This window comes from Lepisosteus platostomus, chromosome 2 (genome assembly GCF_059453375.1).
Source record: "Lepisosteus platostomus isolate fLepPlt1 chromosome 2, fLepPlt1.hap1, whole genome shotgun sequence".
Lineage (NCBI taxonomy): Eukaryota > Metazoa > Chordata > Actinopteri > Semionotiformes > Lepisosteidae > Lepisosteus > Lepisosteus platostomus.
The window spans coordinates 54,406,237-54,467,184 of NC_142612.1; the positions used below are offsets into that span (position 1 = coordinate 54,406,237).

The window sequence follows — 60,948 nt, forward strand, 5'->3', positions numbered from 1 at the left end:
TTTCTATAATCTCTGTCATCATCATCTGTACCTTTTATGTCATGTAAGTTCATTAGCATGTTCATGTTCTTTGACCCAGGTACAGATGTCAACACAATTATCTCCCTGACTTCCTCTTTTTCCCTTTGTCCAAGTTTTTCCCACTGACTGTAGACTCTTGAGTCGGTGGTACTGTAGGTCTCTGCTGGAGTTCTCCAGAAAGTTTGGTCATGCTTTTAAACTGTAACCAGTAGGTTTCGAAAAGAGGCATCAGATTTGGTCAGCAATGCTGCTTTCAGGTCAAGGTAATTACGTAATGCTCTTCATTAGTGGAACTATAGACTTGTAATGCCAACAATGAAATCAGACAGCACGCCTTTTCCGCCTTTGGCCACATCCCTGTGTGAATTAACGTAAGTAGTTCTCCAATGTGAAATGGTGTCACCTTTGGCTCTTTTTGCTAGGCTGGTAGTGTTGATGGAGACCCGGGTAGGGCTGAAGGTCCTGATCTAGTGTGGGTTGGAGCTGGTATACCAAGGGGTAGTTGAAGACTTCCATCAGCAGCACTGCTTGGTGTTGCTTCCAGATTTCCCAGAGGCAAAGTGCCTTCCATGACAGTGGTCTTTAAGTCTCAATCTGAGCCAAAGTGTTTATGTTAGTGTGGTTCTCTTCCAAAAATCATGTGCAAATATATATACATAGTGAAGCAGATGGTTAAAAAATAATCATAAAAAGGTTTTCTTTGTTATTTTGGTTAACAATACTATAAAAAAGGTGCACCTTCTGTCGTATATCTTTCCAACTGATTTTTAACACAGCCTTCTTATGTTTCTATCCAACTCCTCTCTTTCGTCTACTCCACACACCTGTAGCTCCTCCCAAAGAAACAAATCATTCAGGTAGGTGCCACTTTCTCACAAGTGGCATAATGTTTATAAAAAGGCCATATCGTAAAAATGCATTGCAATATATTGAAATCCATAAAACATGTTTAACATTTATACAATCCAAATTAATAACAGGGGAAACTTTGCCTTCAGACACAATAGAAGTTGTTGTTGAGTTGGTCTGGTGTTAAAGATAGTTTAATGATGAATTTCATTAAACTAAATGAATTTGTGAAAAAGAATTTCAGATAGATGGTATTGTCTATGATCAATGAAATATTAAAGGTAGTCATGTACCACAGTGGGACTACAGATGGCCCTGTGGATATGCTGCAGCAATATATACATGACATGTGTCACATGTAGCTACAGTGTCCTCTGGTTTGTGTTGAAAATGTGTCCTGTTAAATCTTAATTTTCAGAATTCTAATTGTTTGTTTAGTTGGGCCAATTTAATTTTCAGGGCTGAAAAAAGACAGACCTTTTAAATTGTTTATAACAATTATTATATTAACACTTCCAGTACAGATTTCTTCAAAGCAAACCAACAAGACCGTCAGAACCAAAGTAGTTCAGCACTGTTCTGGAATTCAAAATCAAAGAAAACAGTAGAATCCAGCAGAGGTATAAAACATAAAATCATTTTGCTATATTGTTTTAAAGATGATTGTTTTTCACCACCAGGTGGCTCTATTTTACTGTATAATATGTATTCTATAGATTTCATATGCTACTTGGGAAACCTTTTGCCCAAACATAATTGTTTTGTGTGTTGATGGATGGAGAATGCTCATTTTACACCAATTTTAAGAGAAATTAATTTATACACATGGTATACACATTAACATGATTGATGTCACATCTAGATTTTCTATGTTCCTCAAGAATAATTAACAACTAGATAATAGGAATTAACAAATAATTCTCAAAGGTGGAATTAAATCACCTTACTGAGGACTTCCAACTTAAAAAAACACAGATAAAAAGGTGTAGTATGCTAAACAACTTGGCTGTTTTCCTCATGAATTGAGACATACTTTGATTATAGCAGCAACAAACTTTTAAAAAATCAAACGTATTGCACTGTGTTGGAAGTATGAATTTTGGACAGCAGTGGTGCAGAGGTTAGTATTCCTGCTATGCAGCTCTGGGGAACTGGGTTCAATTTCTGGAGTGCTATCTGTGTGGAGTTTGCATATTCTCTCTCGCTTCATGAGGGTTTCTTTCCGGTGCTCTGGATTCGTCTCACAGTCCACAGGTAAAGGTTTATATGATATGAAGATGAACCATAGTATATCCAAGGACATACTGGTAGATTAATTGGCTTAATTGGCTCCTTATTGACACTGGAATGTTAAAAAGTATCTTATTACTCCCCAGCACTTTCTGTGTTTCATTTTTTCATTCCTCCTAGTGTTAGTCTTGAGAGTAGCTCAAGTGAAGGCTAATTTGGAAATGTTTCACTTAATACTTACAAAAAATAATATTGTTAGCCATTTGGTGCACACTCAAATTCTAAACAATCACAGTAGTATATAAATTATCATATTGAGCAGGATATTGTATCAAGGCACTGTGAATGAGACATAAATAAAGAAATTAATGTTTCTCATAGCCTTAGTAAATTACTCAGTATACTGTTCTTATGACATAGTTGGGGAGCACAGATTCAATAAGTGACTATTAATAGTTGTCTGTGAGTCCTACTGTAACTGATAGCAGTGACATGTTAAGCTAATCAGACATCAGACCTCAGTAGGTGAAATTGCCTGGTAACAGTGTCATGTTATTGTTATATTGAACAGGAAACAGGAAGCTAAGCAGGAAATTGAACTGTGGTTTTGAAAATTATTTGGGTATGTTCTAACAGATTTCAGTCTATAGTATAAATCTTTAAGTAAAAAGGAAATTGTCTGAAGGTTTACATGATGGAGTCTTTGCTCAACACAAACTTAATCTTTTTTAGGGTTGCACAATATTGATGAGCATGTCCAAAGTCTCAAATTTAAAAAAAAATATTTTCTAACCATCTCCCAACTTGTGGAGGTCAATGACCTCTTGCCTGCAGTCTCTGACTCTCTGACATGATGCTGCCACTTTTGAATATCTTCCATGTATGTCGTCCTTGTATACAGTACCTCAGAGAAACAGAAAACATTTGGAGACCTCTATTGTCTAGGGTATTCCATTGCACATCCAAAGAGATGAATTGTATTGCAGATGTGTTGTTGATGAATTTTATTTAAAGATAAACTTAAGGATAGGCTTTTGTTCCCCATGACCATGAATTGAAAGAAGTAGATGGAAAATGCATGGAAATACTTAGGGGGTATATTTGACACTCTTTCTGGAATTTCAAATGATTATATATGACAAATATGACTTTGTTCTGTGTAGTGCTATTATCACTACATAATTTCACTACAATATTTTTAAAATGAGACATATTACCCAGTTTTTATTTCGTGTGTCATTGGGGCTATGAATAAATATGTAGCCTACTTTTCAGTCGAGCTACAGTATACTGCTATTCATCCACTCATTTCATCATATTGTGACAAGATGTGGGGCAAGGTCATAAAGGGAATGTACAGAGCAGTCCGCAAGTATGTTGACAGTGACACAATTTTTGTTGTTTTGGCTCTGTTCACCACCACATTGGATTTGAAATGAAACAATGACTATGAAGTTAAAGTGCAGAATGTCAGCTTTAATTTGAGGGTATTTACGTCTATATTGGGTGAACCATATAGGTATCAAAGCCCTTTTATACATAGTCCTCCCATTTTCTTATCTGCTTTGGCTCAGTTGTGTCTTGGCCAGCTGTGTGTCGTTGCATCGTTGGTTCATGCACAAGAGAGCTAACAAAAGGTCTAGAGTTGATTCTAGATGTGGCTTTTGCATCTGGAGTCTGTTGATGTTATCTCTCAACATGAGGGCCAAAGAAGTGTTAATGCCTGTAAAGTGGGCAATCATGAGACTGAAAAATCAGAATAAATCAATCAGAGATATAGCCAAAGCATTAGCTGTGTCAGAATAATAATAATAATTGCTTAGACTTATACAGCACTTCTCTGGACACTCCACTTAAAGCACTTTACAGGTAATGGGGACTCTCCTCCACCACTAATGTGCAGCATCCACCTGGATGATGCGACAGCAGCCATAGTGCACCAGAACACTAAGGTTGCTGCTGGAAGAGGTGTTAGTGGGGCCAGCAGGGGGCGCTCACCCTGTGGTCCATGTGGGTCCTAATGCCCCAGTATAGTGATGGGGACACTATACTGTAAACAGGCGCCGTCCTTCGGATGAGACGTAAAACCGAGGTCCTGACTCTCTGTGGTCATTAAAAATCCCAGGGCGCTTCTCGAAAAGAGTAGGGGTGTAACCCCGGTGTCCTGGCCAAATTTCCAATTGGCCCTTACCAATCATGGCCTCCTAATACTCCCCCTCTATGAATTGGCTACATTACTCTGCTCTCCTCCCCACTGATAGCTGATGTGTGGTGAGCGTTCTGGCGCACTATGGCTGCCGTCGCATCATCCAGGTGGATGCTACACATTGGTGGTGGTGGAGGGGAGTCCCCATTACCTGTAAAGCGCTTTGAGTGGAGTGTCCAGAAAAGCGCTATATAGGTGTAAGCAATTATTATTATTATTATTATTATTATTATTAACACTCACCACACACCAGCTATTAGTGGGGAGGAGAGCAGAGTCACCCATGGAGATGGAGGTCTCCCATCCAAGTACTGACCAGGCTCACACCTGCTTAGCTTCAGTGGGATGCCAGTTGTGAGTTGCAGAGTGATATGACTGCTGGCCGTATCAACTGCCCAAAATCAACTGTGTGGTACGTTGTTAAGAAGAACTGTTTTTCAACTGTTGAACAGATCAGGAACACTCTCCAGGATTTTGGGATAGATGTGTCAAAACTAACATAAAGAGAAGAATACATCAGCATAACCTCAGAGGGTTCACCATAAGATACAACCACTGGCAAGCCTCAAGAACATACAAAAACAGGTTACAGTTTCCTAAAAAGGTACATAAAAAGCCTGTAGAGTTCTGGGACAAAGTCTTATAGACAGATGAGAAGACGATTATCCTGTACCAGAGTGATGGAAAGTGGAAAGTGTGGAGACAAAAAGGAGCTGCTCATTATCCAAAGCATACCACTGTAACGGGAGCCAGTCCAGGCTCCGGTGAAGCGTAGTACAGGACCCTATGCAGGCAGTATAATCCAAAAGTAAGTGGAGAAGGACATCAGGGAAAAGACGTAGAGGATCAGGACGGGATGACAGACAGGGGGGTATGACGGCAGTGATCTGGTGCTCGGGGGTGTGGTGCAGGCAAACAAATCCAAACAGTCCAAAGGGGAAATCCAGGGGATCCATCCGAGACAAACAAGGTTAAAAACCGAAAAGAAATCCGTAACAGGGACAGGGAATAAAAACCAGGGTAACGAGGCCAGGTGCTCCGACGCCGTGATGAAGCCTATGCCGTCGGGTCTCTCCTGGACCCGCTGGCAGGCAGGCTTCCGGTTGTCCATCTCCCAATGTTGAGCCAGGAATAGCGGGAGCGCCCGGCTTAAATAATAACAGGCAAAACAGGGGGCAGGTGGCAACTAAAATACGAAAGGGTTGGAGTGCCCTTAAGAGGAGGGATGACAATCATGACAACCACCTCATCATGGTGAAGGTAGTGTCATGGCTTGGGCATGTATGGCTGCCAACGGAACTGGCTCACTTGTCTTTATTGATGATGTGACTGCAGACAGCAGCAGCAGGATGGATTCTGTACAGAAGCATCTTATCTGCTCACATCCAACCAAATGCCTCAAAACGCATTGGACGGTGCTTCACCTTGCAGCAGGACAATGACCCCAAACATACTGCTGAAGCACCAATAGAGTTTTTCAGGTCCAGAAAGTGGAATGTTCTTGACTGGCCAAGTCAATCACCCGACCTGAATGCCAATGAGCATGCATTTCACTTACTGAAGACAAGACTGAAGGTAAAAAGACCCCAAAATAAGTTAGCGTCTGCTGATGTCTATGGGTGGCAGACTTCAGGCAGTCATGGATTACAAAGGATTTGCAACCAAGTATTAAACATGACAATTTTATTTAAGATTACGTAATGTGTCCAATTGAGTTTGATCCCCTGAAATTGGGGGAGTATGTATAAAATGGGCTGTGATTCCTATACTGTATGGTTCACCCAATATAGAAATCAATATTATTAAAGATGACATTCTGCATTTGAACCTCATAGTCATTGTTTCATTTCAAATCCAATGTGCTGGAGTACAGAGCCAAAACAACAGAAATTGTGTCACTGTCCAAATACTTACAGACTGCACTGTACTTTGGGCCTAGTGTTTTGAGAAGCCTTTACTCTCTTTCACCCTGTCTCTTTAAACATTTGTAATTTCCTCTGTGAAGGGGACATGGAAATCACACGTCCCAAGATGCCATGGGGAAATGGCCTGCTCATTTCTTGTCTAAACAGCGTCCTGCTTGATGGCTTTATAAGGGTGTGGCAAAGACAATTTGGGATTTTTATTTGAGAAGGATGGAAACGTAGGCTGTGTTTTGGTAGACTTACAGTATTTTGGATGTAAAAAAATAACAAAGAGTAATAATTGGAGTTTTTGGTGTTTATGTTAGGGACCCTGTTTGTTTCTATTATTCTTCCTGAATTTGGGAAATTGAGTGTGTTTGTTTGGACACTGTTTTGTAAAGAGCTGGAGACCAAAATGCTTTACTGGCTTTCTCTGGAAGTACCAAGCTGAGGTCCCAGTCAGTTGTGACCTAGCAACTCCTGAAAATGTTACAATTTTAAATAGAAAATTTGTTATTGTTAAGCTGGCTTGTCTCAAAAAACCAGGCACAAACTGTATAATTCCTGCTGCAAAACCTTTTTGGGCTGTCCAGTACAGCTGTTGATGTATCCATCACACTTACGTGAAGCTGTTGCACTCTGGCAGAACACCTCTCCTTCAAATCTTAGTTTTTGAGTTGAGGAGAAAAGCACTCCCCAGTGCACTTACTGAAACTAGGTAAACAGACTTCGTATTACAAAAGACATTGGAGCTGAAGACCTAATGTAGACATTTGTTAATTACATATTTCTTTATTCCTATCTGGTTGTTTACTTTTATCTGAATTGAACTGAATCTAAAGTGTTCTTAATCCACATTTTAAAGAAGAAATCTCAGATTAGACTCAAATCAGGGCCTTTCTAAAGGATTTAGTGAAATCACTACATTCCGTTTTTCATATTTTGATGTGAGGGGCACATGAGGTTTTTTTAACATTATATTTAAGAGTTTTTTTTTCTTCGCTTTTCTTCTGCAGTTGTATGGCACCACTTATTTCCTTCCAAATGAATGTTGCTTGTTTTTCTCTGTGTGCATCCGGTTCCGTTTCCCTACATCAAATAGGCTTATTCGGAAGAATCTCTCTCTCAAGGAGTGATCTTGCAACAATTGTGGTTGTTGGTGCTGTTTGATATCAGGTCAACACATTTGCTGATCTGCTTTATCAGTGCAATCTTTGCCGAAGCTTACAGCTACCATGTCAAAGGTGTGAATTCCTTCTTTGTTGCAAAGACTTCTTTTTTTTTCCATTTCATGTTGTACCTACAGGAAATGCGTGAATCTTATCATTTGTAAGAAAGGATTCGATAAAAGGATGACAACATTAAGGCTATTAGCAGTGCTAGATGGATTTCAAAACTAGATGTTTTTGTGTTTTCTGATCTTTTGACATTTGTAAAAATATCTGTATGCTCTGATTAATTAAAATTATAAAACGGGGAGGTGGCAGTTTTAAGTTATCTTATTTCTGGATTAAAAGGCGGCACGGTGGTTTAGCATAGCTCCCCTGCAGTGCTGGAGCCCTGGGTTTGGCTCTGGACCTGGGGGGGGGGGACCTGACCTCCTCCCTAGCAGCTTATCCTCTCCCACTGCACCCCATAAAAAGGGGAGCCCCTAGATTTCTTCCTCTTAGCAGCTGCGCTCCCTCTTCCTCTTAGGGCAGGGAAAATCGTGGCTGACCCCTCACAACCCCGGCCACTCTCTCTTCCAGCGAATTTCCCTCTCAGCGGAGACCAAGAGTGAGAGCTCTACAAACCGGGACTAACCGACACCTGCACAGCTTCTTCCCCCAGGCCATAGTTCTTATAAACAAGGACACTTCTCTCATCCCTCCTCTGTGATCAGTTGTACATTTTCATTTAACGGCACATGCTACCGATATTTTCTGTAAATATACACAGTATTCACTGTACATTTTATTACTCAACTGTATATACGTTTAAACTGTACGTATCACTGAGATTTGTTTTTATCTGTAGATTTATTTTTTGTTGCCTTTATCTTATTGGAATTTATAAGTTGACACCTGCACCAAGAGAAATTCCTTGTATATCTTGTACTTGGTGAATACAAGTTTCGGATTTCTGATCTCCAGTCTCTCTCTCTCTGTATCTCTCAACTTTTGAATAGCACAATTTTATAAACTAAAGGGCAATAAAGCCTCTGCCTTGTGAAGCTGCATACCTGCTTCCTGCCTTCTTTGTGTCGCCATCCTTATTCAAACTGGGTTTGAGGCCGACCTGCCACAGTGTGGATTTCTGCAGGTCCTCCATTTTCCTCCGACAGTCCAAAGATGTACTGGTACTGTAGGTTAAAGGGGAACTGCAGTTCCAATTACTCAGACCGGTTATTAAATCTTTGTAACAAAATAAATTAATTGATTGAACGAAACGCAAAATTGTGAACTTTGTGAAAGTACTGTAAGTCGCAATTGTTGTCACGAACTGCTGGTCTTGCTATGGGAATTGCTCGAATTGCGACATGATGCAGCCCTTCCTGCTCACTAGTCACCATGATGACTAATGTAATGCAACGTAGGAATGAATAAGTACAGGTTGTGCAGCAGTCATTTCGTTGCAGAAATGTTCCAACGTGATCGGCATGTAGAGTTTAACAAGTAGTATTTGTCAGCAAAACTGTCTCAAAGCTGAGAGCAATGTTTCCATTGGATTAAAGGAGATGTATTCACAAGCCTGCCTGTGTACAATGTCATAGGGCTGCTTCGCATCACCTGATGTTTTGTTGCGTCCTTCTGAATGTGCATTTACCTGTAAATTTAATCTATTTTCAGATGTAAATTTGAGGTTTGGCAAGTTATATTGTACATTTAACTTTTATTGTGGTTTGAATTCCACTCATCAATGTTGGGTCTGTCTAACCCCAGAATATAAAAGTTGCATTGCATTTCTCCTTTGACATCAGGGAAAACTGAGCCTGGTGTGAGTGTGTTTGTGTGTGCTCTGTGATGGTCTAGACTCCCATCCCATCCAGGGTTAGCCTGCTTTGCACCCATTTCCTGCTGGGATAGCTCCAGCTTCCCTGTGACTCCGTTTTGAAATAAGTGGTTAGGAAGTGGATGGAAGGACGTTCTCAATTTGACCTGTCTCTTGTTTTTAGAGCTGTGCAACGTTTCTGAATTTGCTCTTTTGAACAAATTTTTCTTTTCTCAAACTCCATAAAATGGATTGAGGCACAGGTGTTTAAATGAGAAGAATTTGCTTACAGTATGTATGTCTAAAGACTAAGAGACAGAAGCTACTGCATTAGCATGTCACAGGTGTGTGAATGAAATCCCAGAAACACAGACAACACTGAACAACAGTGAAGAACGTAGCTTAGCCCTGTTCTGACTTCCGAAAGCACTTAACTAGTTATTGGAAGCAAACAAGCCTTCATGTATTCACCTGAGATTCATGAGCTGGATAGATGATATACATGGGTACTTTGTTATCAATACCACTGAATACTACAGTGCCGATCATCTGATTGCATATTTAAAGTACATAACCATAATCAGCTCCAAACCTGGATATCCACCTGTAAGGCCACTATGTATTTTTTGTTTAAGCACCTGAAAGACATTAATCAGTGACAGAAGATCCTTGACTTAGATTGTTAAACATTGTTTTTGTCCAAAGGTGGCAGCTCATTATCCATCCAACATCCAGGTGGGGCTGCGCACTGGTGGTGGTGGAGGGGAGTCCCCCATTACCTGTAAAGCGTCCAGAAAAGAGCTACAGTACTGTATAGTGTAAGGAATTATTATTATTTTGTGCTCAGCTTCAAACCCCATTCAATACGTTTGTTTTATTTAATTAGTCACATTTACATTTAAGCAGTAGTATAGCTTATCAACTCTCTATTACAGAAATTGTGGACATTCAATTCAAATTCATCATTTCATAATTGTCCTTTTTTTGCAATTTCTTAATTCTGTTCTGTAATAGGGTGTTTTGGCACAAAGAAACTTAAAATCATTACAAATTCTATGTATTGGTACAAACTAAACAATACACAACATCTACACAAAAAGGTGGTCTCCTTTTAACATAAAAAACCCACAAATCTCATTTGGTAGTTGGCAGTCAGCTGATCTAAGGATATTAACCACCTGTTTCTTGAAAGAAGCCAAAGTATGAGCACCAACCACATGGCTAGTTCATACTCTCACTGCCCTTTGATAAAGAGGTGTTTCATATTCTTAGTTTTTAATGTGCTTCCAAATAGTTTCCGCATGTATCCTCTGGTATGTTTTGCACCGGTCTTTCTGAAGAAATGTGCTGTGATGACATTTGTTGGTCATGAACACTTGTATTTATGTGGAGGTGTGTCCTTATGTGACCCAGAATGGACAGACGGACTCTGGGATCCTGTGAAAATATTGTAGAAGAGAAGTCATTGAAACGCTCAGCACTAATCAAAGTTAAAACAAACATACTAAAGAATTTTCTCAATGAAAATGAGCAGCAGAATAAGATCTATCAAATTTTGTAACAACATTTAATATGTTTCTATTTTCAAAGTATAATCTTATTGTAAAAAAGTGTCAGAATCCCCCTGTAGGTAAGTGGAAATGGCTTGTAAGTAAGGCAGAAATAGCTGTACAGTAGTTCTTTGGAGATAAAGAACTCGAGGGGAGACCCAAAGACTGATTGTGTTTTCAAGAAAGACTTGAGATCTGTGAAGAAAGATGATAAAATAACATGCTAGAATAACAACAAATTCCATATACAATGACATTTTCAAATATTGTTTGAAAAATCAAAGCTCTGAACAATCTTCAAGAATATCTTCTTGTAAAATGAAAATCCACCAATGTTATAGAAATGCTTCATACTAGTTTTACTTTATATGGCTCAATTAAATACATCCTGTTGACAAACGCATTATAATGGAACCTATAATGTATTAAACATTGATAAAAAGGGATTTTTTAAACAGTATACAGTAGGTAATAATACAAAACTACAAACATAAAGGCTACTTAGTGGATATTCATTTTTATGTTCAACGCATTATTAGAGAAAATTAAGATCCCATTACAGTATAAGAATAGGATTTTGTGTTGCCCTAGTTCTGTAATGAGCAAACATTACTTAACATCAATAACAATAACATTTTTAAAGCTTACTACTGTGGAGTGTGTTCCTCCTTCATTGTTTTATTTATGTCCAAACAAAACCAAAAGAAGCAGGAGAATCCAACAGGATGAACAAATTCTAGAGCCCGAGCTTGCCACTGCTAGAAGGAATAAAGACAGAATTAAAACAAAACCTACAAACATCATTGCAAAGGCTTTCTACGGGATCATTTTTACTGTGCAAGCAGAGCCTTGCAAAAAAATATTCACCCATTAGATTTCCACATTTTGCAGTCAGATAGGATGTTTAAAGAAAAATGATTTAAACATGATTTTCAATTGCATAAATCCTCAAGCTCTTTGGTACTGCAACACTAGGTTGGTTCAAGTGCAAAAGACTGATTTAAATTCACCAGGACAGCACCCCAGGGGCTGCTGCAGAGGTGGAGGCAGAATAGAGGAGGGGTACAGGTGTCATAGTGTATAAGATAAGATCACTTTATTAGTCATATACAGTTTCTTGCATTAGGAATTTGTCTTTTTGCATATCCCAGCTTGCTCTCCATGAGACACAGGCAGGGAGAGAGAAGCTTGGGGTCAGAGTGCAGGGTCAGCCATTTATTAAGCACCCCTGGAGCAGTCGGGGTTAAGGGCCTTGCTCCGGGTCCCAACAGAGTAGAATTCCTCTGCCAGCCATGGGATTTAAACCAGCAACCTTCCAGCCACAGGCGCAGAGCCTGAGCCACGGTGCCACTGCCCCACCCCATGTGAAGGAGAGAAGGGGATTATGAATATTATTTATATTTTTAATGTGAAATGACATCAGGAGTGATTATGAAATACTGACAGTTGACGTTGACTGAACTTGGCTGTTGCCATTTCTCCTGAACTTTTGTTCAATTAAAAAGTCACCTAAAAAGCTGTGTGATTTAAGTGGCTTAACTGGTTTCAGAGCACATGCATGAGTCTCTGTAGGAGCCTGAGTTTACCTACTCTGGTAACCTACTCTGAAGGTATTGAATTTCAAGCTACAGGTCACATAGTGACACAAGAAATTAGCATTAATATGACATCTTATTTATTTTATCAAGAATAAAGTGGAATAGCAGCACAGATTAGGAGCACTTTTGATACAGGAAGTTAAATGATCATCATACTGTCCAAACACTACCGAAATCGGGAGCAACAGACAGGACCCTGGTTAGGCCAATGTGAGGCCAAGGGTGACTTAAAAGTACAGTATCTGCAAAGTTCTTTGTCTGAGATGGCTGTCCGTGTTCATATATTGAAAATATCCTGGTTCCTACCCAAACTGGACGAGTATGGTTGAATGGAAATACTACAAACATGTGTCAGAAAGTTTAATGATCAGACAAGAGAAAAACCTTTTGGTCTCAATACAAAGTGTTACTGTATGTGTGGCACAAACCCCACACAGCACATCACCCAGTCAGCACTATCTTTGCTGTCTAGCATGGGGGTGGAGGCATCATGTATGAGGAATCTCCTCATCAACAGGGATGGAGATGTTTTGTCAGGATTCTATAGGAAAACCAGCTTGAATAAGACAAGATATGCCCAAACAATGGGCTGAAAAATTACACATTAGCTGGAGAATGACCTATAGCAGAAGGCCAAAGCCACACTGAAGTGGTCCGAGAATTTGTGCCCTTGAGAGGCCCAGTCTTGACAAGTCTTGACTTGAATCCAATAAAACGTTAATGGTGAGGCTCGACAACTACAGTCCATCAAACTGTAGTCAGAACTGGAGAAAGTTTGTCAGCAGGAATAGATATAATTACATCATCCCACCGTGCAACACAGATAGATACACATCCCAAACACAAACAGCAGCAACTGCTGACAAAGGTTTTCTGCCAAGTGCACTTTTAAATAACCGAATACTTATGCAATCAGAAACTGTTATTTGAGTAGCTTGTTTGGCTGACATTTTAACTCTTTCAGTGATCAAAACCATAACAGTCTTGAGTTCTGATCATTACCGTTTAGAAACAAAAACTTTATGAAAAAAAACATTTAATGGGTCTTTCACTGATTAGATCAGGCTATAATACTGATTAGAGCATTCATTGTAATTAACAGAGCCTCCACTGTCTTAACTGATGTGATTGCACAAAGGTGTTCCATGGAAGATATTATATATTCATATACAGTTTACATACTGTATGTTGTGAAAAGGTTTTACATTACTATTAATTTTCTGATAAATTATGAATCAACAAAAGCTTGTAACCCCCCAAAAAAATACTACCTTATAGGACTTCAAAATATTTGAAGTGCTTGTTAGCTGTTTTTATTTTTTGCATCATATCCATATTTTACGGATATTAAAATTTAACAGGGGTATTTTTTTAAAACACACACTTTTATTTGCTTCGGAGAAGAGTATGCACACACACATTTCATATATTAGCATCCAAAGGTCTACATGTTTCAACACTGTACACATAAATCAGCAGTTACAGCAAATTCCAAAGCCATTCCTAGTCTTTTTTAGATTTCCAGAAAGGTGAAGAAATAAAATTTAAGAATCAAGATTCTTTCATGGAAAATGTGCTCCATTTTATCGAACTCTGTAAAAGACCATTCTGGTCAAACGATGTTTAGAAGGTGAAAATACAATACTTTAAAGTCTTTACAAAGACTTTTGGACATTTTGCTGTATAACTCAATGTTTTAAAAATGTTTATGTGCAAGGTGTTAAAGTCACCTTCTAACCTTCCTCATTTGTACATCCTGTCTCACATGGTGCAGATGTGGTGTTGTGGTTTCACTCTTCTGTTTTTTAAAGCAGAGCAAGTCAAGCAAATAAAGTGAGAAGACGGAGTTCAGGGTTACAAGAAACAGTATTATTACCCACGCTTGCTTTCATGGAATTAATTTTGTCCCCATTTACTGTTTAGCAAAAGTTTTTAAGGTGCTATGTCTGCAAATCTGTAAATACAAACATGAAATTAACAAACAGATGAAAATGTAAAACAGTATGAGAGGTTTCTAGTGGTATCACATTTAAAGTCTTATGTCATTATTGCCCAAGCATACTGTAAGCGCTTTTGAATAATTCTGGGTTTGTATGTCTCTCTCCAAGTATTCTATATTTATCTTTAGAAATGCTCCATATCAATGTCATAGCACTAAATATTACATAATACCATTTATCATCTTGAAAATACACACAAAACCCTGACCAGATTTTAATGAGAAGTTTTTTCCTGGATAAATCATATAAAAGCTCTACTGTAGCACCTTGTACTTTTGGGAGATCATTTGTTTCGTGCAAATTACTTACTTAAGAGTGTTTTCCCAGCTGTAAAGTGGAGCTCCCACTGTCTAGAGCTTGGCTTCTGTTTTCTCTGAGCACAGTAATATGCTCCAGTGTGATCTTCTGTGACCTTAGTGATGTTTAGGTGAATAGTGTCATCTTGTCTGAAGATCTGAAAAGCACTGTCAGGCTTTGTGTAATAGACTGGATCAGGCAGAGCAGTTACATAGAAAAACATAATCATCACAACTGGAGGATCAGCTGTGCGCTGGTTATACAAGTAAACATCATTTCCATCCATTTTGCAATTCAGGTGAAAGCTGCCTCCAAGGGGAACACTCACTGAAGGGTGTCTTTTGTCTTCTAGCTGTGGGCTGCAAACTCCACCTGGAATATTGAAGCTGGTTTTAACTGTCAGTGAAATCAAGTGTGTGAAATTAAAGACAGAACCTTGAACAGAGTACTGACAGTTTACATTTTTCCATATGGCACAGGCCAAAGAATAGGTAATGACTTCACTTAGGATTGAAGAAATGACACAAGCTGTCTCATATACAATGTATACTGTATCAATGGGAGTATGTTAGGTGTAACTTTAGTTTTTGCTATTGTTACAGCTTTTAGGTGACTGAGAAGTGTCACTTAGATTTTAGATAAAGTTTGTGATGCTTGGAAGAGTAAACAGTTCAAACTTCAAAGCAGAGAGGATGTTTGCTGAGGTCAGGGGGGTCCCTTGAGCAGAAACAATTGTAAACCTTACCTTAGTGTACCTAGGTATGTTGTGGGTTAATGATTGTCAATGAGCAGTACAGAAATACACAATATAAGATTACATTAAGAGCACAGAGAAAAAAAGGGAAGAAACAAGAAGCATGGAACAAGGAAGGAGAGAAGAGTCCGGAGCAGTTGGGACTTGAAGTTTGCACCAGGCGAGAGCCTCTGCTTCATGATCATCCAAACCAAATCTGACTGGAGCCCAGTATTTGACCCTTGCTAGAGAGAGCATGCTGTTCTGTGTTTTTAGGGAACTTGTATTTCCTGGCTAAATTATCTTAGTTAGAAACGTCTTTCCTGCTTAGGGTGCATTTTTATGGATAGGGATATAGGCTCCCATTTATTTTGTGGCATCCGAGGTGCAGAGAGGGAGATTTAACTGCAGTTGCATTGTATTTAGTTAGAAGGCAGCTCATCTCTTGTGTGGCCTCTGTAGGCATTATGAGTTTAATACTTAATAGCAGTCTGGGGTTTTCTAGGTGACCAGAATGTTAGGCCTCTGAAACGCCTTGTTTGTAAATACTGTACATCAATGGTTCTCAAACTGTGGTATGCGTACCACCAGTGGTACGCAGAGCGCCCGCAGGTGGTACGCCAAATGACCCTGGAAATTTGTTGTGTGCACTTAAAAATTGGGATGGGTTTTTTATATTTTCTATTTTAATAAACTTAGTTTCTATGTCAAATACGCAGCCTACATACTTAGCTATGATGATACAGTATGTGCTAATACTTGAGTGGACACGAGAGCTACTATGTACAGTAATTCTATACCATTGTATAGGAATGTGTGCTACGAACCTAAGTGACCAATTGTATTAAAAGAAGTTTATCTGTAGCAGATAGGGGGTTAGGAGAATAAAAACTTCTTTTAACTTCTAAGATGGACTCCAGATTGTCTTTTAAGGGGAAACGTAGAAGAATTTCTCCAACAGCGCCAACAGAACAATTTATCGGAAATGAAAACCTCGCAGAAATCAAGTATTATGTAATGGCTGAAAGGAATAGTCGCCAAGAGTACTGATCTTTCTGTTCTGTAAGCCGCTACCAACAAGAACTACAGGAGAGCACATATTTCAGCTTCTGAATGAATTTATCACAGAGAATGACATCGACCGATTGAAAAAAATGCGTCGGAGTTTGTACAGACGGCGCTAGAGCGATAACAGGCAGACACAGCATTGCATGAATTAGAGAGGTTGCTCCAGATATAAAGTGGACACACTGCAGCATTCATCGTGAGGCTTTGGCAATCAAGAAAGTGCCTGATGATTTAAAATCTGTTTGACTCTGCTGTCAAAGTTGTGAATTGTATCAAGGCTCGACCAATGAATTCACATCTGTTCAGTGTGCTTTGTAATTAAATGGGCAGCAAACATGTGCAGCTTTTGCTACATACTGAAGTGATATGGTTATCAAGGGACAAAGTGCTCATGAAGTTGCACTCCAAGATAGAGATGTTTTTGCATGAGAAGCAATCTCCTTGGCAAGTCTATTTGATGATCCAGTGTGGCTGGTAAAATTAGCCAACCTGGCTGATATATTCTCACATTAGAATGAGCTGAATATGGGACAGCAGGGGCTCTCTTTAACAATTTTTGACATATCTGACAAGATCACTGCTAGAAAAGGCTGCAGCTGTTGTTAATAAAATCAACGCAAGTGATGTCTCTGCTTTCCCAACTTTGGAGAACTATTGAACCCTTTGGGCAAGGAATGTTCCTGTCTTTTGTTCAACTACGCCACCTAGAAATACAAACGGAGTGCTAGGGCCCCTCTACATTACCACAGGTTCTGTTTATCTCATAGAATCACCAATGCAAACACACAGAAGCGACAAGCATTTGTATCGCATAAGTGCCGTCTTTAGTTTCTAACTACATTCACATTCGCTATCACCCAAAGACACAACGAAAACAGCATTTGCAGCAACAAAAGGTTCTTCCAAGGGTCATAATAAATCCAGGGGGACAGCAGTCTTTTCTGTAAAGTACTGAAAAGAGACCACTCGAACATTTCTTCTTGGTACCTGGAAAGTTTTTGATGACCCATTTGAAGGAGAAGGGTACTACCCAGTCCAATTTCCCCAGTCTCTTTTCAGGTTACACTAGAAATCCTCCCCCGGGCTATATTCCATTCCCCTCAGTTTGTATCGGCTAGCTGAGCCAGTTTCTTTGCTCCTTGCCTTCAGGTATTAAAAGTCTCTGTACAGTACCTCTGTTCCAATGCCAATGTCTCCCGTGGTCATCAGTTCCTGAACCAATAGGTCCTTGCCTCCGTGGTCCTGCACTCTGCATCTTCCCTTGTGCTGCCTGTGTCGTCTCCAGGGTCTTGTGGGAATCGGGAGCACGCTCTGTTCCGGCTCAGATGTTTTTACTCCTCCCCTCTGCCAATCCCCCTCAGACAGGGTTTCCACTATCCCTGTCAGAAACGTGTTTTCCTAGTATTTTACTTGTGTTGTTAGAGGGGTGTAAGAGTGCCGAGCTTAGGTATTATGGGCCCTTATCACTTCTTTGTTCACTCTCCGGCTCTCCCTCTACCACTACCACATGGAATTCTGGCCCCCACCGAGGAGCTAACTTACCCTTGGCTTGGCTCCTAAAGTTCCGGATGAGCACCCTATGGCCGTAAAACTAAATGCACCTTTTGACCACCTAGGTGACCAATTGCCTCATGGTATTCTCTACAGAGCTCATTTCTTTATCTTGGGGGCACAATTACTTGCATACTCTTACCAGCCCGCCCAGCCCCCTCTGTCTCTAGGACCAGCACCCCCTCTTGAACTTTCATCTTACTCCAAAGGAGGAGATACTTCTGGACCCCTGCTCGACAGCAGTGTTGCTTTACTTCCTGGCTGTATTTCCCCTGCTCAATTCCTTCCCATATTACTTGTAGGTCAGGATCCTCTTGCTGTCAGGGCCCCCATGCAAAAAACTCTGGGAGTAATCCAGTTCCTGCTCCTGCCTCTCCTGGAGCGGCCTGCTGTGCTCAAGCGGATACCTTGGCAATACCTGTGGGCCTCTTTGACAATATATCAGCATTACGGTTGAGCACCCCTGGTCTATACTTAATATCAAATGAAAAGTTTGCTAATTGAGCCACCCACCTCTGCTCAGTTGCACCAAGGTGGGCAGTATCCAAATGCACTAGGGGGTTATTATCTGTAAACACCGTAAACTCTGCTCCCCACAGGTAGTCCTTAAATTTCTCTGTGACTGCCCACTTCAAAGCCAGCAGCTCAAGCTTGAACGAACTATAGTTCTGATCGTTTCGTTCTGCAGGATGGAGACTATTGCTGGCATATGCAATGACCCGCTCAACTCCTTCTTGCTCTTGGGTCAACACTGCCCCCAGTCCCTCGAGGCTGGCATCAGTGTAAAGCTTGAATGGCCGTCTGAAATCTGCATAAACTAGGATTGAGGCACTGAGCAGCTTTTCCTTCAGTGTCTCAAAAGCTTCCTGGCAGGCCAGTGTCCAATCCACCTCCTTTCCTTTTTTTCCGAGGGCAGCTGTGCCACACAATAAGGCATTCAATGAGGCTGCAATCTTTGAAAACCTTGGGATGAATCTTCGGTAATATCCCATGAAACCCAGAAACGAGCGCACCTGGCACACCGTCACAGGAGGTGGCCAGTCTTTTACTGCAGATCCTTTTTCAGGGTCAGTCTCAACTCTAGCTTTACTGACCACATGCCCCAGGTACTTTACCTTTTTGCGGAAGAGAGCACATTTCTGAGGTTGTAGTTTTAAACCATGATCTTTCAGTTTCTCAAACACCTGTTCCAGATGCTGCAGGTGAGTCTCAAAGGTGGGTGAGTACACAATCACATCATCTAGATATATCAGTAGTGACTCATTTATCATTGGCCCAAGGTAGTGCTGCAGCAGGTGTTGAAAGGTTGCAGGGGCATTACACAGTCCAAAAGGCATACTGTATGCTCAAACTCGTACAGCTCCAGTGGAGTGGTGAAGGCAGTCTTTTCCCTGTCCTGTTCACTAACTTCCACCTGCCAGTATCCGCTGGCCAGGTCCAAAGTAGAGTACCACTCTGTCTGTGACAGTGTAGTGTCTGTAAAAAGACATCTCGATCATTCTATACATCATCTTCTGCAGTCCTACTCAACTCTGCCAATGGCTGTCGTGAAGGGAGTTCCAAGCAATAAGATAAAATCACTTTAGTGGCCCTACACAATTTCTTTCATTGGGAGTTTGTCTTTTCACATACCCCAACTTGCTCTCCATGAGACACACAGACAGAAAGAAGCTTGGGGTCAGAGCACAGGGTCAGCCATTTATATGGCATCCCTGGAGCAGCTGGGGTAAAGGGCCTTACTCAGGGCCACAACAGAGTACAGTAGGATTCCTCTGCCGACTGCGGGAGTTGAACCTGCAACCTTGCAACCACAGGCACAGATCCTTAGCGACAGTGCCACTGTGCCGCACGTTCTGTATGCACAAGTTCTGTATGCACACAGGGACCCGTCCGTCCTTGGTCCAGCCCACGGACCTAACCACCTGCCACTCCACTAACATGCAGTGACTCCCTCGCTGGGAACACTCTGGGACCTGGGCCCACACCACCATTTCACTGTTTGGAGGAATCTGGACTAATCTGTCATGTCAGCCTGGCCATCCCGATTCGTCCTTCGGATTCTTTCCAGCCTCCCTTCCACTGGCATATGGTGAACATCCTCGCCCACTCACCCAGGGACTGCCAAGAGACATGGGCTTGGAAGGCTTTAAGATGGAGCTGGAGCTCCAGTCGTAACTCAGTACGTAAGGCATCTGCCAACTGTCCTGGTGCAGGTCCATTTGAGGCCAGGGGGAGTGTGGTGATGGTGGCACTGGCTGCAGCTTCGGATTCTCCCCCCCAGCCTTCCTCTTGTAGCAACCATTCCTCTCGGGCCAAATCCTGGAAGGTCAGGGCGGGCTCCCTTCGAGCTTGACACTGTAGCTCCTTCTGTAGGGGTCCTGGCTGCAGACCCACTAGAAACTGTTCACGAAGTGTGTTTTCCATGCTTAAAGAGCCCCCTGGTTCTTCTGCCCTCCAATGTTTAAACAGCTCACACAAGCAGAGGATAAATGCCTCCAAAGATGCCACAATTCCCTGTCTGGCCTTAAAAAACTCAGACCTAAGACTTGCTAACAAAGGCTTTTCCTTAAACAGTTCATCCAGTGCAGTGAAATCCCTGCTACCGTTGACTGAGCCGCAGAGTCCAAAAGTGAAACTTTCGTATTTTCTATTTGAATAAAATTAGTTTGTGTCAAATACGCAGCCTACGTACTTAGCTACGTCGATACAGCACATGCTAATACTTGAGTGCTCGTACTCCTCTCGAGCTTTCAGAGCTCAGCACCACATTCGCCAACGGAACAAGTGATCAAAAACAAATACCTTGTAAAAATCAAGTATTATGTCGTGGCTGAAAGGAATAGACGCCAAGAGTACTGACGCTAGCTCCGATAAATCATGCACACCCGTTGAGAACGAGACTGATTTTACATCAGCCACTAGGGTTTTACCATATTTGAACATAAAAAAGAGGACACCCTGAGGAACTTTCCTATTGCCTTATGTGGGAAGGGGTTGGAATGTTTTTTTTTTAAATATCCCACATTTTATGTTCATTGGTATAGTAACTGTGATGATGTTTAACTGTGTGAAATGCATATGTCCCCTCTGCTGCAGTAACAGTATCCTGTGTTTTAATTTTATATTTTACAACATAATCTGTTAATTTGGGTGACGAACTCTCTCCTCGAATTGCCTTTTTGTGTTTGAGTCAACATGAGCTTGCAAGTCAAGTACACCTTTATTCGCCAAGGAGACAAAAGTACGAGGCTTACAGACCAAACATTCAGCTCTCTTCCACTTCAAAAACAGAGAATTTGTTTTTCCACAAAGGTCCCAAGGTGAACTAGAGAGGTTAAGACACTCTCTCTCTTTCTAACTATCTTTAAAACTTTTGTTAATTATTCTTCGTGGTGAAAACAATGGGCTCAAAAATCCCGGAAATATTTGAAAATTTCCCCCTAGACGGAGATATAGGGATCAAAATAGAGGAAATGTTGGGGGAAATCCAGACATATGGTAACCCTATGGGCCACCAACACTAGCTCTTCTGCTGAACCTGACACAGACAGCACTGCTAGCGTTAGCAAGTGTTGGAACAAGTGCTCGGTGCTATTTTTATTATACTGTATATGTGTGTGAGTGTGTGCGTGCGCACGCTCATGTTGCTCAGTGAGATTTTCTGGGGTTCCTATGAGATGATGACTTGTAGGTGGTACTTGGTCCAAAAAGTTTGAGAACCCCTGCTCTAGAAAATAATGATAAATAAAATGTGTTTGAACATAACTGTGCTTCTATTTATTAGTAATATTATTTAACTACTGTAATTGCTGGGATAACGAGAATAATAAAAGTCTTCCCACAATTCAAACTAATGTGCAATTTTTCTTCTAATTACAAGCAAGTCTGCCCATTATCTCTTCACCCATAATATACATTTTGGGTAAACTTCCAGCTAACTCTAAAGGGAGATTTTAAATTCCTTGACTGATCAAAAAATATGCAGAAAAATTTGGTATTTTTTATCTGAATTGTCAGAGAGTCTTGGACTTTGTTTATTGGTTATGACAACTAACTGGAAGTAGGTAACAAATATAAGCTTCAGTGTTTCAGTTAATGTGATGTTATGATTTTTCTCAACAGGTTTCACATTGCTTATACTGTAGATCTCCTGTAGATTACATGTTCATCATTGAGTGTATCGTTGAACTTTTATCCAGGATTTATACTCACTATTTTTTCCTTTTCCAAATATGTACACATCCTTGATTTTTTTAGCACAGTAATACGTTGCTGTAATATTCCTCTTCTGAAAGTTTTCTTGCTTGATTTCTGCTTTCTCAATCTGCACAGGATTGTGATTTGGACACTGTTTATACCAGAGCAAGCCTTTGTCCGACGCTTCACAGGTAATATCATGTTGGTTATTTGCTACCCGAGAATGTTGGGTACAGCCGATGTCTGTTGAAATGAAAAGGCATTCAAATAATTATCTATCCTTTTTTAAGGAATTACTGATGGTCATAGCTCTTTATTTAGGTTTTCTAGATTTTTCTGCTTGACCATTTAAAAAAGAATGAAAATGGCAATCTCTCTGAAGTTGAAGTTCTTCTGTATCATGCAAAACCTGTCGTTACATATGGAATTTAACTGTTCGGAAATTTGTGAACACTGTAAAATGCACTAAATTAGAGAGTCATTCTACCCAGATCATTTAGAATACTGTTTGAATCAGAGTTCCACTCATATGGACAACCAAGACTGCCCCTGATATTCACATTTTTCAGATTTTCAGATATTCAGATTTAACCCACTTCACAGCTGCAAAATGAATTCTACAGAGTTATGAATCTTGTCTAGTACTGTACATGTCTTATCCCTTACTGTTGAACAATACCCACTTCGAAGGCTTGCAAGATAAAAATTAGTTTTAAAGGGCCAGACAGACTTTTTGTTCCATTCTGCTTTCCTGGAACAACAATATTTATGTAGTACTTGTACTGAGAAAGATATACATCATACTAGCAGAAGAACTAAAATACAAATATTTGTTTCAGAATTGTTGAGTATCATTAAATATTAGTTAGATCAAGATTTTAGTATACCACTGCATAGGTGAATTTTTCTGAAGCTTATTCGATTTCTCATATTTCAAAAGATTTCAAAAGATTTTATAAGCAAAGACGAAATGCAAACCAACTGTATATGCAACTCCAAAATAGAACAGATTAAATTGATTCGTAGATGTATACAGTAATAAAAAAAATGTTAATAAAATGTATACAGAACTTACTTAACAGGATGAAAATGATGGTAAATTTCCTACTCATCTTGAACGTATCTTTTCCGGTACTAGGGATGTCTTCCAGTATGTACTATAAACTGTAACTAAAGCTTTAGGAATGGAAGAATCTGAGCAGAAAACTGTACTGGAGTAGGCGGGTTATAATGACGCATAATGCTTTCATTAGCACATGTGTAGAATGTTACATTTTTCTCATAAGAAATTTTTAACAGAAGTTAAAAGAGGAAGGTTAGATCCTCATTTTGTCCACTTCCATTCTCTTCTACGTACAAATATATTTAATAATAATAATTGCTTATACTTATATAGCGCTTCTCAGGTAATGGGGACTCCCCTCCACCACCACCAATGTGTAGCCCCACATGGATGACGCGATTGCAGCCATAGTGCACCAGTATGCTCACCACGCACCGGTGGGGAGGAGAACAGAGTGATGAAGCCACTTCATAAATGGGGATTACTGGGAGGCCATGATTGGCAAAAGCCAGGGGAAAATTTGGTCAGGACAACAGGGTACACACCCCTGCTCTTTTCGAAAAATGTCCTGGGATTTTTAATGACCACAGACAGCCAGCAGTCGGTTTTATGTCTCATCCAAAGAAGTGCCTTTTTACAGTATAGTGTCCCCGTCACTACACTGGGGCATTGGGACCCACACAGACTGCAAGGTGAGCACACACCTCACACCACCCCATCTACACCTTTGCAGGTTGGCTCATTCCTCTCAAAGGTGAGAGATGAGTGTTTAGCCCCATCCTTACAAGCAGGCTGCTATTCTCTGAGCTAGGCCAAATACCTTCCACACATTTCACCCTCTATCACATTCATTAGCAACTAACTCAACTACTGAAAGAGTTTTGGAAGAAGTGTTGTACAATACCTACTGTACAGTAGCTCCTAAGTGCAATGGAAACTGAGCAGAATATTTGAATAATATAGCACTATCAGGGTGAGAGAGTCAGGTGTTTTCCCACTAACTGGGAATCCATCCACTTTCACACTTGTCACTAATGTACTAGGGAAGTTAAACCATTACTTACTAAAGTAAACTAAACCTAACCCTAACTATGTGACTTTTTTGTCACATAGTTAGGGTTAGAGAACTACTTTGAGAACTGTTGCTATTCAATCTCAATGTGAAACACTTAAGGTAAACATTTGATCTGTGCAGCATTATAAGGATCTTTTTAGTATTTGCTTCAGCTCTTCCAAGCATGCATCTATATTTGTGTTTGCAGGACACGGTATCCCCGTTTGATGAGCCTGTGATCAAAATATTCATCCATCAGCACTTTCTAATGAACAGAAAAAAAAATGTAAATGTCACCTCCATCCACTGCATTGCTGCCTTGGACCTGACCTCATCTTCACCCTACAAAACCATCCCCACTCTGGGCTTGACAGTCAGATTTGCCACCCATCAACACTTAATTAAGAACATCAGTCCTGCCAGTTACAGAGATTTTGTAACTATGTCCAAATCAATACTTCATATGCTGATACACATAAGAAAATGTCTTCTTTTGTCAAGCAGTTTAAAAGTTTAACAGCAGTTTAAAAGTTTAGGACTGTTTATCTGCAGATACAAAAAAAATGTAAAGTAAAATGTCTGGATTTTTTTTCACTTTGACATTATAGAGTACTTTGTGTTGATGAGTGGCAAAAAGTCTCAGTTAAATACATCACGTTTCTGTGCCAAGGGGGGTGAATACTTTTGCAAGGTACTGTAAGTTCTTATTAACAATTTAGTCACCCTACAATCCATCTTCCCATCTTGTATTATTCACAGGATATGATAATATCCCATCTTGAACACATGCTTATGTGCAGACAACAAACGATTATTTTGCTTTACTCCACTTTTAATATCAAACTGTGCATAAATCCAGCCTTTATACCATTCATGGGGTTTATACCAGTCTGTGGGTTGAGTAGTCCTCCATCACACCGGAACAAGGAGGGCTTGTACTAATTCCCCAGCTATGGAGGCTGGCATGATATGACCCATGTTCAGTGCTAAAGCAATTCGGAGTGGGGAGCACTGGATGAGCATTTATGTCATGTCTCTTATCAGTACTCAGGAATGCCTGGTGAAGCTACTGGTTTGCCCAGAAGACTCAATTCTGAGAGCAGCTTCAGGAGAAGAGCCAAGTCCTAGTCTACAGTAAGTCTCAAAGCCAAGAACATACACAAAAACTGTCAAACCATCCCCTTAGTGAATTTAGATTTGTGCTCTGTACACATTATGGAAAATCAAGATCCAGAGAGCTTGGAAAAACCCTAAGATTAAAGCATGAGGTCAGGGTACAGTGTTCTCTAGCCGAATAGAAAGAGGAACAGTGATTCACGCCACTCACCCCTCCCTATCTGGGGTTCATGCAGGAAACTCCCAAGGGAACTGAGATGTAGAGGGCAAACAGCAACAGTTACTGTTAACATGATGAGTTTTGATCATATATATTACTAACTGTTATTTGTGAGAAAGCTCTTTCCATGAGGACACTCTGAACCGTTATGCTATTACTTTAAAGACAGACTTCAAAACTGATGTGACAGATTCATTGCAAAGGGAAACTAAAAGAAAAGCCAAAGAAATGCTGATCATGCAAATGTGGAGGAAGCAGCCTAGTATAATCCAAATCAGCAACATTTCCTTTTAGTAAAAAAAATACAATGTATTTTCTTGTCTCGTCTTTTCTGTCAGTGCAATTTCAGCATGGTCTGACCCAATTAAGATGTGTAGACAAATTATTACCTGGTTATTAACTAAGGAAAACATCATTGCTATGGCTACAATCACAGCTTTAGTTGATGTGCAGCTTAAAAGGATCATTTTGCACTTTTAGATATTATTGCATGTTGAATTTATAAAAGCCTGTGAGATGGGCAATGGAAGAAGTGTCTATTTCCAGGGTAGATCCATATTCAGATTTCTTTATTTTCAACTGACCTGTGGTACCTTTCAGTACCAATCAAAACAAAAGGCTAACTCCTTATTGGAGTCTTAATTTTATTTTTAATCAATGACTTCCGTATCTAGAAGGAGAAAAGACTAATTCCACACACACCCCAAAACTCCCTGCTATGTAAATCAAATGCTTCATCGTGGATTAACTTTAGTTTTCATACTTTTTCTCTGCCTCTCCCTCCATCTTTTCCTAAGAAAGACAGCCCTATTTTTTTCACCGGGTTTATATTTTCTGCCAGCTGTGTCTATGTATCGCTGGGTTAGTTTCTGATGCCATTTTAGCATTGTGAGTTACCCTGTTTCCCAGAAAAGCCACAATAATGACTTTCTGTGGAAATCTGAACATAGACAGCTACAAAGTCCACTCCAGAATGCTTCCTCACAGAGCCATTAGAGCCAATTTGTAGAACCAATTAAAACTGAGCTTAATTAAACATTAATTAACTGTTAGTATGTTAGAATTCTGCAAGCAGCTAAAATAGAAGGAAGCTGTAATGTAAGGGGACAAAAATACAGTGGCATAACATTTATATAATACTGTATTTTTTTCAGGAAATGCGTCATGCATTGTTGCTTAAGTCTGTTCATGATTAGGTTTCCAAAAAATTACAGAACTTGTTTACGTAATTCACAGCAGGCATAGGGAAGATGTGGCCAATTTCGTAGTATGCCTTGAAACTACTAAATCGTGATATTTATTCTACCTTTAATAAAATAATTAACAGAGCCACTGCAGAGTGACTTAAGGTCAAATTAGAGAGGAAATCACCTGTACTATCAATAAGCTCTCTCTCCAAAGAAGCAGAGAGTTTCATTCTGGGACTCACTTCATCGAACAGGTCAGGCTGATGGAATCCCTGTCATGGTTTTGCTAAAAAGGTTTCATGTTCCTCTGAGGTACAACAGGCGATAAAACATAGAAGACATTAGCGTTAGCGTCATCTTGATTAAGGTCAGACAGCTCTCCAAAGCCTGCAAGCAAATTGTCATTGACGTCCACAGGTTGGGGGATGTCTATAAAACAATACACAGAAACTGCTGCAAACGATTGAGTCCATCCTTCTAAACTGTAGTGTCTGTTATTAAGAAATTTGTTTACCACTGTAGCGGTCACCATCCCAAACAGTGTTAGACACTGTGTTAGACACTCCCTTAATGTTAGTTACTGTTCCTTTAAGAAGAAAAGCAGCATGGGATGTAGTTTGGGACCAGCTGGGGTGGCGCAGTGGTTAGCAGGGCTGCCTTGCAGCTCTGGGGTCCTGGGTTCAACACCTGGGGTTCTATCTGCGTTGATTCTGCAAATGCTCTCCATGTTTGCATGGGTTTCCTCTGTTTGTTAATTAATAGGGCTTGTTTTTCTAATACACCAGAGTGCGTCAGTTCTCACCACGCAGGTCATGGCAAGGAGGGTAGCAAAAGGTAGAGAACGCTATTTTTATAGAAGCTACACTAAAGAAACAAGGCATAGTGTAGAATGCCACCAGCTTACCCTTAACAGCACTACTTGAGTGGAGAAGCCAGTGCATATTTGTTTGGAGGGGTCCTCAGAAAGGTCAAAAGGTTGCAGACAGATAGGAGACTGTTTATATGCCTGAATGATTAGCTAGAAAATCATATCATTGTTGGAATAATAATAATAATAATAATTGCTTACACTTATATAGTGCTTTTCTGGACACTCCACCCAAAGTATTTTACAGGTAATGGGGACTCCCCTCAACCACCATCAATGTGCAGCATCCACCTGATGCATAGTGCACCAGGACACTCACCACACATCAACTATCAGTGGGGAGGAGAGCAGAGTATTGGAGCCAGCTCATAGATGGGGATTATTAGGAGGCCATGATTGGTAAGGGCCAATGGGAAATTTTGGCCAGGACACCAGGGTTACACCCTTACTCTTTACGAGAAACACCCTCGGATTTTTAATGACCACAGAGAGTCAGGACCTCGGTTTTACATCTCATCTGAAGGACGGCGCCTGTTTATAGTATAGTGTCCCCATCACTATACTGGGGCATTAGGACCAACATAGACCGCAGGGTGAGCGCCCCCTGCTGGCCCCACTAACACCACTTCCAGCAGCAACCTCAGTTTTTCCCAGGAGGTCTCCCATCCAGGTACGAACCAGGCTCACACCTGCTTAGCTTCAGTGGGTTGCCAGTTGTGAGTTAAAGGGTGATATGGCTGCTGGAATGCTGAGAGGAGAGGATATCAGAGTCTAATGTTATTACTAAAAATGGCAACCAGGTATAGAAGGTCTAATGAATGTCTGTTCTGTATATTGGTAAGGGTTTTATGTATTTGTGTGTCCAAGTAGTCCAGACTACCGTGCTATGAGTTGTTTGTCTTGGTATTTTTGTTTTACAGCATTTATAATGGTACAGCCCAAACCCTATTTAAAGAGTGTTGTGAGACCTAGTGGGGGTGAGTCAGTAGTCTTTAAACAAAGAGCAAGCTGCTTGTGATATTATTATTTTTTATATATAACTGCTTAAGAAACCCAGTTAGTGCTTTTGTGGCCATCTGCATACAAAATGTTAATAAAACTGGCCTTCTGTTTGTTTTGAGTGCTGACTTGTCATCGTGTATCTTTTTTTCCTCTCCGTGAACAACACGTTCTCCGGCCAAACACTATCCACACAGGAGGCGTTGTATGGCAGAAGGTTAATTGACATCTGAGAAAATTGGCCCTGGTGTACTGTAAGTGTTTGTGTTTATGTCTGCGTCTGCATCTGCTCTGTCATGGTGTAGTATCCCATCCAGGATGTATCCCGCCTTGCGCCTGTTACTTGCCTACTGTAGATAGACTCCCGCTCTCCCCATGATCCTGAATTGGATGAAGCAGTTAGAAAATGGTTGAATAGAATTAAAAGAAAATGCAGCCAGACCAAACGGGGGGAAAAAAGTGTATTAATTGTGGCCTTTTGAGAGATTTCAGGGTAGAAGGAATAAAAGGACACTTTTGGTGGCTTCTTTTCCTGTTATGTATTGCAAAATGGTTACTCTTGTTCACTAAAGCAGTATTTTCCAAGCCTGGTACAAGTAAATAACTATCTTCTGGTATATCCAACTGATTTCTTAACACAGGCTCCTTGATTTCATTTTCCAAATTGTGCCATATTTTATTTTTGCAGCTCTCAAAAATTCAAACGTGGATGTGGAATTGATATCAAACCTGTGCCAGGTCCTAAGTTTCCCAGCTGCCCTCTTTTATTTATTCTGCCTGAAGTTTAATCAATTGGAAGAAGGTGGGGGAAAAATACTTCTTCTGAGAATGTTTGATTCTGAATACATTGATATTCCCACCTGTTTCTGTTAATCATCCATTGATCATCAATAATGAGCTGATAAATAAAACAATTTATTTATCAGACTCAAATTCTTAATTGGCAAGTTGACGAATGACTGCATAAAGTTTTGAATGCTAACCTTGTTGGAAATAATGTATTTTTTTAAACAATCACTAGAGTGCAGAGCAGAAAACGTTTAACGATAGTCACATTAATGAGATGCATCAATTAGCACCAGTGATTAAGGTTCCATTTGGAACTAAAATCAATAGGTGTAGTGTTCCCCTTCTCCCAGGGCTGGGGTTACTAACTGCTAAAACTCATACCAAATTACCATATACAATTTACAGATTAAGTTTTTACATATGTAAAATACAAAGTTTATTTTTTCCTTTTATTAAATCATGGTCATTCCATCCATTATCCAGTAGCAAAACTGTTCATTTCAAAGCAGGCGTGTTGATCTCACTTACTGGAGGGTCTGGTCTTTACCAGTTTTAATTCCAACAAGAGTTGTCAATTGAATAATAAAGAGGATTTTCTTAATTCAATCTTAAATGTAATGTTTTTTTTAAGGCTCTTTTACAGTTGATTACCCAAAACGCTCACATCAAGTAGAGTGACTTTCAAAACACAACAGAGCCTTGTTACAAATAATTACACTTCCGGTTACTGTAATAAGCAGATCCACTGTGAAATTGAGAGGAGCAGCAATATTGGCTCAGTGGTTGGAATTGCTCTCCTGCAGTCCTGGGGCCCTGGGCTCATTTCCTGAGATGCAGCCTGCCTGGTGTTTGTATGTTCTCGCCATGTTTGTGGGGGTTTCCTCCCACACTCCAAAGGCATACTGTACAGGGTATATCCTGCCTTGTGTCCCCGTTGCTTGCCGAGATAAACTCCGGCTGTCCCCTTGAGCGTGAATTGGAAGAAGTGGTTAGAAAATGGATGGATCTAATTGACAGCTCATGTTGGAACAGTAACCCGATGGCACTCCTGATTTAATGTCTTTTATTTAAGTGAACAAGCTCTTCTCTTTACAGACAAGGTTCTTTGTTTTATCCTATTTTTGGACGTCTGTCAGGGAATCAGACTCAAACGTGTTTTACGGACAAATTCTGTTTGTTCATGTTTGTGCAGTACCTTCCTTTTTGATTTTAATTATATACTTTATTAATAGTATATGGAAGAATTTTGGTAAAAGGTATTAATCTCTGTGCAGCTAATATTCATAATTGCTTTACTAGGATTATTAAAAAAATAAACCTTTAAATATCTATTATAAGTGGATCTGAATAGAACTGACAAGTATTCTTTATTAAAAGGATACCTCAATCTGTTGCAATACTTTTCACACCTTGTGAACTAACACCTATTGTGACATATGTACTGTAGGCAGGCTGCTTAAAGAAGACGTTTACACACTTTCACTTTCTTTCAGGAAAAAGCTGAGTGTGGTAAGTACAATTGTTTTAAAACAATTTCAAAAAGAGTGGATAATTGTATATATACAGTATATATCACATATCTTAGAATTATGGAATTACTTATGCAAAGTTCTGTAAATTAGGATTTATGAACAAAGTTTTAAATGTATACATGACAGATGATTCAAATAAGTGGACATACTGTAGCTTTTCTTAAATAGTTTTTGTCGTATCCAGATGTTTTTAAATACCTTACCAAAATGTGTTGTCTTGTCTGCTGCTTTTTGTACAATTTGCAAGCCAGATAGTGTACACTGTATTGACAGGATATTCTTAATAAACAGTCAGTCTCGCACTTTAAACAGTTCTGCGCTTTAAAAAACAAAACCAATATTGCTTTACCATCTGCACTTGAAAATTAATTCCAAATAAGACTGATTCGTTTACTGTAAAATCTTTACAAAGCTTTATATGTCAATAATAATGTGATTATATTATTGAGAATGTGATAAAATCAGCTCAGAAAACAAATTGAAAAAACTGCAGCTACTGTAACTGGAATTATTACTCTGTTAAATGTAAATAAATGTAGTGTAAATGATTGCAGTTTTATTCTGAAATGAAGAGAGTTTAATAAAACAATAATTCACAGGATTTATAAGAATATCTTCATCTTGAATCCTTTCACTGTCCTTACTGCTATGTGATAACATTATCACAGTACTTCTGGTCTGTTTTGTCCTTTTCCCAGGAAAAATGTCTCTGTATTGTGTGTTGGGAGTTTTCCTGTGCTGTATAACCCTCATCTTGAGCACAGGTAGGTTCTGCATCATATAAAAATATATATAAATTAGATCATTATAAGACAGCAAAACAATATTACAATTGAATGCCCTTCAATAATCTAACTGTACCTGTTGATGTCCATTGATCAAGATGTTTCACTCAGATGTCTCCAGTAAATTTCTTAAATAGCAGTTTGACCAGGGAGCTATGCCAGAGAGTGTTGGCATCAAAGAAACAAGTAGAGGCTAATTCCACGCTGAAACGTAGAAAGAAAAAACAATGTTCTGGGTGTTGAGCTTTCTTCAGGTGTAAGAAGGTTTAACAGCCTAGACAATGTTCTACTTTTCAATTTGAAACTAACCTTTATTTGTTCCAGGATTTGCTGTAAATTTTGCTGATTAGAGTTTTCAATTACTTCACTAGGTCACACTTGGTCATGTTGCGATTCAGCTATCAGTGGGATTTGCAAGTGGTGAGACACGGGAAATGAGATGCAGAAAGTTGCTCTTTCAGTCTGCGCCCTGTTTCCTGTTATAGAGTCTGCAGCCTTATACAAGATGAATGGCTCTGAAGGTGGATGAAAGTCTAGCGCACAGCAGACAGACAAACACAGACACTCGCACCAGGGCCAATTTTCCCCAGAAACCAATTAATGCCAATTGGACTGTGAGAGGAAACCCACTCAAAGGTAGAACATACAAACTCCACACAGACAGCACCTCAGGAATTGAACCCAGGGCTCCAGGGCTCCAGCGCTGCAAAGTAGCAGTTCCAACCACTGACCCCCATACCACACAATCAGTTTAGAACAAATTCTCATTTACAGTGACAGCTTGGAGACCCATTTATACAGAAGCTTATTTCCTGGAGAAATCTGAGTGAAGCATTTGCCCAAGGGACAATAATAGCATCGTCCCACTGGGACTTAATCCACTGTCCATTCCACCCACTCTTTGTTGATATATACTGTAAATAACACAATGATTTCTGATCAGAAATTGATATAAACACAGCTTCTATTACGCATAATCATTCTGATTGGATTACCACATTCTGTACTGCAGTCCATGTATGTTTCTTTTTCCTTTACAGACAAGGACTGTATTGTTGGAATTATTGGACAATCCACTTTGCTTCCCTGCGTGTATAAAAATGGAAATCAAGATATGCTGCTAAGTGACATTGGCATCGAGTGGAGAGCAGACAGTGTTGTAGTATACAGCTTTGTCTATGGAAAAGAAATTCGGGAAGTACAGAGCAAAGACTACGCCAACAGAACTCACCTCTTCACTGAAGTACTAAAGAAGGGCAATTTCTCACTGAGGCTAGAGGACATTAAAGTGAAAGACATCCAGTACTATAAGTGTATTTTTAATCGTAAGGGATTTGGATCCAGTAAACCTTTAGATCAGGTTTGCCTCACTGTCGCAGGTGAGAACTTAATGTGTGAATTTTAAATACTAATATGTGAAGAAACCTGAAGTGAAACGCAAAACCCATGGTCAGAAAAACCTTTTGCTACCTGATCAGAGCTCAATACAGTTCTGTGCTGAATACCGAGAAGAGACTAATCACGACAGGAGCTCGGGTTAAGATGTTACTGAATAACAGAGTGACTCATTCAGAAAGCAGCAATGATTTCATGTGATTGACAGATGTTGTCAAACTACAAATCATTATATATTTCTACTTTCTTTACTTGATGTTAGAAGCGTTCAAAGTATGACTGTTTTTCTCTGTTCAACAGCTCATTACACAGATCCAGTGGTACAGAGAGATGCAGAAGTAGGTGAAGCCCAGTTCATCTGCTCCTCTGGACGGGGTTTCCCTGAGCCCACAGTCCACTGGCTCATTAACGAGGAGCGCCCCCCTGTGGACACAGTGAGATCAACTGTCACACAGGAGCCTGACACTAAACTTTTCTCTGTCAGAAGCCTCCTCACTGTCAACGTCACTCAGGAGATCATTGTGTCCTGTACCATAGAAAACCACAGGCTCAAAGAGAACAAGACTTCAGCAGTCATTTACTGTAAGTTTTGTATTATTGTAAAGTAACTGTATTTAAGATTATATACCTACATAGCTCAACCTGTGAGACTTTCTGCTCAGAGAACAGCCTGTTGATCAATAATTCACTGGTTACCCCAGCTTCCTTTATTTCACTAGTGTAGGTTACTTTAGGATAATTAGCTATCTGTTCAAATTCAAATTCCTATTATTCTGTGGATGGAAGATCCAGGCTTTTGTTTTATGGAACCTTCACAAAAGAAACTCTCAAAAATCTGATATTTTGAAGATCCAGGATAATAATAATTATAATAAGAAGAATTCCTTACACTTATATAGCACTTTTGTAGAAATTCCACTCAAAGCGCTTTACAGGTAATGGGGACTCCCCTCCACCACCTACAATGTGCAGCCTCACCTGGATGATAATAATAATAATAATAATAATTGCTTACACTTATATAGCGCTTTTCTGGACACTCCACTCAAAGCGCTTTACAGGTAATGGGGTCTCCCCTCCACCACCACCAATGTGCAGCATCCACCTGGATGATGCGACGGCAGCCATAGTGCGCCAGAACGCTCACCACACATCAGCTATTAGTGGGGAGGAGAGCAGAGAGAGTAATGAAGCCAATTCATAGATGGGGATTATTAGGAGGCCATGATTGGTTAAGGCCAATGGGAAATTTGGCCAGGACACCGGGGTTACACCCCTACACTTTTCGAGAAACGCCCTGGGATTTTTAATGACCACAGAGAGTCAGGACCTCGGTTTTACGTCTCATCCGAAGGATGGTGCCTGTTTACAGTACAGTGTCCCCATCACTATACTGGGGCATTAGGACCCACGTGGACCACAGGGTGAGCGCCCCCTGCTGGCCCCACTAACACCTCTTCCAGCAGCAACCTTAGTTTTTCCCAGGAGGTCTCCCATCCAGGTACTGACCAGGCTCACACCTGCTTAGCTTCAGTGGGTTGCCAGTTGTGAGTTGCAGGGTGATATGGCTGTGGACATAGTGGATGATGGATGCAGCAGTGCCTTTTTATAGTATAGTGTACCCATCACTATACGGGGACATTCTCACTAATACCTCTTCTAGCAGCAATCTTAGTATTTCTGAGGGGGTCTCCCATCCTATTTATCAGGCTCATGCCTGCTGAGCTTCAGTGGTCTACAAGCTGTGAGTTGCAGGGTGATATGGCTGCTGGCAAAGGATAGTTCCTCTCTCATTTTTTTTAAAGATGTTCAACACAAACACAAAAGTCTCAAAGTAAACAGACTTCTTAACAATTCTGACTTAACAAGTCTGACTGTCAATTCATCGTAATTGTATTTAATTTTTAAAGGGTAGGCAAAAACATACGTACATCACTTACTTCAGCAGTTTCACATTAAGAAAGCTGTCATTTCTACTTGTTACAGAAATGGCGAAAGCAATATGCATGTAACACAGGAATGGTAACTGACACAGTGTTGTACATCATGTATACAAAAGACAGGACACATGCTCCTTTCGATGTTGTTATCCAAAAAGAGGAGTTTGACAATATTCTTCTGTTGTTAAAGTCAATGCTACTTTGCACAGGACAATATTATTGCATATGTAATGCAAGATTAATACAGTAGGCAATATTGTTAATAAATTAACTATTGCATTTAAAAGCAATAATATCTCTTCTAAGCGCAATAATTTTCTGTTAAAATGCAATACTATCTTGATTTTTTTCTCCTTGTTGCTCATAAACTACTTGTATCCAATCTGCCTACTTATAAAGATGCAAATGGTTAAATGTATTATTATATTTATGTTCAGAGGCAAATACACACTGTGGTGTACTTTCTTTAACTCATTTTATTTACTCGCAGCCAATGAAACATTACAAGCAGGTGTTTCTTCAAACACCACCTGCAAAGAACTCCAGGATGTGATTTTGACTCAGATATTTCAATTTCATTTCAGACAGCATTCAGAAAGATGCAAACACTGGCACCAACACTGCAGCAGTGGTCGGAGGAGTAGTTGGAGGTTTTCTGTTAGCTGTTCTGATAGGTGTAGCTATTTAGAAGAAGAGGGAGTTATTCAGACTCTGTGGTATATCCCAGTGAAGGTAAGTTATGAAATTAGGTAAGCTAATGAAATATTTGTGTCTAAGCTTCCCTGTTTGTTAATATGTGTGTGATGTGTGTCTCAGTGTCTGTGCTGACTGCACATTGTGTGTGTGTTTCAAGGGGATCCTGATGAGATTGATGAATGTCTTGAAACATCTCTGAGCACCTGAGAACTGAAGCGCTCGTGCCTCCTGAGCACAGATAACACAGCCCTGTGGTGAAATTAAATGATCTCACTCCGCACTCCACATGTTGTCAGAATCTCATTGCCCTGTTCGCTGTCCTGTGATGCTTGCCAGTCACATGGGGGCAGAGGCCTGGTGTTTCTGGCAGTGGAGCAGCACAGTGTCAACTCTGGCCCTGAGTGTCAGTACGCTGTCACAGTGCAGGTCCCCAGGCTTCAGAAAGAGCCAGGTACAGTAGATCACAGCCTGAAACTCTGTTGCAGGAGAACAGCAGGTGTGGGGACCTGCAATTCTAGTGTAATTCTTTCGGATTTTAAACATCTCAAATAGTTTGTGGAGCAGCAAATAATTTAAAAATATTCAGCACTAATATTGCAAGAAATAGCAATTATTACAAACTGCAATACGTAGACTTCATAGTTGATCACTTTTTTGGCTAGTATTTTAATCTGAAATATGAGCTTGTTTTAATAACTGTTAAATGATTGTCTCAATGCTGGAAAGAGCTATACAAAGCTCCACAATCTTAAATCTTTTCTGTTTCTGAGGAACAGTTGAGTTTTCCAGGGTATACAGTTTGCGAAGCACTACCTTAAATAAAAAGTGCTGTCAGTTTCAGTTAATTTGTTTCAGCTGTCAGTTTGTTTTTCACATAAAACAAGCCTCAATGTTTTCAACAGACAGCTGAGTGTCCTGCCCATCACACTGGATTGTGTTGTTGAAGTCTACAGCTGGCACTCAGACGGAGATGAGCTCTGGTCCCTCTGCTGTGATGTTTCGCACGGGAAGCCGATCCCTGCCTATGGAACGATGATTGTCTCATGACTGTGTCTCTCGCTCTCTCCATGTCTGTGTGCTCTGGGCAAGTGAGAAAGCTTACCATCTCTGTTTTCTCTATTGAAGGAATTCAACAAGTGATGTCTTCATTGCTTTTATACACCACTTGTCATCCCATGGCGCTAAGGAGAAACTGGATTCGGGAACAAATAAAGAGGATGAAGAGAAGAATAATGGGCTAAATATGCTGACCAACGGACACTTGAACACATTCTTTCCCAATACCATATTTCTGCTTAACCAGCATCCTCTCCCTACAACTCCACATTTCAGCCGAAAAATGTTGAATTAGTATTATTGCCAACTTGGTTCATATGTCTTGTACATTTTGCACTTACGAACTGGTGCGTTTTCCCATCTTGTTTACATAGTTGCACCTTACTCCTCAGACAGTCCTTTCGCAAGTGGTCTGAACATGCCGTGTGTCTTGCATGTTCTATAATGTCTATTGTTTGTATATTTACACTGTACTGTAAAATGTGAATGTATGCATTTTATACTGTAATGTCTACATGTACTGTGAGGACATATTGTGACTGTGTTTTGTGTCTCCCCATCTTATGTATATTGTCCAATGTAATGTAAGGTGTTGAGCAGGTTCCAAATGTGCCAAGGCAAATTCCTGTACCTGGCGTACAGGCGAATAAAAGTGATTCTGCTTCCGAAAGATACCACTGGTGTTGCCTTTTGAAACAGAACTTTAAATTCTAAAGTTACATTTTATTAAAAATGTTAAATACTGAACTTGTTTCCATTTTCAATTGTTATGAATATTCTGTACAGAACAAACTGCCAATTACATCATAAAGTATTGTTACAGCTTTAGGTGACTGGAAGTGTCTCTTAGATTCGAGATAAGGTTTGTGACACTTGGAAGAGTAAACACTTCAAACCTCAAAAGAGGGAAGGTGTTTGCTGAGGTCTGGGGGGTCCCTTGAGCAGAAACAATCCTAAGGTTTACCTTAGTGTACCTAGGGAAGTTATGGTTTAATGACTGTCAAGGGGCAGTACCGAAACACACAATATAAGATGGCATTAACAGGGAGGAAAGGAGAAGGAGGGAATAAGAAGAATAGAGGAGAAACAAGGAGCAGAGAACAAGGAAGGATAACAGTCTGGAGGAGTTGGGACTTGAAGCTTGTGCCAGACAAGAGCCCCTACTTCATGATCATCCAGACCAAACCTGACTGGAGCTACTGTAAGTGTTTGAACCTTGTTATAAAGAGCATGTTATTCTGTGGTTTGAGTAAACTTGGGTTTCCTGGGTAAAAGATACCTCAGTTAGAAACATCTTTCCTGCTTAGTGTGCTTTTAATTGATAGGGATATAGGTTCCCATTTATTTTGTGGCATCCAGGATGCAGAGAGAGAATTTAACTGCAGGTTGCTTTGTATTTAGTTAGAAGGCAGCTTATCTCTTACATTATGTGACCTCTGTAGGCGTTAAGACTCTAACTTCTTCAGGTCCTTTATGAGCCCGTAGGTGGTATTGTTGTTTCTCATGAGACTACAGGAAATATGGTTTGGTTATGTATTACAGCTGTCTTTAGATAATCCTTCAAGGTCAAGACTGCAGACCTAGTAACAGAGAACAGTTCAGCTAAAAGAGTGCACAGGAATTTGGTGGTCTGTTTTGGTTACTGTTTACAAGGATCATTTTTGCTTTTAATTGCAAAAGTAATTTTCTGTTGACTATAGATTACCACTACTGTACTATACCTTCCAGTGCAGTGCCAGTCTGTGATGTGTATTGCAGTAACGTGTGAGTCTGTGCTGTACAGTATATTCTAGTGCAGTTCCAGTCTGTGCTGTACAGTATATTCCAGTTCAGTGCTAGTCTGTGCTGTATGTTCCAGTGTAGTGTGTGCCTTGCTGCTCTATTTGTGGCAGCAGCTCTGTGGGTTCGGGTTTTGTATGTCTCCCCAAAGGTCACACTATCACTTTAATTAACGCTAACCAATTCAGGGTCATGGTGGTGTGGAGCCTATCCCAGGAAACAATGGGTACAAGGCAGGATACACTCTGGACAGGACTCCAGTCCATTGCAGGACACTCACAGACCCAAACAAGATCACACCAGGGCCAATTTTCCCAGACATAAATTAATCTACCAGTATGTTTTTGGATTGTGGGAAGAAATGAAAAAAAAAACCCAGATGAGACCTGTATGAACACAATTAGAACATAGAAACTACGTGCAGAAGCACCCCAGGGCCCCAGCACTGAAAGGCAGTAGGTCAAAACAACCACATAAAAAATAAAAAAGTGTCCCATTATTGCATTCCACCATTTCAGCTGTGAAGATTTCCAGTTTCTAGACCTCCTGCTCGCTCGATCAGAAGAGCTGCACACGGACCATGTCTAATCGTCTCAGGTCCTAAACGCTTGTTATGTGAGCGAATATGAAGAATGCGAGGAGCGTGTTCCTGTGTTCCCCTTGTTTACAGTCTGCTGTGGCTTTGGGCAGCAGCCAGCGAGACGAACAGGCGCTACAGAACCAGTTGGGGAAGAGGTAATGATTCCGGAAAAGCTGCCAGACCTGTCAAACTCTTTTTGCATTTGTACTTTGCATGCGGAGTCTGGAGCTTCTAAAACAAACTTGAGATGGTGGGTGAGTGGCAGGTTAAACCTTTTTCTCCAGCATACTCAGAATAACTTCTTAACCTGTCCTGTAAAGTTATCCAGTGAATTACAGGAAGACCCTCTGGGCATTGCAGGCTTGAAAAGTGAAGGACGGTGCAGTAATTAGGACAAAAGCAAGCTGCCATTAGTATATGTTATGTGTTAGAATGAGGTTTTTTTTAGCATGATATCCAGAGAAGAGCTATCTGGGTACAAGAGACAAACAGTAATGTTAATAATTTGTTAAATTAGCAATTTTAACTGTACCAACAAGAAACGGTAAACCTAATTTTAATTTAACAGCAGGGATTTGGCGTGTCACAGCCAGTACAGTGTCTTTCCTATCACCTCAAATAAAATAACGCAGCCAACTTGAAAACTACAATTTGATAGTACTGTAATTATAAGGAATGGTAAGTATCTAGAAATTCTAAAGTGTTTACCGCTTTGATAAAAATATACGAGCTTTTAATGTAGTATTTTTCACATAGTAACATGAAGAGTATTTTTATATATTCGACTACATGAGTAAGACTTTATACAGTAGAACAGCTGCATAAAGAAGAGTATACGGTATATGATATAATGGTAGTAGATAATAGAATACATTCAGTATCTTATGCCTTTGAAACAAGGTCAGATAAAGTGGTTCTGCAATCTTGCACCAGGCTTGTTGAGGCTGGTCTTGTCCCTGTAAGGCAGATAAACCGCTTGAGAATTTTTGCATGTTTGTAGTTCTCCCAGTTTCATTTAATAACCATGTTGCAAAATATGCTTTGAGTGTTCTGCTCATTTAAGTTACAGTACATGGGATAAATAAGAAGCATATTGTCACCTGGACCTTATGAGTAAGTGTTTTTGAAGGGGAAAAATGTGTATCTCAGCCTTCAGTCCAGATGTGTCCCTGCTTATGTCCCACCAGCCCTTTCTTCCAAAAGGCACAGAGCTCTGTCTTCAGCCAGCAGAATGGAGCTGCCCTGGAGGATTGGGCTGTTTCTGAACTTCATTAGCTACTGTGTGTCCACAGGTATGTCCAGCACAGTTACTGTACATTAATGGCATGTGCAGATATTAACATGGAACTCTGCCAGGTTACCATAAGCAGCCTGGCATCACTGCTTATAGATAATAAGGACACGAGAAACATTAAAAAACAGGAGGCAATTTTGTTAATCTAATTAGTTTGACTGATGGGAATGAATCGATCCGAAACAAATCGAGGCGTCCTGTTTTTGTAATGTTTTGAGTGGTGCTTTGTCAGAACCCAAGCGCAGGAGACTGGAGGATGAAAACGAGATGATGAATTATGGGCTGGTGGGGCTTGATCTGCCCAGGCCGGTCAGTAATGGGGAGAAACGATGATACCAGGAGGAGAAGCCAGCCCAACTGCATACCTGGCGGAAAGAAAGGCTGCTCAACAGCCCTGCAGAAAAAGGGAGTCTTGTGTATGGAAGGAACCCGAATAGCGAGACCCCTGAAAGGAACCGAACAGGCTTGGAATGGCAGACCCTCAGGGGTGTTGGGGGGGCAGGTCGGTAAACTAGAGGGTTGACACCGCCATAAGCAGTTTGAAATGTGATAAGTGCTGGCTAGAATCAGAGATTGCGTCAGGCAATGCAAAGAGCTGAAGCTGCTGTGCAGAGCCTGGGACTGGAAGCCAGGTTTGCTGTCAAACAGAATCCTCCGGTGGGAAGACAGGGAGCTTAGTGTACGGGAGAAACCAAATTGTGGGTTTCCTGGGAAAGGAGCCGGAAGTCTTAGAAGGGTAGGCATGAGGCTGCTGAGACTGCTGTGCAGAGCAAAGGCCGGCTCAGTGCACTGGGGCAACGCTGGAGCTGAAAACTGTTGCTACGGCTATGGAGAAACCGAATAGCAAACTTCGTGACAAAAAGAGAGAAAGATTAAGGGAGGCTCAGGTACAGAGAAACCAAATAGAAAGCCAGCAAAAAAAAGGACTAAACAGGTTTCAGGGCAGTCCTGAGACTACAACTTATGTGCAAGGTAAAGACTGTCTACTGTAGCTCAGCAAGATAATTGTGGAAAGTGAGACAAAGGTGCTGTGACAAATCAACCAAGTGCCGTCAATGCAGGGCCACGGCTTTATGTAGAAACATGGGAATTGAATTATAAGCTAATTAACACAGATCACTAAAAGGTCAGCAAAAGGTCAGCCAGGGCAGCAAAACCCCTGGAAACTGTGAGTCCTCGTGAGAATGTGGCAGTTTCCCAGGACAACCGCAAGCCGAAGGACACCGGCATGATAGTGTTTCTTGAAAAAAGTCAGCGTACAAGTTTCAACATGGCTGAGCAACTTGTTCCATGCTCCCGCAACCCTTTGCATAGTGCCTCTTGTTCTTACTTTTAAATGCACTTACCTCAAGCTTCCTCCTGTGTCCCGTTGTTCATATTGCACCGCCTAATTGTATTGTGTTGTGTTGAGCTTGTCAATGTCTTTGCCATTTAATACGTTGGGCTCAGCAAACCACAGGCTGGATAACCTGCACATACTGGACCTTGTATTCAGTCACTTGTATGTTATTATAATACTAACAAGCGTCTGATTGCAAACCAGATTTGTAAATCCGTGTATTTCCTGAGAGATTAGCACTGGGAGGATTAAAATATATGTGTGTGTATAATGTATAGCATGAGCAAGACACGAGTCTGATATCTGTCCTGGGCACGGGGTCTGATCATTCACTCCCTGTATATAACTACTGGCAGTCTGAGCTCTGCTTGCTTGCCTGGCTCAGGTAACGACTGTGTCGTCGGCGTCGCTGGGGGATCCTCTGTGCTCTTCTGTGTCTACGGTGGAGCGCGGGGGCTCCAGGTGAGGTATCTGGCCATCGAGTGGAGGACGGGGGGCGCTCTGGTTCATGGCTTTGTGACTGGTGCTGACCAGCTGGGCCACCAGGACCCCTTGTACAGCAACAGGACCCAGCTGTTCCCCGCCGGGCTGCAGGCGGGCAACTTCTCCCTGCGGCTGTCCGGTATCATGGCGGGGGACGCTCAGGACTACGACTGCTACTTCACTGACAGCGGGGAGGGCCCATTGCAGCGCCTGTGCTCTGTGTGTCTCGCTGTGGCAGGTGAGGCCCTGTCGCTGTGTGTGAGTACGAAGACCTGGGGGTGAGGCGGTCGGTCTTGTAAATACTGTCTGCTGTATAGGAGTGGGAGTGCGCTCCGGGCACAGCATAGCAGAGCACTATTCATTAACCACACACACTGTGCATGTGGCAGAGTGTAGGTAGGTAGGTAGATCTCCGGACTTGTCACTGGAGGGTTGTGGGTTCAAGTCACTGACACTGCTGTTGGGCCTCGACTAAAGGTACTGTACCTCAGTGGCTCCAGTCTGCCCAGCTTCATAAACGAGGACCAGTAATGCTGGAGTATAAGCTAATAATCTATGCTCTGGTTTTGTCATTCTGCAAAGCGCTTTGAGAAGCTACTTTTAAAGGCACTATATAATTTTTTTTAGGTGGCTTTTCAAGGTAATGTAGTTGAGATTCCTATAGGATAAGATTCCTATAGATTCCTATTCCTAGTTCCTAGTTCATTCATACTGATGACATGCTCTTGGCAGTCCGCAGGAAGTTAGCATTCACCCCCTTCCATGTTATTATTACATAATTTATTAATAGAAAGCCACTGTGGTTACACTTATTTAACAAAGAGATATCGCCTGATTTTGGTGGAGCTGCTTCACAGCCCTAGAGCCCTGGGTTCAATTCCTGGGGTGCTGTCTGTATGGTGTTTGCATGTTCTCCCCAAGTTCCCATGTTTCCTCTGGGTGCTCCAGTTAGCTCATAAAACTGCCCTAAAACATACTGGTTAGTTAATTGACTTCTGGGACGATTGGCCCCAGTGTGAGTGTGTGTATCTGTGTGTGCCCGACAATGGACTCCAGCTCACCTGCAACCCTGAACTGGAAGAAGTGGGTAGAGAACAGATGGATGGATATCTTCTAATTTTATTTAGAATTCAGCATTTTAGGGTTAAAACTGGGTATAATAGCCTTTATTTACACATTGTGTGTATTTTTGGACTACAGAACTCTAGATGACACAGCTGGTGTTGCTGTTGAACTTGCACTTACTTGAGTTTTAATGCCTTCACCAGTGGATCGATCAGGCCGCGGATCCGGACTGCTGATCCGTCCCGCGAGTGCCCTGACATCAGGGCGCACTGGCTGGGAGGGAATGTGGCTGTGCGGCACAGTGCTGTGCGTGATGGTGGCCATCCTGGTGGCTGGAGTCCTGCTGTATCAGAACAGGCTGGACAGGAAATCAGAGAGGACACCCCAAGCAGATCAAGGTAACTCTGCCCGCCACAGTGCAGTGTTCCTGGACAGTATGGTCTCACAGGTGTGAGATCAAGGAGACCCAACCTTACTTCACATCTCCAGCACTGCCAGTGACAACACTTACCCAGCAATACTGGATCACTGTACATAAAACAGCTTTCCTGAGACATCTTGGCTATTCAAATTTCAGCCTGCTGTATGGATCTTGCACACAACTGCTGTATGGATCTTGCAGTGCTCATCATCACTTAAATAATTAAGGAGCTGGTTGTAGCGGAATTCTGGGATGGACCTGGAATGGAAGTACAGCAAGTGGTCCTGATCTACCCGTTTCTGAAATGGTCATGGAAAACATCCTTTTTGTTTGACTACCCACAAATAATTTAAATAATGGAAAACTGAATTATATCAAAATACAAAAATGTGGTTCACTCATTTTTGGTTTTTATGTTTTATGACTGCTAATGATTTTTTAAAAACTTTTTGCAAAACTAAATCAAGTCATGACAGATGCTAATACTCCCACGATGTAGCTCTGGAGAAAAAGAGGATGATGGGACAGATGGTGACATGTCTCCGAGCACACAAGTCCACTGTCGACTTGTGTGTAAATGCAGCACTCAGCTGGTCAGTAACACTGTGTCTGCCTTGTGTGCTTCATCCAGAGAATCTGGAAGCGGGATACAGCGAGGGGATCGAGGAGGACTAGGACAGGGTGGTCCTGACAGAGACGGATCTGTAGCCGAAGGAGCTGACCAGGAGAGAGGCAAGCTGTTGCCAGGGGAGTTGCAGGATCAGTTGTCACAGGGCAACATTTACAGAAGGAAGAGGCACGTAGCCTCTATATACAGAGTTTTCCAAATACCGTAGCTCTAAGTGGACTGAAATTAGGGAAGCTATTGAGCTTGAAACGCAAAGTTTGAGTGACACTTTCCCAGGACTACGTTTATCATGAACATGTGCTCTGGTCTGCCATCTCTCTGTCAGTCTCAATCTGGACAGGACCTCAGACCTACTTGCAGACTCCCTCTGTGTCCATGCTTTATCCCTACAGGAGCAATACTGAGTCAGCTCGAGTCTCAGGCTGCCATCAATAATAATCAATTATTTATTTCAAATAGCTACTTTAGAGATGCTACTGATCCCTGCCACCACCACCAGAATATCAGTGTTTGTGCCATCCAGTTTAGCACAGGCATATTAGTGATTCAGCAGTGTTTAATTAATGGATTTGTGGATTTACAGATCTTGTAAAAACAGCAAATCTAAAACCAATAGATGTGCATAGCTTGTTTTTCTGCATCGTGCCTTAGGGTCACAAAGGGCCAACTGAGAGAGGTTTCTGAATGCATAGGTAGAAAGTAATGGTGTAACTCACAAAGAGCACCTGGCTGAGATTGGACGGGTGAATGTGATGAATTACTACTACAATACTTCGTGTCAGCAACTGGTGGGACAGTTTTATCCTGAGCTGTTGCAAACAGAGTAGAAGAAGATTCCGTTTAGGGTTAATTACAATTGCTAGATGACCAGATTGGTTTTTCCTCAACAAAACTAAGCTGCATGTGTAACAGCCAAAGTTGTCGTATCTGTAGAAAACACTAGGGAGGCTGAAGCTGACTCCTAATAGTGTATTACCTTCAGACTGCTCCTGCTCACACGGAACACTGCAGCCCACCTTGTCTTTAATCTCCTCAAACACTCTCATGTTCCTCCTCCTTGTCTCTCTACATCAGCGTCTGGCCCACATCAGATTCTCTACCTTGGTTTGTGCTTGAATGGCTTCCAAAGGGACTAAGCCTGCATACCTCCCAACCTGAAGGATCTGCTTCATCACCCCGACTAGCAGTGTCATCACTGACGGGCTCTGAGTCCTGGTTCCGTGCTGCCCCCTAGAGGTGAAATAATCTACCTGCCACAGTCAGAACTGCAGGCTCACTCCCCATCTTCTGAAAGAAACTGAAACCTGCTCTTTTCAGATACAGTACCTGACCCCAGAGACCTGTGACTGACCATCACTTACTGACTCGGCTCTTATGTCACCAGTTCCTGTCTGTCAAGCAGCACTGAACCATCTCAGTGATCTGCAACATCCTGGCACTTGATTAATACTGTGCTGACTGTGTTCTGTGGGTTTTTGGCAGTTTTATTTCACTGCCATCTTCACCTTTTGCATCTTGACTGGATGTGATTGTGACTTGCATTGCAAATGTCAGGACATTTACAGTGTATATATCCATCAAGAAAATGCAGACTTGCTTTTTCCCCTACAGTGAGTGCACTTAAAGCACCTGCCGAAGCTTCATGACTGTGAATCACGAGGGAGCCCTTGTCTGGGTGGAAGATATCTGCGCTGGTTGGAAAATGTGAACTAGGGCAGAAGTTCAACCTACCTGTCACTGAATTCCACTACAGTTTCACTTGTCATACAAGAGCCCATCACACAGTGAGCTGAATCAGAGGTGATCCACACTGAAGGGGATCAGGCTAAACCAGCTCTTTCCTTAATAAAAACTAATTTCTTCTCAATGGAGAAATGCAATAAGTCAGAAATGTAACCCCATTGAACAAATGTGTCAGAAAAGTAATTAAGAAGCTAATCACTCATACCATACAATTGTATTAACCATAAAATACTTATTTTTATTCCATTTGTAGCCTCACTTGCAAATCAATCATTTACAAAAAGAGGTTTTGCAGATACTTTCATAGAGAAACTTGCTAAAAGTTTTGAGATTTTTTTAAGTGCTCCTCCATAACTACAGAAAAACAGAACTTTCTTAAGCCTGGTGAAGATCTAGGCCAAATCATGGTATAAGAAAAGTTTAGGTATCACGATTGAGTTTTCCTGACAAGGGCTGTCCACATTGCTTCTGCACATTTAACAGTCATTGATGAGCCAAAGGCTGATCAACACTTGAGCATCTTTATAAATCTTTGATTAGCAAAGAAGCAGACAAAAAACATCTCCAAAGTGATGTCCAGAGATTCCTCACATTTACAATCCTTCGCTTGGAATACGCCAGCAGTCGGCCTCTTCCAAAGCCCTCAGCAGAACTGACCCCCAGCCCAGCCCGGCATCACAGACGTCAGTCCAGTGCAGTCATGGCGGGTGCCGAGATTCTGCAGTGGGATCGGTGCCGGGCAGCAGGAAGTGATGTCTCTGATGAGGGGTGCACGTTTTCGGGGAGCGCTGGGGTCCCCTAACCATCCTGCAGGGCGCTCACCTTGTACAAGTCGTGGCGCCTCTGTGCATGGATGGGGATCTGCTGCCTCACCTCTGCAAGATACTGCAGGTCTGGAACACAGGACGCACAGTGTCACAGCTATCGCAAGGCTCCCATTTCACAGCGGTGTGAGCCGCTCAGGGTTTTACAAGCTGCCGATTGCCGTGTATGGACCAATACCCAGTGCTGGCTAATTCTGATTTGTTTGGCAGACTTTTCCACTAATCTGCAGCATGGAAACAAGATTTAGCTTTTATTTGCTTTAACCCTTTCTTCAATACAATTTTCTTAAGAGTGTAGCATGCATAAAGTCTAAAATGACCAGGTCAATATGCTAAGGGGAACCGTATTTGTGTCCCTGTTGTCACAATTTACTTTTTTTTTTTACCAAAGTTGGAGTAAGTCATACCTTATAGATATCTAGGCCTCTGGCTGGATAGCTTTTTCACGAATAAGCCACAAGCCAAGGTGGTGTCCGCAACATGCAGTATCTTGTTTTCCGTATTGCCCCAGGTGTGCACAACTGAAGATGTCTATACTCATCTCGTACAGAATGGCCCGTAGACCTGTTCAACCTTGAACCACAATGCCATATGATTGATCCCGTGATTGATCACAACTGGATCAATGTTGTCCCTCTCGACATTAGGACCTTTACTCTTTTTTCTTTTATTGGCTCTCCTTGTGTACTAGACAGAACCTTTGCTGGTTTAAATTAATTCAGATATTTTCAGCATTCCCTACAGTTGCCTCTACTATCTTACATTTTAAGGCACGTTACTTTTGTCAGATTGTACTTTCGAAGATCACATTTATTATATTCAGACACAGGAATAATTAGCCATGTGATCTAAAACTATAGTATCTACAGTACCTTTCTGTCTGAAGGCATCTTCATTTGTTTCATTACATGATTTCTGACCCAGTGTTTGCGATTGGTAATATAACCATGTTCAGTTCTGTTATGTACATATTATTAATCATACTTTTATTTCTTTTACTGCCTTGTTTTCTGTGCAACATTAATGTGCACGTAAGCATATTGGCCAGCTTGCTATTGTAAATGGGACTGGGGGTAAATGGGGGTAATCTGGTTAAATTATATCTAAATAAAAAATAAAACATCCAAACACTAAACCCTGAAGACAAGTTTGGAATATAATACAGGGGGCAGTTTAGATACTGTGTATAGGTTGAACAACAGACATGTCAAAGTGAAAATAATGCCCTCTGCCAGTAAGAGAAGGTAGTATTTGTAGGCAGGGTGCGAATTATATCTTGACATTAGGGGGAGCTCACCCCTGGAGGCGCGGGGGACACATTACACATGAAGGGCCAGTCAACTAGCTCATACAAAATGAGCACGCTATTATATATAGTTATAATTTAACAGGAGTTACTCTGACCTTAAAATAGGAGTGACCACAGAGATCTGGGCTCAGCTGTCTTTGGGGTCCGTCCTGTTGCCCGTGAAGTTGTCTGACGAGCAACTCCTAGCAGCAACAGTCAGAGCACCCAGTTTTGGTTGTTTTGTGAACCCAAAATTAGCAAGTAATGTTCCCCGTTTTCTCTTGGGCATGATTGTCACGTTTCAGTAACATATATAGAAAACTGAATGTCAATGAAAATTTTCTCTGCAAATTCACTGTGCACTTTTTTTTTGTTGAGAAAACTTAACCAAGAGTGACTTGTTAGCTTGTCTGCTTGTTAGGTGAAAATCTAAAGAAGAAACGTTGCCTACTTTTGTAACAGCACCACCATGGCCTTGATCAGTAATAGTATTAAGTTGCTTAGCTATTTCTATGGCAACAACATGCTCAAAACAGAAACATAAATGTAGTCTATACCGGAAAAAAAGTGACACATATAAATAGGAAATTTTTATAAATTGACAGGTTCCATATTTTAGAGACCCCCTAAAAGTTTGCAAATGCTCTCTTTAGGGGAGCATGTGCCTTATTCAGAGGAGCTAAGCTCCCCCTGGCTCCCCCGTAATTCGCACCTTGCCTGTAGGTTTTTCATCAGACAATTTGCATGCATGCCTGTCACTTCTGCAAGGCAGGTACTGTAAGTGCTCACTTTAGGAAGTGCCATGTGAGTTTCTGTTCCCAGAGCCCAAATATTTCACACCAGGTAAAATATTTAGAAATAATAATGGAAGTCTTCTTCAGTCATCCACTACTGTGGTCTTCTGTGGTCTACCAAGTCGTTTGCTACTGCTAAGCTCACCAGTGTGTTTATTCTTCTTAACAATTTACCAAACAGTTGATTTTGGCCAGTTGATATGGCCAGCAGCCATATCACTCTGCAACTCACAACTGGCAACCCACTGAAGCTAAGCAGGTGTGAGCCTGGTCAGTACCTGGATGGGAGACAACTGGATGGGAAAAACTAAGGTTTCTGCTGGAAGAGGTGTTAGTGGGGCAAATAGGGGGTGCTCACCTTGCAATTTGTGTGGGTCCTAATGCACAGTATATTGACGGGGACACTATACTGTAAAAAAGTGCCGCCCTTCGGATGAGACATAAAACTGAGGTCCTGACTCTCTGCAGTCATTAAAAATCCCAGGGTGTTTCTTGAAGAGTAGGGGTATAACCCCTATAACCCCTATCATGACCTCCTAATAATCCCCATCTATGAACTGGCTTCATTACTCTGCTCTCCTCCCCACTGATAGCTGGTGTGTGGTGAGCGTTCTGGCGCACTATGGCTGCCATCGCATCATCCATGTGGAGGGGAGTCCCCATTACCTGTTAAGCGCTTTGAGTGGAGTTTCCAGAAAAGCACTTTATAAGTATAAGGAATTATTATTATTATTCTATGGCAGGATTACAACAAATTAAAGTTACTTAATGTATAAGAACCCTAATGGTCATCCAATAATGACCTTTATCTATACAATTATTTTGGTTCTTGAGTTGCAAGAATGTTTAATAAAAATCTGTGAGGTAGTCTGCTATCGAGCACCTTCTCTTTAGGGGTCCCATTCCTATTGGGTGCCCAAGTGTTCCCACTGGGACTCAACAGAACAAGTCTGCTTCCTATCAGACACCTTGGACACACAGACTCTTCTCCTGCTCCTCCCTGAAACTGTAGCTTGGATCTGAATTGGGTTTTTATGCGTCAACTGTACGGCAGTGGAGCAAAGGTTTGGGGGGTTCGGTCAGGCCGTAATGGGGACTCACCGATATCAGCGTACACGATGGTCTCATCCGCGCCAGCCTTCGCCACCACCTCGCCCCTGCCAACACCGACACACAGGTGAGTGGCGCTACTCCCTCTTCCTACACATCTGTTTCACAGTTCAGGAACAGCACTCACTCACAGTCGATCCGATCACACTACAGTATCCATTCACGATGACCGAACACAAACCAGCAGGGCAGACACAGAGGAACAGCTGAACACAAACAAGCAGAGCAGACACAGAGGAACAGCTGAACACAAACCAGCAGAGCAGACACAGAGGAACAGCTGAACACAAACCAGCAGGGCAGACACAGAGGAACAGCTGAACATAAACTAGCAGAGCAGACACAGAGGAACACCTGAACACATGAAGGTACAACAGAACACAAATAGGAGCAACTAAACCCTTACAGAAACAGCTGAACACAAACCAGCAGAGCAGACAGACACAGAGGAACACCTGAACACAAACAGGAACAACACAGAAACAGCTGAACACAAACCAGCATAGCAGACAGACACAGAGGAACACCTGAACATAAGAAGGTACACCTGAACACAAACAGGAGCAACTTAACCCTCACAGGAACAGCTGAGCACAAACCAGCAGAGCAGAACTGAAGCAGACACAAGAGAACCACTGAAAAGGCAGCAAACAGACAGCAGGCCACCAACTCATTAGGCAGATGTCAGGACAGAGCACTGACCAGGGGCTGACCACACTACTGTGGCCCCAGGCAATGTAGGGTGCTTTCTCATCCCGGGCTGGGGAGGCTGTGGCCACATACACCTGGTTATCCACAGCCCTGAGGATGAGGAGGAAGAGGAAGGGTTAGAGAGAGAAAAAACTAAAAGTTTGCAGAACTCCCGTCTGCTCTACCCTTAATCTTCCATCTGGAATGAACATCACAATTCAATTAATAATACAATTAAGGACAACACAAGGGTGTGATGTATATTCAGGTTCTGGATTAGTGGATTGTGTGGAGTCAGAATGTTCTCTTCAGCTTCACGTGTGTTTTTCTCCTGGTGTTCTGGTTTTCTCCCAGCTTCCAAAGACTTGCTTTGTTAACACGTGTCTCTAGCTTGGACACCTACAGAATGTGTGTTGACCCTGTGATGGACTGGTGCCCTTTCCAGCTTTGGTCAAGAGCAGATACTGGCAGGCTGTCCCTTGTTAATCCCTTTTTAAAAAATCATGATTTACTCACACCCCTTTTGCCTGATCCGAGATGGTATAGTCCTCAAGATACTAACCTGCCCCTCTGCAGCAGCTCCCAGTGGGCTGGTCCAGTGGTCATGTTAAAAGCTCCTGGATACACCAGCAGATGGCAGCCTGAATTCAGGATGGGAGGGGACACACCGGAGACCAGTGAGAAAACTGCAGGCAACTTTCAGATCATCACCCAAGATTCATTATTCTATCACAGGCTTAGAAATAGCAAACAAGTGTTTAAATGCCAGCAAGTGCTGAATTGTACTGTTACACAACTTTGCTAAAAGTCCAAATGAAATTCTAAGCCGAGGTCTGCACCCCACTGTCCCACTGATGTTAAAACACCAGGCCTGCAGAACCTCCATTTGTTGCGGTCAAGGTTCACATCACCCCCTGTCACAGACAGAGAGAATGAGGTGTGCCAACACATCGGCAGAGCATTAGTCCATAACCAGAAAGCTTGCACAAAATATTAAAAACGTAATTAATATTAAACCTGATTATGCTTATATTTAAAGGGAAACCCCTTCCAGGATAGGGTGTGTACATGTCTTTCCTTGTAAAAGCGTAGACTGTGTATGCGAATTAGTTTTGCGACTTCACAAAGAAGAACAGCAATTCTTTTCAGCTTTATGTTGAAACAAACAATGAAGAGTGAGAACCCAGAGCGTGAATTAAGGGTATAAATATTGATTAGCTCTCATCCAGTCACAACAGCTCAGGACACAATTCCAGCGCATCTTGCACTGTATTGGCAGGAGACATCATAAGTATTCACACACAGAATTAATTTTGACACATTAGATCAGTAGATATAAATCCAAGGGATTACTGCACATGAACCACTGCTGCCTCAAGGAAACAGTCCATCTCAACAGAAACAGGTTTGTTCACCTGATTTGCAGAGATAGCGCTGTGTGACCCCAAACTCAGAGTATGTCCACTCTCACCTTTCTGGGCGTAGATCTGGGCCAGCTCAGCAAACCGCATATCGTAGCAGATGCCCACCCCAATCTTACAGAACGCTGGGAATTAGGGCACAAGGGAAGATGACACCACTCAAACACATATCAAGGCAAAGAGCAAATAATTATGGTTTAAAAATGATTAACAGCAGGGCTACGCCACTTGAGCCCTCCTAGTTCGCTCCATTCCTGAGTTTTTTTCCACCAGCTCCTTAATTATTTAACTGATAACTAATAGTATCAATATAGTATTTAAGGAGCTGAACGTAGAACACTTCAGGAATGAAAAAGACTGGAAAGCCTGCAGGCGGAGTAGCTCTGATTTAAAAGTAGATATATAGCTTTCTTTCTTGGAGGCAAACTCTGCTCTTAATTTTCGGGGAAAAAAAAAAGTCAAATTTAACATTGCAGTATCCAGCAAGAGTTTATCAAGGTTGGAACGGTGTGAAGGAAATACACTTACGGGTCTCAAACACGGAGAAGCTGCTTCCTGGGCTGAGAGTCTCCGACTCCTGGAAGCGGATTTTCCCAGGAACATCAATGTCAAAAAGGTGGATCTGTTGAGGGAAGGACAGAAACTGTGAGGGGAATACAGGCTTTTAAAATACAGTTATGAAAGTCGGGAAAGTACAGGGGATTCCAGGGGGGGTCGACACAACACAGGGTAAGTCAGGGGTTCGAGACTGGATTATAGAACTACCAGGCTGTGACTGGGATCCCCCAAGCAGTGGCACACAATTGGCTGAGCGGTGAAATTAGCTGTCCAGGATCTCTCTGCAGCCTCCTGGGCACTTGTAGGCATACAGTAATGTAGGTTTGACAGCATGAGTATGTATTTGTGAGTGTATACAGCACAGTACTACCAGTAATGTACAGTAGTACAGCATTACAGTAATGTGGAGTTCAGTACTGACGATGAAGAGTGTGTGTCAAATACAGACCAGACAGTGGGATGCCAATGTGTATGTGTACTACAGTACTGATGTCTGTGTGTGTAGTAAAGTACCGGCAGGGGGACACCTGTGTATGTGTAGTACAGCATTGGCAGTGGAATGCCCGTGTGTAGTACAATAATGACAGAGCGAGTACATGTATAGTACTGTTCCTACAAAAGGACGCCTGTTTGTGTAGTAAAGTACCGACAGTGGGACGCCTGTGTTGGTGTGTAGTACAGTTCCTACAAAAGGACGCCCGTGTGTGTAGTTCAGTACTGACAGTGGGACGCCCGTGTGGTTGTGTAGTACAGTACTGACAGTGGGATGCCCGTGTGAGTGTGTAGTACAGTCCTGACAGTGGGATGCCCGTGTGGGTGTGTAGTACAGTACCGACAGTGGGAAGCCTGTGTGGTTGTGTAGTACAGTCCTGACAGTGGGACACCCGTGTGGGTGTGTAGTACAGTACCGACAGTGGGACGCCCATGTGGGTGTGTAGTACAATACCGACAGTGGGACGCCCGTGTGGGTGTGTAGTACAGTCCTGACAGTGGGACGCCCGTGTGGGTGTATAGTACAGTACCGACAGTGGGACGCCCGTGTGGGTGTGTAGTACAGTACCAACAGTGGGACGCCCGTGTGGGTGTGTAGTACAGTACCAACAGTGGGACGCCCGTGTGGGTGTATAGTACAGTACCGACAGTGGGACGCCCGTGTGGGTGTGTAGTACAGTACTGAGAACGGTCCCCACCTTCCTGTGCTTGAGCAGCAGGGTCCCATCAGGAGCGAACACTGGACAGGTGTTGTACAGCTTCCCCCCATCCTCCTCTGGGATGGATCCTAAAACATACAGACAGCATCTTCTCATGCACAGCACAGGGCTGCCTGGACACTGGTCTTAAACATCTAACAGTATATACAACACATTCAGAAGAGTAAGAATAAGGAGAGTTCCAATTATGCACAATGGCCTATAATAGAATTCTGAACTATCGAGGGATGCCAGCCAGTGAAACATTATGACTGGACCTCTGTTTTCTGCTGGTTACTGATTAAAACAAGGTTAAGCTGTTTGTTGGCTATATGGGTAGTGCATTTTCATCACTGAGTTTTTGCAGTGCGCAACTGAAAATTACTTGGCACTAAATTTTAGAAATAATCTTTCTTCTTATTTCTGCACTGTGGTATTTATGGTGGTAACAACCTGAATATCAGATGCATGCATCATAGTTTTCCCTGTTATATCTAAATAACATCTGGAGTGAAAACTTTCTCAAGAGCCTAATGCAGGAGATGCCATGAGGACAGCTGTTGAATCTGATACCTGGACATCTATCAAGAAATGTCTGGACGTCATCCTTGGATCAATGTAGCTACTACATATTGTTTCAGAACTTACTTTTGTTCTTGAACATACAGTCATGAAGATGACAGCTGAGAGAGATAGGGGGTCTCACCTCCGATCAGATAAACGCCATTTTCCTTCGCTGCCTCTGACAACATCTTTGTGGAGTCCCCAGGGATTGGCTCAGCGTACTGGGGGAAGTATCCTGTGCCATATGGAGAGTTGAAGCACTCCTACATGTCCAGTCAGGAAGAGAGAAACTTCAATTAATATAACAATCTCTCAGTTAAAGTACAGCCTGCCTACACTGCACTGTGTGACTTTTTAATCCGACGCTACAAAACTAGTGTTGTTCCCAATGCTTTTGCACTCTTATACTGGAAGACATTTACAAATCAACTAGGGGTCACAGGAAGCAATAACATTTGGCGCATTTTTTAAAGCCTCTCAACGTATTCAGTCATAGTCCTAAAGAGGGCAAGAGAGCACATCCTTCCCCACAAAGGGCAAAAGGAATAAAACCTACTGCATGGCAACTGTCACAGACGGCTTGTTCAACATCCACAATGACAACTTCTGCCCAGCCTAGATATTTTAGAGCCCAAGCCAGGTTTATCAACCAGCAGACCCACACTTTCCCAGTGGGAGTCAATTACCTCTGGGCAAAGCCTGGGTCACGTAATTATCTGTCTGAGGCCCGGATTTTCCCAACAGAAATGGCTAAGAGCAGCAAATGGTGGATTGGTCAGAGTTCTCTTGGCTTTCACTGCTAAAGTGACTCTTTGGACCCACCTGGAGCCTGCAGACTAGCAGTGACATCACAGAGACATACCTCTCCTCCAATCAGCACTACCTCTCCTGTAAGACTCTGTGAACCTGTGAACCTGGGATCAATCTATGTCTTCTGTATCTGAGAAGCCTGAGGTTAACAGGGAGATGGGGGATTACATCTGAGTTTGAACAGGGTTTCCTTTGAAAGAAACGTACTGTAACATCATTCTGAGACTAGGTAATACACGAGTGCACAGCTGCGTTTAATCAGTCAGAACAGGGGCTGACACCGAACATTTCCAGTACAGAGGTTAGTCCTCTCTGGACCTGCTCATGTGGAGTTTGCGACACAAGGTTCATGTTAAAAACAGTATTTTCATGATTTGCCTTAGAAGATTACACAACAATATGCTGCACAGATACTGGGAATAGGCACAGCCGTGCAGTGGTTAGAACTGCAGTCTCAGAGCACCGGGGCCCTGAGTTTAATTTTTGACCTAGAGCGCTCAGTACATGCAATTTGTAGGTCCCCTCCTTGTTTGTGTGGGTTTCCTCCCACAGACCAAAGATATACTGGCAGGTAAATTGGTTTCTGGGAAATCTGGCCCTGGTGTGAATATGTGTGTCTGTGTGTGCCCTAAGACGGACTGGCGTCACGTCCAGGGTGTACCCTGTCTTGCACCTGTTGTTCCCTAGATTACACTCTGGCTCCCCCTCGGCCCTGAATTGGCAGAAGCAAGTAGAAAGTGGATGGATGGATATTGTGAACATATCCCGTCAGAAAGACATACAGTGACCGTACTGTATGTGTCAGTCAACTGGGTGCCATAGGAAAGGATCTGCAGAATACAAGCCCACACTACTCGAGTGTCCAGCAGCTCCTCCTGCTTTATATATGTGTTTTCTGCCGTGTATTGACAGTACATTCCCACTCACATACTTAGTATGTGAGGGCCAATGATTGATTGTGGGTGGGATAACATTAAAACTTTGTTGTACTATTTGAACCTGAGGACTTTTAAAATTAAAATTAAAAACCTCAGTAAATATCTCTGAACCCTAAGGTTAGTCAACCCCGTTAGGCAAACGTTTTCTCACTTTCTTTAAACAGCAGTAAACTCACTGCCCTGCCATGACAATAAGTCCAGTCCAGTGATCTGAACATGAGGCTCAAGCTGCATCCATCCTGTGAAAATGACAAGAGACACCTCGTGTCAAGCTGCTCTCCTGGAATGATCAGGAGGGCTGGAGCACCATACTCACGGGAAGGGTCACGACCTTTGCCCCTTGCCCTGCTGCCTCCTTGATGAGTCCGCGCGCCCGGTTCAGGTTGTCCGTCTTTGTGGTGGACACGCGGAGCTGCACCAGAGCCAACCGGAATGCTGCACGAGACCACAGCCCTATGAATGCAGGCCCTCTGGAGCACTGCCTTCACCTCCCGCACTCCGGAACACTCTATAACATTCCAGAACATTCCACAACACTCCAGAACACTCAGGAAAGCTTGCCAACATACTCTTCCCAGGTTACGGTGTATCTTGGCCAGACACTGTTCAATTCAATTCAAACTATACACCAACAGTCTAACACAACAGTACACCAAAGAAGACAGTACAGCAGTGTTTCAGGTGATTTAGGAGATTTACTTCGCATTGTTTGACAGTTAGATTGCAGAAGGGATGAAAGATTTCCTGAGTCTGTTACCGTTACACCTGTAGTACCGATGAGAGGAGTATTAATTCCACACACTCCATAATGCACTTCACCTCCTTTAAAACTCTCTGGTTGTAGAGGGAGTTTAGGTGTATTTGATTTGCCCCAATAATACATTTTAGTACATACTGCATTTTTTACATCAGAGGGGTGTAACTTCATTGTTTTAGGGGCACCATCCATGCAAGCTGTCAAAATGATTCCAATTAGCCCTGTGTGTAGCTCAGCTAGATGATTAACAGCTTGGAAGGATTGAACCTGAAAGAACCATTGGCTTTAAGGAAACGAGCTCAGCAATCCTGCAATGTACAGAATGTACAATATAAAATAACAGCCTAACAACACCATTAATAAAGGAATGTGTACATAGAACTAGTAAATACTTCAAAAGACACACCGAAAATCCTTGAGAATACTACCACATGTTTAAAAACATGCGTTTAACAGCAGGAGCAGGGACTGAGGTAGTTCTGTCCAGCAGCTCTGTAGCAGAAAGAGTTACAACAGACTGAGCTCAGCACTGCGTGAAGAAACACACTGACCAGTGAGTACAGAGGTTAACCAGATTAGGGATCACGGGTCTGTTAAACCAGGGTGCTGGACAAACAATAATCTGTCCCTCTGATCACTGAAGGGACACTGAGCCTATGAGAGGAGAAGTGGGCTCTGCCAGTAATGGACTCTAGTCACAGACACTGGCTCTGTCCTCTGCCACTGACCCCTACAGCCTGGGTTGAGAATCAGACGGACAGTCCCCGGCCAACTGCTTAAATAGCGACGGACAGATACAGTAACCGAAAGAAGGCGTCTAAAGATTTTCGTTTCTGAAATTGTGACAGCGCAGCATATCGGAAAGTCCCAGTGTAAACGTCAGAATACCAAGAGGAAATTATTAAAATGCTGATTCACGATCACTTTATCAAAACGACAACAACCAGTGAAAGACAGATAAATATAACATCAGAATATTATTATGCTTCACAGAACTCTCCTGCATTGCAACCCGAGGACTGGATTTTACTGTTCTACAGTTGTCAAAGCTTTACGGCAATCCGCCACCCATATTAACGTGGGTTTATATGCTGCCCACATTTAAAGTATTTCTTAAATCGATCAAGGATAACATACTTACCCGTCATTGCTTTCGCTAAAGTGGACATAACACTGAATTATCTGTTGCAACACACTTGAACTCCACCGACTCTGGAGAGGAAGTCGGTACGCCGCGACTGCAAAGCCTTCTGGGTGTTGTAGTTCACGCGTCCCTGAAACAACCTGCTGTAATAACAATCACCAGAATATCCAGTTTAGGCCGCTGCTACCGATAGCTTCAACGGGTACTTATCAGCGGAGAAATCAAGACAACAGAACATAAATGGTAAATTATATCATTTTAAAAAGTCTGAATATTCTAACCAATTAAGATGTTTTAATTAGAATTAAGGTACCCCATCTTTAATATTAACTATAAGAGAGTACCGTAATATTTATATTTATAGAATTGACATATGTAGATATTTACCAAAAAGTTCCCACGTTCTAATTTAAACCCGCAGTCTTTTTCTGACTGGTCTGCCATCTACACACAGATCTTCGTAGCCGTTCATTCATAGAATGAGAGGAGGCGATTCTCATTGGCTAACACACACTCATTGCTCACCAATGGGAAACTGGCCTCCCGTCCATCAATACCTGATTTGCATCCAGGCCCTAATAAAAGAGGAGCCGCACCTGCAGCGTCACTATGTAGCTGCATCGCAGGCGAGGAAAGATACTGTGTTGTCTGGAATGCGAAAGATGCCTGACCCTGCCAAGCTGCCGGTGCCAAAGAAAGGCTCAAAGAAAGCCGTGACTAAAATTGGGAAGAAAGGAGGTAAAGGCCGAAAGGGACGCAGGAAGGAGAGTTATGCTATCTACATCTACAAAGTCCTGAAGCAGGTGCACCCGGACACCGGGATTTCCTCCAAGGCGATGAGCATCATGAACTCCTTCGTCAACGACATCTTCGAGCGCCTGGCCGCCGAGGCGTCCCGCCTGGCTCATTACAACAAAAGGTCCACCATCACGTCCCGGGAGGTGCAGACCGCCGTGCGCCTGCTGCTGCCCGGAGAGCTGGCTAAGCACGCCGTGTCCGAGGGCACCAAGGCCGTCACCAAGTACACCAGCTCCAAATAGAGACCTTTCTCCAACCGCGTCTGGATTGGCGTAGGATATTTGGTGCCGCTGAAGGTGGCCGCACTTTGAATTGACTGTCATCGGCTGATAGTGAAGTTCCCGGTCAGACTGATGACTGGATTTAGACCGGGTGGATTTGATAGACTGTCCCTGAAATGCGATTCAAAGACGGTGTGTATTCTGAGCGGAAATCTGTGGGTATCGTTTCTTAGTCTCAACTCGGAAAGCGCTCTCTCCTGTGCGGAGCTCTCCACGTCAATTTAATAGTAGCTGAGCAATTCGTTTAAATCGAGCGCAGTTATGTTCTTTTGCTACTCCCGCCTCTCCGCGGTCTAGCTATTGGACTTTTTGCCAGAAGGCGAGTCTGTTTTTTTTTTTTTTTTTTTTTTTTTTTTTTTCCGTGCCTGGGACACCCCTTCTTTCGGAAATCGGCGGTCAGTATGTGGATCCCTGCTCCGTCCGGCCTGGACTGGGACTTTGCTGGTTAACTGGGGGAGATTTAAAAGGACACAGCCATAACGGCTCATCAATTCACATGCTTGTCTTGGGTCTCAGCTTCCCGAATTAAGTTCAAGGAAAAAGGGCTTTCTTTTTAAAAAAGAAAAATAAAGCACTGCATCTCCATGTATAAGCTGTGTGGTTTAATGTACTGTTATGGGGGGGATTAAATTTTATTACAGGCTGGAGTAATCACTTCTTACCCCTTTGTACTTGCTCTGCTTGAGTTTAATTGATATTTGGAACATAGCCCATTAACAACTCAGAAAATTAAAAGATCTTGGACTGTGTGGAGACTAGTGGCTCATAGTTTTTGTGCTATAACTACGGTAATACCCTAATGTAGTTGCTGGGTATCTGTCTCTGCACTGTCCAGGAGTAGTTTAAGCTGGAGGCTTATGATCACCTTTAGAGCTGAAGATCACTTTATTGGCCCTATACAATTTCTTGCATTAGGAATTCATCTATGCACATATCCCCAGCTCGCTCTCCATGAGACACACGGGCAGGGAGAGAGAAGCTTGGGGTCAGAGCACAGGGTCAGCCATTGTACAGCACCCCTAGAGCAGCTGGGGTTAAGGGCCTTGCTCAGGATTGCAAGGGAGTAGGATTCTTCTGCTGACAGCGAGATTTGAACCAGCCACAGGTGCAGATCTTTGGCCACAGTGCTGCTGCTCGAACAATAACCCTCTAAACATTCACAGGCTGTTTTTGCGAATTGGTACTTGGAAATGACCCACTCCATTAGGAATCTGTGCCCTACCACATTTAACTAAACAAGCTTAATGCAATGCATTTGTTCTAATGCATGCAGGGTGTTCCAATATTACACTACCAACCACAGAACAGAGCAGATGCTAATGCCAGCATTTGCTGCAAGGCCATACTTGGTAAAGGCAAAAGGCTGATTACTATTCCAGACCTGATTTAAGAGTGTATGATTGCTCATTTAGAGGTAGTGCTTTGGATAGGACGGGGAGGAAGCTCTTTTATAAAGAGCGGATATATTGTTTTTGCTCTGCTATGAGAACTGAAATGTGTATTTGTACAGGGCCCTAAGCACCTTCAACCCCTCTACTCCTTTCACCAAAATGAAATGAGTGTTGAAATTGACAT

The 60,948-nt window shown here is 41.9% G+C and overlaps 3 protein-coding genes and 3 long non-coding RNA genes across 14 annotated transcripts; 3 read left to right on the forward strand and 3 right to left on the reverse strand.

The window, feature by feature from the left end:
• Positions 1 to 10,034: 10,034 nt before the first annotated feature.
• LOC148676539 (uncharacterized) lies at positions 10,035 to 23,413 on the reverse strand. The gene is made up of 5 exons (XR_015927541.1): positions 23,250 to 23,413; positions 22,190 to 22,417; positions 14,638 to 14,997; positions 11,379 to 11,488; positions 10,035 to 10,617 (listed from the first exon to the last, which is right to left on the reverse strand). It is a non-coding gene; the product is annotated as an uncharacterized LOC148676539 (long non-coding RNA).
• A 7,142-nt stretch (positions 23,414 to 30,555) lies between these two features.
• Positions 30,556 to 37,544, forward strand: LOC148676540 (uncharacterized). 5 transcript variants are annotated; one of them, XR_015927525.1, is made up of 7 exons: positions 30,556 to 30,570; positions 30,918 to 30,979; positions 31,701 to 31,766; positions 32,828 to 33,166; positions 33,483 to 33,764; positions 35,707 to 35,854; positions 36,721 to 37,544. It is a non-coding gene; the product is annotated as an uncharacterized LOC148676540 (long non-coding RNA). The 5 variants fall into 5 exon arrangements; XR_015927540.1 differs by lacking the exon at positions 30,556 to 30,570 and adding an exon at positions 35,976 to 36,269 and having other exon boundaries at positions 30,908 to 30,979; XR_015927531.1 differs by lacking the exon at positions 30,556 to 30,570 and having other exon boundaries at positions 30,914 to 30,979; positions 35,976 to 37,544.
• LOC148676541 (uncharacterized) lies at positions 31,551 to 32,297 on the reverse strand. Its single transcript, XR_015927543.1, has 2 exons — positions 32,097 to 32,297; positions 31,551 to 31,991 (listed from the first exon to the last, which is right to left on the reverse strand). It is a non-coding gene; the product is annotated as an uncharacterized LOC148676541 (long non-coding RNA).
• Positions 37,545 to 39,340: 1,796 nt separating the features above from the next.
• On the forward strand, positions 39,341 to 48,165 carry LOC148676542 (uncharacterized). Of its 5 annotated transcripts, none has more exons than XM_088608549.1 (5): positions 39,344 to 39,487; positions 40,421 to 40,525; positions 42,252 to 42,587; positions 43,618 to 43,812; positions 44,467 to 48,165. In XM_088608549.1, exons 1-5 carry the CDS (start codon positions 39,481 to 39,483, stop codon positions 44,508 to 44,510), a joined length of 687 nt encoding a protein of 228 aa, XP_088464675.1. In that variant the 5' UTR covers positions 39,344 to 39,480; the 3' UTR covers positions 44,511 to 48,165. The 5 variants fall into 5 exon arrangements, with proteins under 5 accessions (XP_088464697.1, XP_088464675.1, XP_088464686.1 ...); XM_088608560.1 differs by having other exon boundaries at positions 46,075 to 48,165; XM_088608571.1 differs by having other exon boundaries at positions 39,341 to 39,483; positions 43,618 to 48,165.
• nit2 (nitrilase family, member 2) lies at positions 46,419 to 58,434 on the reverse strand. Its single transcript, XM_088608527.1, has 10 exons — positions 58,292 to 58,434; positions 56,710 to 56,828; positions 54,788 to 54,908; positions 54,082 to 54,170; positions 52,862 to 52,955; positions 52,384 to 52,458; positions 51,475 to 51,553; positions 50,925 to 51,023; positions 50,214 to 50,269; positions 46,419 to 47,099 (listed from the first exon to the last, which is right to left on the reverse strand). The coding sequence occupies exons 1-10, from the start codon at positions 58,317 to 58,319 to the stop codon at positions 47,005 to 47,007; spliced, it is 855 nt and encodes a 284-aa protein (XP_088464653.1). The 5' UTR covers positions 58,320 to 58,434; the 3' UTR covers positions 46,419 to 47,004.
• A 452-nt stretch (positions 58,435 to 58,886) lies between these two features.
• On the forward strand, positions 58,887 to 59,965 carry LOC148676544 (histone H2B type 2-F-like). Its single transcript, XM_088608583.1, has one exon. It carries the CDS (start codon positions 58,948 to 58,950, stop codon positions 59,332 to 59,334), a length of 387 nt encoding a protein of 128 aa, XP_088464709.1. The 5' UTR covers positions 58,887 to 58,947; the 3' UTR covers positions 59,335 to 59,965.
• Positions 59,966 to 60,948: the final 983 nt, after the last annotated feature.

What these genes read in the sequence shown, in the direction of transcription:
- LOC148676544 (XM_088608583.1), top strand. Translation starts at nt 58,948, where the DNA reads ATGCGAAAGATGCCTGACCCTGCCAAGCTGCCGGTGCCAAAGAAAGGC.
- LOC148676542 (XM_088608539.1), top strand. An exon ending in TAGCTACTGTGTGTCCACAG is followed by an intron (nt 40,526 to 42,251) that starts GTATGTCCAGCA and finishes TGCCTGGCTCAG; the next exon opens with GTAACGACTGTGTCGTCGGC. An exon ending in TGTGTGTCTCGCTGTGGCAG is followed by an intron (nt 42,588 to 43,617) that starts GTGAGGCCCTGT and finishes TGCCTTCACCAG; the next exon opens with TGGATCGATCAGGCCGCGGA.
- nit2 (XM_088608527.1), bottom strand. Translation starts at nt 58,319, where the DNA reads ATGTCCACTTTAGCGAAAGCAATGACGG. An exon ending in TTTAGCGAAAGCAATGACGG is followed by an intron (nt 56,829 to 58,291) that starts GTAAGTATGTTA and finishes GGTCTCGTGCAG; the next exon opens with CATTCCGGTTGGCTCTGGTG. An exon ending in TGGCGTTTATCTGATCGGAG is followed by an intron (nt 54,171 to 54,787) that starts GTGAGACCCCCT and finishes TGTATGTTTTAG; the next exon opens with GATCCATCCCAGAGGAGGAT.